Source organism: Ixodes scapularis, unplaced genomic scaffold (genome assembly GCF_016920785.2).
Source record: "Ixodes scapularis isolate PalLabHiFi unplaced genomic scaffold, ASM1692078v2 PGA_scaffold3__209_contigs__length_174095766, whole genome shotgun sequence".
Taxonomy (NCBI): domain Eukaryota; kingdom Metazoa; phylum Arthropoda; class Arachnida; order Ixodida; family Ixodidae; genus Ixodes; species Ixodes scapularis.
The window spans coordinates 74,225,782-74,296,784 of record NW_024609868.1 but is presented as its reverse complement, the minus strand read 5'-3'; the positions used below and the strand labels follow the sequence as shown (position 1 = coordinate 74,296,784).

General features: G+C 46.7%; 2 protein-coding genes, 1 long non-coding RNA gene and 1 pseudogene across 11 annotated transcripts; 3 read left to right on the top strand and 1 right to left on the bottom strand.

Moving 5' to 3' along the window:
* Positions 1-31,935: 31,935 nt before the first annotated feature.
* LOC120849741 lies at positions 31,936-43,411 on the bottom strand (annotated as a pseudogene).
* A 4,374-nt stretch (positions 43,412-47,785) lies between these two features.
* Positions 47,786-49,328, top strand: LOC120849747. The gene is made up of 3 exons (XR_005717990.3): positions 47,786-47,892; positions 48,400-48,517; positions 49,247-49,328. It is a non-coding gene; the product is annotated as an uncharacterized LOC120849747 (long non-coding RNA).
* A 20-nt stretch (positions 49,329-49,348) lies between these two features.
* LOC120849746 (proteoglycan 4-like) lies at positions 49,349-50,972 on the top strand. 2 transcript variants are annotated; one of them, XM_042292492.1, is made up of 6 exons: positions 49,349-49,443; positions 49,564-49,659; positions 49,718-49,831; positions 49,890-50,003; positions 50,062-50,157; positions 50,542-50,972. In XM_042292492.1, the coding sequence occupies exons 1-6, from the start codon at positions 49,359-49,361 to the stop codon at positions 50,745-50,747; spliced, it is 711 nt and encodes a 236-aa protein (XP_042148426.1). In that variant the 5' UTR covers positions 49,349-49,358; the 3' UTR covers positions 50,748-50,972. The 2 variants fall into 2 exon arrangements, with proteins under 2 accessions (XP_042148426.1, XP_042148425.1); XM_042292491.1 differs by having other exon boundaries at positions 49,549-49,659.
* Positions 50,973-55,097: 4,125 nt separating this feature from the next.
* LOC115320485 lies at positions 55,098-67,300 on the top strand. 8 transcript variants are annotated; one of them, XR_006078103.1, is made up of 8 exons: positions 55,098-55,202; positions 59,344-59,464; positions 59,733-59,891; positions 60,036-60,151; positions 63,102-63,189; positions 65,965-66,054; positions 66,893-67,117; positions 67,212-67,230. XR_006078103.1 is itself a non-coding variant. In XM_040221957.3 (8 exons), the coding sequence occupies exons 4-8, from the start codon at positions 59,779-59,781 to the stop codon at positions 67,279-67,281; spliced, it is 477 nt and encodes a 158-aa protein (XP_040077891.1). In that variant the 5' UTR covers positions 55,143-55,202; positions 59,225-59,260; positions 59,344-59,464; positions 59,733-59,778; the 3' UTR covers positions 67,282-67,296. The 8 variants fall into 8 exon arrangements, 7 of the variants coding, with proteins under 7 accessions (XP_040077892.1, XP_040077895.1, XP_040077894.1 ...); XM_040221957.3 differs by lacking the exon at positions 66,893-67,117 and adding an exon at positions 59,225-59,260 and having other exon boundaries at positions 55,143-55,202; positions 67,212-67,296; XM_040221958.2 differs by lacking the exon at positions 66,893-67,117 and having other exon boundaries at positions 59,344-59,427; positions 67,212-67,296.
* The last annotated feature ends 3,703 nt before the right edge of the window (positions 67,301-71,003 follow it).

The following is a 71,003-nucleotide window of genomic DNA, read 5'->3' as shown; positions in this document are numbered from 1 at the left end:
CGCGACGAGCGAACAAGGAGAATCCAAAACAATGATAGGATTTGGTTTTGTAATATGAAACCTTCGCAGCTATTGCCGAAACCAAACAATTAATACTCACTACCACTGCGGCAGTTAGCTTCTGTAGCAAACATTTAATCAGAAACTTAAACAAGAGGAGAAGACCAAAAGAGCGTACCTCTTGTCCATTGGAACTCAAAACCATGCTTTCAGCAGTAATAGACCGACCTCACCAGCTAGTTTGAGTGCGCCACCGATGTCGCCATGCATCGTGAGAACTGTAGTTTTTCCGCACGCGCACGAACCAAGCTGGAGGCAACCTCCGGACACAGAGCGAGTTGCGCGGCCGGAACACGGATGGCGCCGCCGTAGAGGTGTACAGCAGCGCTCACGTGGTCGGAGGCGCTCATTACCAAAAACTAAACAAAACAATAATAAATCAAACTTCATTCAACTGTAGTTATGACTGCATATTATTTGGCTAAATACAAATTACGTATTTTTAAAAATATAACATATTTTTTTAAAAGTTCATGTCAACATCACACTTTCGAAATTTAGCTTTTTTCTGTTTTTTTGCGTTTCTAAAACGAAACCGCTGCTTGTGCGCATGCGCGCTTGCGCTCTGCGCGTTCTGAAACCGGTGTACTGTTGTGGAGGCGTCCGTGAGTCTGCTCGGTGCTTTCGCGCTTTCGCTCGCCTTCGGTGCGTCAAGCGTCGGCGCCTCGATCATCGCATTGCGCGAGCCTCGCACTTTCGGGCAAGTGGAAAGCTTTTCGTGTCTTTGAACTACCTCATTTGTGCGGTTACGCAAAGTCGTGCCCAAGCAGCGTCGGGGACAAGAATCACCCGTTCGTTCGGATCCCAACTGACGACGGTGAGTTTGAAAGTTTTCACCCCAGTCGAAACTTTTCCTAAGCTGATCTTCCAGCCACAAATTGCACCATTTGAGGGTTTTGTACTCTTTTAGGTAATTGAATATATCGTTTCATTTTTGAAATTTACAAAATGTCACCGTGATTTCATTGCGACGCACACATTTCGGCGAGCGTTCGCATGTGGCTTTGTGGATGAAGACCGTCCTGCAAATATTCTATGATATTGTGGGATTTCCCCTTTGGGTGGGGGGGGGGGGGGGGGGGTTACCACTTAGAAACACAAAAGGTTCTTTGGGTCTGGATAAAGACGTGTTTATTGACTGCAATGTCAGCACGCTTCGCTCTTAGACAATGAAAAGTCTGGGCGCTGGCTCAATTGCCAGTATCACCCGGTCGGTTTCCCGCGCTGCCGCATTAGACAGATTCACGGGAAGTCGGAGGCCCACAAAGAAAAACCGAGCTCCGTAGAGCCAGGGCCTCCGCCGACGAGAGCCCCTGGCCCACCTTCGGGGCCAGCTTATGTAGCCTCGGAGAATGGACGCGCCCGGGGAGGCCACTAGCAGTCGCGTCCATTATAACTCTCAAGGGTGTGCCGAAGGCGCGTTCACCCAAAATGGGCAAGGGAGAGCCGGCCCCTTCGGGGAATTCGGCCTCGTGGTTCCTTGTATCCGGGAGGCCGACGCCATTGGTGACGACGACTCCCACGGCCTGCTTGAAGCTAGGCCTGGATAGGGATAGAGGGAACCCAATGGTTCCCACACTCCCCCCTTCTCAAGGCTAAGGTAGGCCTAAAAATAAAATGGCCTACCGGCTCTCAAAAACAAAATAAAAAAAAAAACGAAACGCTAGAGCGAAAGAGCATGCCGCGAAGAAAAGCAAAGAAATAAAAAAACGATCAGCGCGGTACATGCTGAAAACTCTAGCTCGCTGCTTGACAGTGGACCCCGGGTGCAGCCGAACTCTGCAGCCCACGCTTCTTGGCAGGCTTACCGGGAGTAGCGTTGCGATGTCCGTGTAGTGGCCTGGCTTGTGCAGGAAGGACGGCCCGGACACTCCACGGCGAAATGTTCGAAGAATCACAGAAAGTACGGCGGCTGGGCGTCTCTCCTTGGGGACGCACCATGTGGCACGGGCACTGTCACCGAGTCCGTGACGGGAATGCGAGCTGCTTGCTGTCGGCACGGGTCCACAGCTTGGGTCTGCGACGAGATGCCACGTGTTGCTGGCCTGGAGACGAGTCCAGGCAGGGGGAGGGTGGCTGCCGCCATCTTGGCCAGCAGCCGAGGAGCCGGATCTGGACAGGCAGGCCGGCGACGGCGACGATGACGCTCCCTGGCATCAATGCAGCTTCGGTGTGGAACCATGACCCAGGAACCGCCGGGAACTGGAATGCCGCCTGCGCTCTGCCCCCCTCTCCCGTTTCGTTCCCCAAGAAGGAAGCTTCGGAAATTCCGAGCAAGGTGGAGCCGTCCAACTGAGGACACTCGACCAATCTCTGGGTGCAAAAGGTCTCAGAGATAAAAAAAAGAGGCAGAGACGAAGGTGTCTTTTCTGCCGTGAGTCACGTGCATGGCACTGGCTCGGCTCGCGAAGTTATTGTGAAAATAGTTCCACGACTCCGCTTAATGTGAACACGGATGTCCACATACCAAGCTGACTCGCGTCACCCCGGACAATGGATTTGTTGGTGACTGATCGACTAGGCAAAGTTCTTTGTAGCTGCTTTTGCTAACGATGCCTAATCGCTTCGATTTGCGGGCGCAATGAAATGTCAAATGCACCACCCTGTCCTTTCTTGTGATATTGAAACGATGCAGGGCTGCAATCGGGCAGGCTCGCCAACATTGTTATTTTTCAAACATGTTAGCTTTTACCTGAGACTAAAACACAAATTCCTGTGGCCAGGTATAGCACAGCGACCTAACTTCGAAAAGTCTTGGAGCCGCGTGCTGCCCTGGCCAACGCAAACAAAGGAGAGCACCGAATGCACCTCCCAGCCGCGCAGGACAGCCACCTTAAACTGCAATGTTCGTAGAGGCCAAGCGACGTAGCACGAGTTTATCCGCATCAGCAAGAACAGAAACCGATCCCAAATAAAAAAAGAAACCCCGTGCCAATAGCAATACCAGACTATTTACGGCACCGATCGGCAACAACACGAGTTGCTCGACCCGGCGAGTACGCTGCCCGGCTGCCAAAGCCCGTCTGCAACAAAACAAGTTGCTTAGCGACGTTAGTGGCAAGCGTACCGCCCGGCGGACGCACCGCCCGACTCCGCAGAGTCCGCGAAAATTTACAACTATTCACATATTTACACCCCGGATCGTTCTGCTGAGCATCAAAAACTCATCGGTGCTACCGTCGATTCCCAACGAACACTTCGAGTGCCGCGGCTCACGATCTCGTCCAGTGACCGCATGGCGGTCACCTTAATCGGACACGCAATCATCCCGGGACGCTGTTCAACCTGTTGCACTGCCCGGTAGCACGATTGAACTGCTCCCGGACCCCGCGGCGTTTTCACATTTCACGTCGCTTTTACGGGGTCGCAACTCGATAGGTGACCCTCAAAGGTTCCTAACGTTATTGTTGCGTGCGACGCTCACTGACTTTTGGCCGGAGTCGATCGCGGGTAAACGGAACATATAAAATTCTAGTAGCCGAAAACCATGCTCACGCCAGTCCTCTGTCCCTTGATAGCGGGAAGGAAAGACGGAGTAAAAAGGAAATCATTCTGACTCACTCAGTTTTCCTGGGGGGCCTTTGTTCCGGGGGTCGCTTGGTCAACCTGATGGCTACTGGTCCGTCGACGCGGCGACGAAGGGCACCATCGGCGGTCTCCGCAACCTCGCTAGACTGGGACCGGTGTTGCAGGCACAGCGCATTTTTCGCTCCGAGATACGCTTTTAGTTTGTGCGCTGACTGTCCACTCTGGGTGTCCCCCGCGAGCCGTCTCGAAGGCAAAAAGCTGCACTTTGTGTTGCGTCACCGTGCTTTGTTCGAGAACGGGCTTGACCTCGAAAAGCGCAGGTGCGCCTCCCCAGCGAAGTAGGCTGGCGTCGTCCCGAAAGGGAATGCCTCGGACGTATTCCGGGCGTTTAGTCACCTCCGTTTGGAAGCGAGCTCGGCTGAAAAGACACTGCATTGTGTCCGTGCGTGGCTGACGTGGCCACTAAGCCGTTGAGTGGCGTCGGGTGTCGGGCGTTCGCCTCTCCCTTTGTCCACCTGTTTGATCCTTGGCCGCAAATCGACCTGGTTCGCTATCTTAGCGAAAGGAAATGGATGCTGCTGTCTTTGCAGTCCACGGAAAGCCGCACGTTGGGGCGCCAGATGTGGGATTTCCCCTTTGGGGGGGGGGGGGGGTTTACCACTTAGAAACACAAAAGGTTCTTTGGGTCCGGATAAAGACGTGTTTATTGACTGCAATGTCAGCACGCTTCGCTCTTAGACAATGAAAAGTCTGGGCGCTGGCTCAATTGCCAGTATCACCCGGTCGGTTTCCCGCGCTGCCGCATTAGACAGATTCACGGGAAGTCGGAGGCCCACAAAGAAAAACCGAGCTCCGTAGAGCCAGGGCCTCCGCCGACGAGAGCCCCTGGCCCACCTTCGGGGCCAGCTTATGTAGCCTCGGAGAATGGACGCGCCCGGGGAGGCCACTAGCAGTCGCGTCCATTATAACTCTCAAGGGTGTGCCGAAGGCGCGTTCACCCAAAATGGGCAAGGGAGAGCCGGCCCCTTCGGGGAATTCGGCCTCGTGGTTCCTTGTATCCGGGAGGCCGACGCCATTGGTGACGACGACTCCCACGGCCTGCTTGAAGCTAGGCCTGGATAGGGATAGAGGGAACCCAATGGTTCCCACAATATGTAGACTACTGTTGGCGAAATATCACCTCCTCTACCTCTCGTCAATTTCGTGCACAGCAGTTTAGATCCCCGTAGAGCAAATTGTAGTCTATATACAAATATTCTTCTCCCAGTTTTATAATATTTCAGAGTTCATCTAATAATATCTGCCCGTTTTTATTAATGTATCTCGTGTAGATTCTTTTACAGCCCTGCAGCTAGTTTTGCCACGTTTTATTTCTTTCAGAAATAAATAGAAAGCTGGACAGTAAAATAATTTTATTTTTAAAGACACTTTTAAAATCTCGAAAGATTCACGCATAAAAGGGCGGCATGCAGACAGCAGAGCTTGATCGCGGGATATCTGTCCTTCCATGTGTAATTCTTTCGAATGTTTTTACACCTCCCAACGCACTTCCCTCAAAACAATTAAAACTCGCGATAGCTTTTTTTTTTCGTTTGTTCCTTATAAAATAGCATCATTTGCATTATGCGTTCTTTCTTCTGTATTCATACAGATTCTCAAGGCATGAAAATCACTCCAACAAGCCTCAGGGACAGGGAACCCCAATAGACAAAAGGTATTATCCGTGGTAACTTTTTTGTGAAGTCCACTTGATTGCTGGCCAACCTATTAAGCTGAATATGTAACCATCAGCATGCTAGGTTCCGCCGTAGTGATCTATGCAGTCTAATCTACGATCAACTGTAATGTAAAACGAGAGTGGCTGGGGCAAAGAGGATCATAACAAAAACAAAAGGATAGTAGGAGCAGCCCTATACAATGTTTCATAGCCCTGTGTCTCTTCTGCAAGTGTATGTGTTGTGACGAGACAAACTAATGTGTTCTTACATTGTCCTGTGCAGATCCCCAGAGGATAGAGAACACACATACAGCAAAAAATGAGAAAGAACAATGAAGTGGCTGGTCCATCCCATAGGCATCATAGGATCTCGGTGGCCACACCAAGAAAACCTGGTTCAACTCGTGATTCAACTTGACGGCGCAAGCGACAGGTATCGGAAGCTCATCAAGCGGCCAAGAGAAATGAGAAATACCAAAGCGGTATTTCTCATTTCTAGGCGTAGAGCTAGGTCTACACATTATTAAGTCTCTAAAGATTTTGGTTCAGGTCTGAAAGTAAGCAACGAATAAGTTTGCCCGAATTACAATTCATTGTGTTAACTGTTTATTTGCATGGACCAGTCAGAATGACACGAGCTTTCAACTAGGCATGAAATCTTTTGGCTGTGCTTCTCGAGACCCTCGAGAGACAATGTTGTCCACAGCATCAGCAGGTTGCTCCTTGCACAATTTTTATGGAGCAAGATCATAGACTGAGCCTCTCAGCATCCACTTTGTTTAGACACGTTGTTAGCCTGCTGGTGGCCTACAACCTCTAGGCAGTTTTTTTTCTTTTAGGGTGGGAAGGCGAAAGGGAAATATCTGTTGCCTCGAACCAGTGATTCCAGGACCTTTGGCAGCTAGAATTCAAACTACGTACTTGGAGACCTTCACTCTTTAAGATCTGAACTTTTGGTGGACAATATCTGACCCACTAAAATTTTGCATTCTTGTCTTATTACACAGGTTGAAGAATTGATGTTTTATCGTAATATATGTTCAGGTTGGTATTTGAGATTCCACAACCAATAACCATTTAAATATCTTCTTAGACATACCTCACTAATAGGGCTGTTTGCATACAATTCTCCGGCAAGGCTGCATATTTACTTCACACTGGGTTTGCTTCCATATAACACATATAAGAAATTATAATTATTGTGTTTTCATGCCACGAAAACAGACATTTCTGTTTGCTGTTGCAGTATTTTCTCTTTAATATGGACATCTCCAGTTTCAAAAACAATTCTCTATAATGTTGGTCATCTATAATCTTGAATCACTGCCAAGATCACAAAGAATAAACAATGAAGGTGGTATGTTGTTTATTTTTGTCATCTGCAAGTGGGAGAGGGAAAGCACTGCATGTGATTCAGGCTGGAAACCCCTGAAAATTGTAACCATTGAGCCACCATTGTCATATCTGACAATGGTGCAGCTCTCGGTAAATTCCGTAACCGAAGAGCTTTACTATTCTTTTTTGCCTCACTAATATATTCCCCCCCCCTTTTTTTTTTTTGCCTCTGTCTTTACAGAGACCACAATAAAAAGATAAATACATGTATTTATCCATTTCGTTCCCAAGCTAGCCGTCCATAGTACGTACTTCGGGTTTCTTTATTTAACGTGACGAGTTAGAATTGTATGGGGACACATATCAGTCCCCGAAAATATGACCTATATAGCGGCGTGGCCGAAACGATCGACCATGTTAGCGAGACATGACTATTGTGTTTTTCAATCGCAAAGACAGATAGATATTCTCGCGCCATAGTTGCATCTGAGGTTTACGAAACCTTAAACAGTCACTTGGCGAACTAAGGCAGTAATAGTTAGTGCGCGCCGACAGCCTTTCAAAGTGAAAAAGCTATGTCATGTTCGCGCTAACAGTGTCGCACATTGTATCTTCACTGTAGCACCGTGTTGCTAACGCAGATTCCGCGCGCACTATTAACTTTTTTCCGCATAGCAACGTTAGTTTAAAGTGACAGTGTAAATTGTGTTTCCTTGTCATGCAAATGACTGAATAAACGCGTCACCGAGTGCGAAAACTGCTGCATCTGTTTCGATTTCCTAGAAGACAGACGCCGACGACAAGTAACGGACTGTCAACTGCTGGAAACAAGGTAGGCAAGCAGAACTTACAATTCTTTGCCATAACAAGTGGCATGGCACGCGCGAACCGTAAATTTCCAAACAAAGCCTACCGCGGTACCGGCGGTACCGCGGTAGGGACCAGCGGCAGGGCACGGCGGAGGGGCTGCGCCATGTTGGATTTTGAGCGGCTTCGTCTTCGCAAACGGCTAGGAAGCCGCTCAAGCTAGCTCGGCGGCGCCAAACGTTATTATTAAAACATTAGCGCTTCATTTGATAAACATAATTCTCGCTGCCTATTTTAGTTTCGCATTCTATTAATAGAGCAATGAGGCTTTGTTTTGTTGCAGTAATGAGCGCCTCCGACCACGGAAGCGCTGCTGAGCGCCCAGTTTGCCCAGAAATCGACTCCATTGGGTCTATGGCAGTAACCGGGCACTGCTCAACTAGGTAGAGGGGCTTAGAGCGATAAACCGGGGTTCCGGTCTGCACTCGAAAGTGACTCCCATAAGGCGGCTGCCATTGTACGCAAATTTGACTAGTCGTCACATGACCAAACAAAATACGTGACGTCAGAGGAAAGATGGCAGCGCCCATGCAGCGACTGGCCACAGCTGGGACGGAGCTTGTCGGATTCTTTGTTGGTTGTTGTTCGTCTCGGCGAGTTGATTTCAGACGCGGAAGCCGTCATATGAGGCCGGTCGAAAGCGACTTCAGAGTTCAGCGTGGTGCCTGACGTAGTTATAACGTGAAAACACGGAGGAACGGTGTGCATTTCGCTGGTGACCGACGGGGATATTGCCACGGAAGAATCTGCCCTACGTTGCTCGGAGTTCGGATTGATTCGGATACCGCTAGGAGAAAATTTAAGGCGACGTTTCTGTGCTCTGGTTGACCATCGGAATCTTCGAGGTCTGCGGCGAAGCGTGTGCAATATATTTGGACACACAGTTTAGCGACGGAAATTGCGTGAGTCGTGCTTGGCAGTGGGCAATCGTGGTGTCGCTTCGTTCAAAAGACCGAAGGCTCACTTTGGTTGTGCGGCGCACCGGAGAGCTGCCATGAAGCTGGTATTTTTCATGCCGTGCTAAACGATGATGTGCTGCTTCCCAAACTGTTCCGGCGTAGACGTGCACTTTCACAGAGCACAGGTGTACGGCGTACCTAAGAGCGGCCTTCAAGCTAATAGTTCCTGCGCCATGCTTCAGGTGATGCTGTGCCGCTTCCCAAATTGTTCCGGCGTAAACGTGCAGTTTCACGGAGCAGAAGTGTTGCAGTTGATATTGATTCCGCTGGTCTGTCACACGCTTCGTCCACACAAAAGTTTCATCAACACTCGTTACGCGAATTGCAAGTCGTATGGACATTTCATTGCGCGTGTTACGTACCCAGTCCACCCGTTCACGCCACTTTGCGACAACAGTCTGCAGCGGCTCATTACCAGAAACGTGGTCCCACATCCATTTCAGTTCAGTACGCCCACGGCAGTAGCCCAACCCCGAGAAAGAGAATTTATTCGGACAGAATGCCACTAAAGCAATGCAGCTTATTTAGTGGTCAGGGTAGTCTCTCTTCTGTCAGTTTTCTTATATTGTCACGGGTGGTTGCTCCAATCCTATCTTCTATCAATATTTACTCTTCTGGAAATTTCCAGGCCATGCTCCGCTGTCATCGTATGTTTTGGTGGAGGTGCTGGGTACATTACCCACAGCCCTTTACTCTGTGTGCACCTTGGCGGCTCCTCAGCCGAGTTGCCCGATAACGGGACAGGGGTGGCGGACTATCCCGCGTCTTAAACCCTTGGCGAGCCGTGAACCAATAACTATCCCGAACCCAGCAAAAAGACCGCAAGACGAGCAAGTACCACAAGGAAGAATCTCGAAAATACGCCTCGAAGAACCTGAAATCCGAGTCGGTCGCTGCTACCAGCAAGAACCAGCGGAATTCGGTCTTTTGCCAGAAAAATCCGAAGCTGACTAAGCCAACAATGCGAAACCTGTAGCAGTGAACCGCGAACACTCCCACCATTGTTTGTATGCCCGTCGCACCTCACAGTCCAACGCCCTTTCACGCATGGTATATGAAGATGTCGAGGGCTGGATTGAACAATATGACCGCGTTGCCCGCCACAGTGGGTGGACAAACAACCAGCTCCTGCAGAACCTATACTTCTCGTGGAAGGAACTGTCAGGCACTTGTTTGAGAACCACGAATCCTCATCAACGTCATGGGAAGTTTGCAAGATCAAGCTGAAGTGCACGTTCCTCAGCCAACATTGACGAGAGAGAGCCGAATTATTGATTCTGGTCAGGACACGGCCCCAAAAAGAGCATCGCTGCCTTCGTGGAGGATGTTTGGCGCCTGACCGAGCACCCACGCCAACCCTGGTGCTACAGAAGACGAGAAGATAAGAATCCCAAGCCCCTCATGTTAGGGACAGCACCTTCGGCAGCCTTGTCTGCAACCCCACGACAACAGTCGTAGGGTTCGTATCACCGAGACTTTCAACATTGAATGTACACTGCAGGCCGAGCCTGTCACTATCAACAACTCCTCAGCGTATCGACACTCGAGTCATCCAGCGGCAACTTCGACGCCAGACTCCCAGGCATCCGTAACATCATCCACATTGTTGTCAGGGAGGAGATCAGGAAGCTACTTTCTGCCATCAGTTTCCTAGCTTTTATTTTGATTGCTGAGATTGTTTCGGAACAAGTTCGACAGGCATTTCAACTGAAAACTTCTTCAAGCAATGAGGCATCTGACGAACCGAGGGCGGCTTATGCCACAAAGACACGAAGTCCACCACCGTCTACCAATTAATATGCAATGCCAATTCATCGAGACACCCCAACGCCTAAGCATTCCCGACATCGGAAAGAACCAGTGTAAGTTCTTGCTGAACAAAGTACACCGAGGAAAACGGAGGTGCAGCGAATGGTCGACCGAACACCACTCGGCTACCACTGCATGAGGCCAACCTTGTCTACTGGAGGTGCCGGTACCAATGAATTGGCCTGCAAGAGTTTGTGCTGAACGACCTTCGACCACGTCTCGAGGAGCGTCCGCGGGACATTGAGGATTATCTTCGGCGACCTTTGCCCCTGGTGCTGACATTACCCCGAAGCTCCTGATCCCCATCACCTCGACAGGAGGTAAACACCACAAGGGAGGTGAGCAGCAATGCAAGGACAGTTAATTTGGTGTTGGTTGTTGTCCAAGGACAATACACAATACTGTGCCGACACCATTTATCTGTGTCCATGGAATGAAGCACACAATTTCCAACTTTGACGGAGAATGCTGCTAAGTGACGTGAAGAAATAGAATCGTTGGTTGTTCTCAAAAGTGGACCCCAAGCATCACCCGACTTCACTTTGCCACATGAAACTTACACAAGTTGCAGTGGTCGCGGGATGCAGAAAAAAATCGCCATTACGAAATGGAGGTGAAATGGCTTGGATAGCAAACAAACACTGTTGCCTGTTGCCAGCCATTAAGTCAACACTACAGCAAAAGGCACAGCCACGTAAGCATTACATGCCCCAGCTTGCTGCATTGACGCAGAAAACTACCAGGAAAATTTGCAGATTAGAAGCCAGCTCTGCAGCTTCAGTGCATCAAATGTCAGTGGCCGCACACGACGTATGATTACAAGACGGCATCTGTCGGTCGAAGCTGCCACTCGACGAAACTGAACACCGACGTGCCAGGAGCGTCATCCGACAAAAAGGAGCACAGGTACTACGACTGCAGACGCCTGACACGAGACTGTCCTTGCATTGCTGCTCACCTGACACGAGACTGTCCTTGCATTGCTCGCCTCGAAGAACCTGAAATCCGAGTCGGTCGCTGCTACCAGCAAGAACCAGCGGAATTCGGTCTTTTGCCAGAAAAATCCGAAGCTGACTAAGCCAACAATGCGAAACCTGTAGCAGTGAACCGCGAACACTCCCACCATTGTTTGTATGCCCGTCGCACCTCACAGTCCAACGCCCTTTCACGCATGGTATATGAAGATGTCGAGGGCTGGATTGAACAATATGACCGCGTTGCCCGCCACAGTGGGTGGACAAACAACCAGCTCCTGCAGAACCTATACTTCTCGTGGAAGGAACTGTCAGGCACTTGTTTGAGAACCACGAATCCTCATCAACGTCATGGGAAGTTTGCAAGATCAAGCTGAAGTGCACGTTCCTCAGCCAACATTGACGAGAGAGAGCCGAATTATTGATTCTGGTCAGGACACGGCCCCAAAAAGAGCATCGCTGCCTTCGTGGAGGATGTTTGGCGCCTGACCGAGCACCCACGCCAACCCTGGTGCTACAGAAGACGAGAAGATAAGAATCCCAAGCCCCTCATGTTAGGGACAGCACCTTCGGCAGCCTTGTCTGCAACCCCACGACAACAGTCGTAGGGTTCGTATCACCGAGACTTTCAACATTGAATGTACACTGCAGGCCGAGCCTGTCACTATCAACAACTCCTCAGCGTATCGACACTCGAGTCATCCAGCGGCAACTTCGACGCCAGACTCCCAGGCATCCGTAACATCATCCACATTGTTGTCAGGGAGGAGATCAGGAAGCTACTTTCTGCCATCAGTTTCCTAGCTTTTATTTTGATTGCTGAGATTGTTTCGGAACAAGTTCGACAGGCATTTCAACTGAAAACTTCTTCAAGCAATGAGGCATCTGACGAACCGAGGGCGGCTTATGCCACAAAGACACGAAGTCCACCACCGTCTACCAATTAATATGCAATGCCAATTCATCGAGACACCCCAACGCCTAAGCATTCCCGACATCGGAAAGAACCAGTGTAAGTTCTTGCTGAACAAAGTACACCGAGGAAAACGGAGGTGCAGCGAATGGTCGACCGAACACCACTCGGCTACCACTGCATGAGGCCAACCTTGTCTACTGGAGGTGCCGGTACCAATGAATTGGCCTGCAAGAGTTTGTGCTGAACGACCTTCGACCACGTCTCGAGGAGCGTCCGCGGGACATTGAGGATTATCTTCGGCGACCTTTGCCCCTGGTGCTGACATTACCCCGAAGCTCCTGATCCCCATCACCTCGACAGGAGGTAAACACCACAAGGGAGGTGAGCAGCAATGCAAGGACAGTTAATTTGGTGTTGGTTGTTGTCCAAGGACAATACACAATACTGTGCCGACACCATTTATCTGTGTCCATGGAATGAAGCACACAATTTCCAACTTTGACGGAGAATGCTGCTAAGTGACGTGAAGAAATAGAATCGTTGGTTGTTCTCAAAAGTGGACCCCAAGCATCACCCGACTTCACTTTGCCACATGAAACTTACACAAGTTGCAGTGGTCGCGGGATGCAGAAAAAAATCGCCATTACGAAATGGAGGTGAAATGGCTTGGATAGCAAACAAACACTGTTGCCTGTTGCCAGCCATTAAGTCAACACTACAGCAAAAGGCACAGCCACGTAAGCATTACATGCCCCAGCTTGCTGCATTGACGCAGAAAACTACCAGGAAAATTTGCAGATTAGAAGCCAGCTCTGCAGCTTCAGTGCATCAAATGTCAGTGGCCGCACACGACGTATGATTACAAGACGGCATCTGTCGGTCGAAGCTGCCACTCGACGAAACTGAACACCGACGTGCCAGGAGCGTCATCCGACAAAAAGGAGCACAGGTACTACGACTGCAGACGCCTGACACGAGACTGTCGCAGAAAGAACTCGTTATGGAACCATTTTTTTAAGAATTAATAATTATGTAATTAAGTGGAAATAAACATATTTGGTACACTATTTAGATAAACATATTTCCGCTCGCCTCTACGCCTTCAGAGTCTCTACACAAAGAATTATGTTCACGGCACGTGCTGGACCTTTTGAGGACACCCGCATCTCTGACCCCTCAATATTAATTAATGGGACATACCAGACTGGCAGACTGGTTGCATTGGGCTGCACTCGTTCCACTTCTCCTGATCATGTGGTGCGTCCGAAAACCAACTCCAGTGATGTGAAAATGTTGTTTATTAATTTATTCCCTCCAAGGGCCTCTGTAGGCATTGCAGATAGGATACTTAAAGCTACATACGTGATAACATCAAAGCACACGCACATTAATGAGCACAAACCAGGTCCAGCTACCGAAAATAAATATTACACTAGTAAGAAATAATCATTGCTGGGTGATTTCAGATAAGATCGACCAAAGGGTGGCTGGTCGACATTTTTAAATCAACTGATGTTTTTATATGACATTGTCTAGTGTCTGGTATAAACGAATCCACACTTAGTTTTGACCAGCAAAAAAATTTGGAGACGAGAAAAATCGTAAGGCAGGCAGAGGTGGACAGTTGCAATAACGCGCACTGATGGAGGGGGCAAGTTTGAAAGTGAATAATTAAAACAATGATATTAGGAGAATTTTAAAACTTTTTACAAACAAACTATGGGTGCAACTTGCTTGTAATATAAAGTAATAATATTTATTAAACATATATTTAGTTTTCTAAAAATTGCCAAACATGCCTGCTCGAACGACAAATGGCAAACTTTGGAAATCTGTATCTCATGAAATAATTTAATCATTATTACATAACTTGCAGACATTATTTTACTAATATATGGCTCTTATTGAAACAATAAATAAGGTATCTGAGTGACACAATAGTTACAATATATTTAGGCAAACATGGGAAAAAAATCAAACAAAGAAAAATTCCAATGCGAATAAAAAAAAACACCACCTTCGATTTTTTTTTAATTTTGATTACCCTGTTATACTCTATTTCGGCATTCATTTCTATTAAAAACATGTTGCATCATTGCACTGTGAAAGAAGAAACAACTCCCCAAAGTAGGGTCCTTTTTCAAAGCCTACACTTAGCAGTGTCCTATACAAGAAGTGACTCTGAGTTCCAGTTTCATGAAACTTGCACAAATCTTTTATATACATTTATTCAGATGAGGTCATTGATAAAAAGAGCGATCGGTCACACAGTAAAAGGGAGGAGAAACTATATACAGCATTTTACATAAGCGTACAAAGTGGTATCATATTAGAGACTAATGATTTGAGAAAAGATGATGCAGTGTGAAGTTGTACCTTCCAGTATATTTTACATCTAGAGTAAAATAAATAACTTTACTTCCACACACAAAAACAAAGATATAATAGTAAGATATTTAGGTTGGCTGTGTATTTACGATTACAAACAATTTCAGGTGACGGATGCCATAGTGCCTAACTGGAGCAGCTTCGATGCTCTCGGTGTATGAATGAATCGTGGCAAGCCGATATATTTTATCCTGCTCGAGGATAACATTTTGGGATTTTTTTTATAGTGATCAGATAAAAATTATTAGTAACCACCAACAAAAACAGTAGGTTAAATACCCCGTGAAGAAAAATGTGATAAATAAGATGTCCCTGCATTCAAAATGAGCAGTCCTTGGGAAATCAAATTCGGCACTTTACGCTAAGGTTTTCCTCGCTGTACCCATTTAATAAAGTTGCTTCCAAGCAGATCCGACTGTCCGTGCTACATATACGTCACAGGTCCCTTCTGTTGATGACTTGCTGAGCCGCCACGCGTGCCAAGACTGAATGCCAGGGAAGGCGCGCACCGTCAGCCACTCTTCTTTTTTTTGTTCAGGATACCGAACAACCTCATTTTCGTCCAGATATACAAGATGCACGCCTTTCAGTTTCTTTGATAGAACGCTCACCATTGTCCTGGCCGTCTGAATTGCGCTTACTGAACGTTCTCTCAGGTTGTTCAGCGTGGCCTGGTGCTTCACGAGTCCGCCAACTCCGTCACATGCATTTTTCCCATGTCCAGATGCAGAAAATAACCACTGGGCTTGTGGGCAATCGTCCTTTGCAAATTGGTGAAGCTGGTAGCGATTCTTGAAATGACTGGCGGCGCCGTCACTTACGTACGTCACGTACGAGTATACCGCAACGTTGTCTTCAACCCACTTCTTCACTTTTTCTAGAGCCAAGCAAGCGTGAGCGGCGTCGTGACACAGGTCCTCACTGATGATGGCAAAGCTGTTTGTAGATTTTCTTGTCGTCAATACACATGTAAATATCGAAACTTGTTTTTTTTTCCAGTGATATGCTTGCACTTCGTCAGGAAGCACGATGGTCCAATTTTCAGCGAAGTCAAAATGAAAGACAATGCTCCCGCGTTGCATGCACTGTTTTTCATCGTAGATCGCTTTACCTTGCGTTTGCCGGATATGGTTGTGAAGTACCCAACTTCCAACCGTCACTTGGATGACTTTTAGGAAAGTCTCAGGTTCCAAAGTTTTTTTCACAAGGTCGCCGGACTCCCATGTTGCAAGCACAATCTCTTCATCCTCCGGGATATCAAGCTCCTGGAGTGTAAGAAACTGGCCTTTTGGGCAGTGATCACAGTCTCCTTGAAGGCACAGTTCTGTTGCTGGGTCGCACAGAAATGCCGAGTTCATTTCACCAGTGTTGAATGTTGAGCCTGTAACGTTCTCTAGAGCGGCAATACAAAGATAATAATTGGCGCAGCGCACACAAACGCACACTTCCTGGTGTGGAATACATTGGATCCATCTAGGGCGCAACGAATAAAATTTCGTTAGCCCAACGCCGGAATCGGGATGCTTGTCTTTGTATATACGGAAGGCCTCTCGTATTGAGCGTGTCATGAAGCGCTTTGGCACGAACGTTTTCTCTCCGTTGAGCATGACAGAGATGACGTCCTTCTGGTTGGGACTTTGGCGCGAACATTGTAGCTCGTCTTTCGTGAAGTACTCTAGGGCAGCAGACAGGTTCTCAGAGCTCACCTTGCACCTCGTGTAAGGATCCGGCTCATGCCACACGCCATGCTTTTCCTTGAGTTTTCGGGATTTACTGATGAGGTACATTGAGGCCTGTGGAATCATCTTTTGAACCTCATTCTTCGTCAGTGTTGACGGCAGGAGTGTAAGCAGTTGACAACGTTCCCGGAGAGAGGTGGCGGTTTCAAAGGCCTGCCGAAAGTTGTCCACCCACTCAGTGCATGTGGAGCATGTTGGTTCGGACGGACGACCCCGATGGTGCGTCCCTGTCGTACGCAATACGTAGCCTTGAGCGTATATTCTTGACAGCAACCTGCTCTAGTTCTGTCTGCTTTCTCTTGACATAGGCAGGCCTGTCCCGACTTCTTACGACGCTTGGTTGTCTCAGCGGCGACACATCTGTAGGTAGTATGCTGCGATTTAGATCTTCAATTGCTTCTTCAGCTGGCACAAATATGTCAGGGCACTGCTCTGAGCTTCGCATCGAGATCTCCTTAGTGATGTGCATGAAGCAATGGTAGCACAGGTAGTCCGTCGCACTCACTTTGGTGGAACAGTCAGGCTGAAGAATTTGCTTCAACGAGTTTAGGTCCAACTCGCCAACACTTCGAAAATTCCGCTGCTTTGGTATAGCCTTTTTGTGTTTGCAAAAGTAATCTGCACAAAGCACTCGTTCGGAGCTCCAGGACGTCTTCATAATGTATACATAAATAATAGAAATTAAACCCCAACTGATGGCATAAAATTGCCAAGTGAAAGAACTACTGGGTGCACAAGTGACAAGTCCGAGGCTGAGGAGCTCACTCACTGCAAACGTACATTTGGAAAGAGAGGTCACAACTGAGGCTGTCGGCAAAGATTGATCCACGTCAAAGGAAGAAAGAGGGAAAGTCTCCAGACAAAAAATTGTGGTCAGCGGCCTTCGAAAAAGACTTTCCGGAATCGCACTGTCGTCCCTCCACGCGCTGATATGAAAGCACCCGAGCTTCTACCACGTGGTTCATGACACAGCCTGAGCCATGTCGGCGACAGGTTCGCGAGGGGTTGGCGGTGGGGTTACGTTGATGGTCACTCGGATTAGCCCTTGCTGTACTGAGCTACCGCCTGCAGTGCCTTATCGCCGGCTGGTGTCAACAACGAGAACACACACACCCTGTCTACACCAAAACTACAAGCGTTCACCGCACACGCGTCGCCGCCGCTTTTAAGCTTTTGTGAAATTGCTTTCTTTTGCCGCGGAGAACCGCCTTATCTTACTACGCGCCTGAAATCATTCCAGGCGGGCGTACACAATATCAAGCGTTTCGAGAAATGCCCGTGGAGTAGAACTATGAGAAAATTCGGAGCCCGCGGTGTCGATATCGTCGCCGTTGTGTTAGTACGCCGTCGCGTACTGCAGTCCCCCGTTGGGGGAGGGGGGGGGGGGGGCGGTCTTACTACGATAACATGGCGACAGCGTTTACACTCTATGTATTTACGCGAGGCTCGAGTATTTGGGGATAATGCTGCCGGTTGGTGTGCCCCTTTGTGCCTGATATTATCGCTCGTGACGCCAGCGAGTGAGATGGCGACAGGCATGACTGCTCAGTAAACAGGCGTCGGCGGCCATGTTTTGCTGGTTGAAGCGAACCCCCTTGTCCTTGACAGCGAGCGGGGAAATGCGAAAAAAAGATTGTATCGGCCGTTTTGCCAGAACTAGCGACGAGTGTCGTCTGCGGTTTCCGGCAACTATTTTGCCATAATCGTGAGCTTAGCGAGGAAATGATTTTTGCTAGCCACAGAACACAACCACGCAGAAAGGGAATGCTTGAACATGTTTTGGTTCTGGATGAGAGAGAGAGAGATGAAGGTAGAGCGGAAGAGGGAATAGCATATAGTGTCGCAGGAGAATAAAGTAAACAAAGTTCCTAGTGGCCGATGGCTGCATGATCTTTTCTCGGATCACTAGTCCGTAATATGATACCTCTTTGTACACAGTAGTTTCTCCTTAATTTAAGTGTGTGAACGATTTCTTTAGTTATCATTGGCCTCATCTGAATAAAAATATATAAAAGATGTGCGTTGGTTTCATGAAACTGGAACTCAGAGTCAGTTCTTGTATAAAACACTGCTAAGTGTAGGCTTTGAAAAAGGACCCTACTTTGGGGAGTTGTATCTTCTTTCTCAATAAAATGATGCAACATGTTTTAATGGAAATGAATGCCGAAATAGAGTATAACAGGATACCTAAATTTTAAAAAAATCGAGGGTGGTGTTTTTTTTTTTTTATTTGCATCAGAATTTTTCTTTGTTTGATTTTTTTTCCATGTTTGACTAAATATATCCTAACTATTGTATCACACAGATACCTTAGTTATTTTTTAAATATTAGCTATATATTAGTAGAATAATATCTGCAAATTATATCATAATGATTAAATTATTTCATGAGATACAGACCTCCAAAGTTTGCCATTTGTCGTTCGAGCAGGCATGTTTGTCAATTTTTAGAAAAATAAATAAATTTTAAATAAATATGATTACTTTATATTACAAGCAAGCTATACCCATAGTTTGCGCCTAAAACGTATTAGAGTTCTCCTAATGTTATCGCTTCAGTTATTCACTCTCAAACGGGCCCCCTCCATCAGTGCGCGTTAATGCAACTGTCCACCACCTCATGCCTTACGATTTTTCCTGTCCCCAAGTATTTTTTCTAGTCAAAACTAAGTTTCGATTCGTTCATACCAGACACTAGACAATAACATATAAAAACATCAGTTGATTTGAAAATGTCGACCAGCCATCCTTTGGTCGATCTTATCTGAAATCACCCTGCTGCAACTTGTTGGGTGCAAGAACAAACACACCTCTGAGCATCTAAACAGGTGGGAACAGCGCAAGAAAAAACGACGAAGGACGAGTAGAAGAAGTGCACAAACACAGCGCTGTGTTTGTGCACTACATTCACGCCCTCTCACATCAAGTCAAGCGCGTGGCCAACAAGTATAAGGTGCCTGTGGTGTTTTCGGCGCCCCGGAAGTTATCTCGACTATGCTCCGCCGTTTACCGAGGCTTGAACAGGGATAACCACTGTGATGTTAACCACCGCGATCCGTTTGTCTCATGCGCAGTAGGGGTTGTATACCAGACTCCTTCACATGTGGTCGGGTTTACATTGGACAGACAGGGAGGTGTGTGAACGTGAGGGCGAGGGAGCATTCCCTTGCTCTCCGTTCCTCACCCTCTGGCCACCTTGCGGTACATTGTAGTAGGTGCGGCTGCGTTCCCCTGTTCAATGAGTTGACGATCTTGGCGCGCAACAAAAACAAGACTGCCCGGGAGATTGATGAGGCCTTTTATATTTTATCAAGGGGGGAGGAAGAATGCGTCAGTGCTCCGTCGGTTAACTTGGGGGCTGACGAAGTGTTTTTTATCAAGAACTGTGGCAGACGTGTGTGAAAGTGATAAGGCGTGGTAGTGTCTTGTTTGATCGGGTTCCCTCCTTTTTATTGGCTTCTGTGTTTTTTCCTCTCCACACCCAGTGTTAACTTCTGGTTCGCTTGAAAATAAACATTCAGTTGTCAGCGCTGTGTTTGTGCACTTCTTCTACTCGTCCTTCGTCGTTTTTTCCTGCGCTGTTCGCACCTGTTAAGATGCTTAACCAACTCGCCCAACTCTCTGCCGTCTGAGCATCTAGTTTAATAGTATGCATGCATTGTTGTATAGCCACGGCCGGACTGGAAGCGCGCGCTCTCTTTCTCTTCCTACGGCCTTTGCAATTGGGGCCATTGCCACCTCCCGCCGCAATTCGCGAGGGGCGCTGTCACCTCACCCCTGGGCTACCCTTTGCCGTTTGCGCAGAGCGCGTCTGACAGTGCATCTCAGCGCTGTCGCAACTTGCGGCCGAGATTTTTATAGCCTTTGGCACCTGATCCTTACCTTGAGACACCATCTAATGCGCTTCTGATGAGCCCAAAACGGTGAATATTTGACGCACTTATCCGAGAGATTCAGGAGTAAAAAGTAGTAAGTAGAGACAGCGAATGCAGTTGCGGAAAAAGTATACTCGTCTTTACCTCAAGGACTTCTGTTGAAACACATGAACAGGAGGAGACGGACCCCTTCTACTCGGAGGAGCTTTAAGTGATAAATAATTTGTACACTCTCGTAAAATGTAAACAGGCCCTATCTATCTATTGCTGTGGTCTGCATTATCATTTCATAGGCCGCACATGAAGTCAGTCAGCTGCTCTAGACGAGTGTAGTAGTCTCTACAATTTTCGCACAGTGCATATTACAGCCTAAAGTGCTTCCTCGAGAGCTTGTGCACATATCCAGCTGATGTTTCGTTTCTGTCCGTGACCGTCTTTGCATGGTTGATCAGAAGCATTCTGAGGAACTTCTTGTAAATTAAACCAGCCAAGCGCTTTGAGTGACTTTTGTCAATGCCCTCTGGGCAACTTAGGATTGGCGCGTTTTCAAGATAGGGTGCAATGAGTAGTTGCAGAACTTCGTGCACATTTATACGCGGAAGGTCCTTAACAGCCTTTAAAAAAAGAAATGTTGTCTAGAAGTGTGAGGAGCCTAAGATTTGGATAATGAAGTCCGCTTTCATCCTGGCCTTGCAATAAGGCGAACAGAGGAACACCTCTGTTACTTGTAGTCAACAGCTGACACAGGCGGTGCCCCCAAACTCACTAATGAGTTTCACCAGATAGCAGATAGCAGCTCGATGGGACTCTCCGAGAGGGGTGAGGTGGTAGCGCCCCTGGCGGCAAGCAAGTGAACTACACACGGAGAAAAAATGCCATTGACTCCCGGGCGATTGCAAAGGCCGTAAGAAGAGAAAGAGAGCGCGCGCTTCCAGTCCTGCCGTGGTATTGACAATGGCAAGCATGGCGCCACAAGTGGTGCCCCATGCGTGCAAGCGCGTGCAACGCGCGGGTGAACGTAGCTTTCGCAAGCTCGTAATCGCACGGGCGTGCCTGCTCGAGCAGAGGCATGGCGGCGGCCAGTCGCACAGCTTGCAATCGTGTATAGGGGGGCTAAGCTCGGCGCGGCGAGATCGAGGCGAGTTCTCCGCCAAACTCTCCGACCGCCGCGATTGGTCGGCGCCGTGCATGACGACACGCGCAGACACTCCCTAGATCGTGACGTTAAACGGGGGGTTTGAGGCGGTCGGAGAGTTGCATATTCGGAACTCGCGGCGAGATGCGGTGACGTCATTGTGACGTGGCAGAAGCCGCCGCGGATGGGAAAAGCTTGCCGGCTCCGACCTAGGCGAGTTTGGGCGAGTTGGGCGCGAGATCAGGGAGAAGCGTGCAAAATGGCAGCGTTTTCGTTCGTGTCTTGCCGTCGGCATAGGTATTTAAACCACGCCAATGTGTTTGACATGGACGACGTTCATTTTCAACAACACTATCGCCTCTCGAAAGACGTGGTAAGGTGGCTGTGCGATGAACTGCGTGGCGAACCGGGCTTGAGGCGATGGAGCCGTGAATGAACCGTCGCCCCCGTCGTGAATCCTACATCCAAATTCTACAAAGTGAATCCTAGAAACAAATGTGTTTTTACGGCAATCTGCAACCAGGAACGCAATTTACCATTACCTACAGGCTTTTACAATTATTTTGATGGGTTGCTGTGCTGCGTAGATGCAAGATAAACGCACTTGATAAATTTCAAACTAAAACAGATGATAGAAGAAAAGCAATATACATGAATGGCGCAGACTAACCACTGTGTAATTTCTTTCTCATCTTTCTTCTTCCACACCGTATTTTGACAAACAAAATGGCCGTTAGTTGTTTATACAGCAGGAGAACATGCCAGAACATTGCGCGATTGTCACCTACTATAGATAAGCAACTTAGCCAGTGCAGTATGACTGCTAGCCTAGGGTCTTTAACGTGCACCACGTAGTAGCACGTAGTAGTGATACACGACCGCATGCCGGTACGATGCTCATCAACATCGAAAAGGGCAGCGGTGGGGGTGAATCCACGATCCTGGGTTCTGCAGCGCGAGCTTTCGCTCCACGTGCACCCTATTCTGAAAAAAAAAATATATATATATATATATATATATATATTTTGTGGCTGTGTGGCGGTGTGGGGGGAGAAAGATGAGAAAGAAATTACACAGTTGTTAGTCTGCGCCATTCCTGTATGTTGTTTTTTGTTTATACTCTGCTTTAGTTTATATCTTTATCAAGAGCGTTTTTCTTGCATCTACGTGGCGCAGCAAACCATCAGAATGTCTAGTCGACTAGCCCACATCCAAGCAATGTTTGTATAATTAGCATCCCTGCTGTTACCTATTCTTATTTGTCAATTACGATTTAAATAAAAAAAATGGGGCTGTATGTATGTTGATACTGCCTAAAACTTGTTCTGCCTCAACGGGGAAGATTCTCCCAGATGTAGATGAAAAATTTAGCCATGGAGTGCCGTACAACCGCTAGCCTGGGGTCTTTAACGTCCATCCCGCAGTAGTGTTACACGACTGCACGCCGGTACGCTGCTCATCAACATCGAAACGGGCAGGGGTGGGGATTGAACCCAGCATCCTGGGTTCTGCAACGGAGCTTTCGCTCGACGTGCTCCGAGCTGGCGTGCGCTAGCCCAGCCGGCCACCAATCCCCCGATTTAAATAAAATAAAAACCCTTCACAGCGGAGCGTAGGGAAAAATCGGAGCTACGCTGGGGAACTCGCCGCCGCCGGGGGGGTCGGAAATGTAAGAGGGGGAGTGGGAAACTCGCCGGGGCGGAGTCAAAAGAAGCTCCTCCCCTCCCTCGTGACGTGGCATCGGAGAGATTCCCGCCGGAGGCGAGCTTAGCCCCCTAGCAGGACACTTCCTATATGTATGACACACTAGACCCTTTTGCAGAACCCTATCAAACAACACAACTGTCACCATTTTTTTTCGGCGTAAAGCACACGAATGGGCCCCAGTTCACGTCGAATGCTAATGCAGCATTCCAGTCCAATAGGCGCTGAGCCGAGTTCACGGTGATGGCGGACATAACGTTCTTGTCGAACAAATGCCCAAAGTATGAAAGCCTGGGGTAATTAGAATAGTAGCTACTGTAATTCGTTTCATCACAATTTGGCAAACGGCAAAGGCTACAGTCTCGGTGAGCCAATTTGCACGTTGGAGAGAGGCACATGACAACATGTCATTCAGAGTGCTCGTCTGCACAGATTTGTCACACACCTCCGCTCCGTCTCTCTGATTGGCTCGAGGGGGCTGTGGCGGTTGCCCTTTTCCAAGTTACAACGATACGAAGTATAGGCAGCCCACACTTTTCAAAAAAGTATATTGAAGAGACCGAAAGGAATGGTCAACATTTTTCAACAAGACTGCTCTTCAGGCAAGGGGTGAACACAAATGTGAATAATCTTATCCAGTTAATTAGAACAAGTAAATAATTGACCGACTAATACAATACACTCTTGATGAAAAAAAAGTATTGCTGCAATAAATTTTACTAAAGAGAAAAAGGTGCAGTTAATCTATGCATACACCAAAACAGTTGTTCTTATAGCAAGCCGAAAAGCTTTGAAGCAGGTGCCTGCAACGATTTATTCATCCCCACACTCAATAAAACGTCATCCTCGTAGCTGGAAATAAGTGCGCACTTCGCACTCACAAAAAAAAAGGAAGAAAAGCGATCGAATGTAGAATCGTCGATTCGCACAAAAAATTAAAGATCGCAGGAGTTTCCTCGCTAAAAGTTGCTATGGTTATTCGGTGACGCAGGGCTGAAACACCTTCCCCTAGGCCCTAACGCGACCGATACCTTTCGCTTCGATTCTCAGACATTCCAACGTTCAAACGAAGCTAGAAAAATGCGAATATGTTATGCATGAAGTTATATCGTAAATTTGTTTATAAGTGCAAAACGTAACGGTTGCAGGAGCTTCCTCGCTAAAAGTTACTGTGATTATGCAGTTACCTAGGGCTGAAACAAATTCCCCTGGGCCCTACATCCGACGCATACATTTCGCGTCGATTTTCAGACATTTCAACGTTCAAACAAAGCTAAGAGAATGCGAAAAGTTTATGCTAAAAGCACTCAAAGTTCTATCGATCCCCGAACAGATCCCGAATCCGAGCACCGGTACGGCGATACTGCTGATGCTGTGTCACAGGTGTTAATATCCAAATGATCCAGAGCGATCTTACGGAAAAAGGGTATAAAGTCTCATTCCTTCATATTTTCACATTACACCTGCGTCAGTGAGCACAAAAAAGCCCGAAGTCGTCGGAAAGCCGCTGCAAATCACGGCTGCCGCGCACCAAACACTCATCCGCCAGCTCTGGGCGCTGCCATCTTACCGGTGACGTCACGGCTCTTTGGAGGTCACGTGACGAGTAATCACATTTGCGTAAAACATGGCGGTAACCGGGGGGTGCCACTTCCGAACTTCCGGTTTATCACTCTAAGCTCCTCTACCTCTTTGGCACTGCAGGAGGTCTGCGCGAGCAAAGCACGAGACGACACTAGCTGCCTTGTTCACGGGCGCTATACCTCTTTTGAACTTCAGTAATGGCGCGTCACGCATGCGTGGAACGCTTGGTGAGATCGGTCCATTGTTTCCCCACTTGGCACAGCTAGGCACAGCAGGTGATGCCGTGACGACGAAAATCCGTGCTTGACCATATTGCAAAAACAACTAGTTTCCACGAAAAAGAAAAGAAAGCCGCGCGCGCACGAACGTGGCACGAATCTCGCGCCGCGACGTACTCCCAGAAGCGAAACAGTTCGCGGGGTCGCGTCTTTCACGCGTTCTAACGGTCCACCGGCTTCCCGGCGCCAGCGGCCAGCGCATCTCGAGGCGCGAGGCGCGAGATCGGAGACAGATGCAGCAACACTGGCGCGCGATGTGTGATTTTCAAATTTATGTCGCAGTATAAGTAATTGTAACGAGTTACAGGGGTGCTTTTAATGCGTCTGTACTTTTAAAAAGTGATGAGAGTCTAATTGCCACACGGCGACGTTGAGGGTGTATTCGGTGCTCTTTGGTAGGTAGGAAGAAAGCGGGATGCGACCGTTGGAAGGAGCCGGAAGTGACTCCGATCGAGACAACCGAGGCAGAAAAAATACAAGAACGAGAAAAACACCCTTAGGCACGCCTCAAGGAAGGACAGATAACAAGACCAGCGAACCGAGTAAGGAGGGGACAACTAAACATGCAAATACGATTGAGAATGACGGTGGAGGAATGATAAAGCGAGAGGGATGCGACCGGTGGGTAGATCTAGAGACGCCATTTGAAGCACTCAAGAAGGCAGAGGCAAGCCGTTACTGATGCGTGCTGTGCATCAAAATTGAGGTACTACAGGAGATTTTATAAAATGCCCTGATGAAGGCAAAAGAAGAATGTAGAGAGCGAGAACGTCTCAAGACGGTTTTTGAAGAGGAGAAAACATGAAGGACAGGAGAACAAGCTAAAAGGGAAAAGCTAGAAAAACAAGTTGCAGAGCTCATCAACACACTAGAGGCAATGCGAGGATAGACGAGGAAGGAAAGGAGGCTCCCGAACCCGCACATGACGCAAGAAGGGGAAGGGAGGATACAGAAGACAGGCCGCGTCAGGCAAGAGGGATTGATGGCTTCTCCTACAGATCAAAGAAACTACCAGGTCAGAAACGGAACCCCGAAAGTGGTAGACGAGGACAGCGAAGTGAAAGACCAGGACGGGGAGAAGGTAATCAGGGTAGAAAATGAAGGAAAGACAAAAACTGAGGAAGTGACGAGCCTGGACATAGAAAGACGGATAACCCTGGGGCAAGGATAGCAGGAGCCGTTTGAGGAGGTACATGCACAGCTAGCTGAATTAGTGAGGCAATCGGAGGCGGACAGGATTGCGATTGGTCTCCTCGCGCAGCGGATAGTGAGTCTAGAAAACAAGAGGCAGATTGAGGCAGCGAGGTACACGAGATTGGAGAGGATGATGTAAATGCAAGATAAAAAAACCAACAGGCATTGAGGAAGAGGAGGAGGAGGACACGGCGCCCGAGGCGAAAGGAGAAAGTGTAGTGCCAATGGCAGCCGGCCAAGAACAAGCCCAGGACAACATGATATCACCAGGGCGCCACGAGGACTACGCGATATCACCAGTGTGCGAGGGGAGAGACGGGGCCGAGCTTGCCGGCAGCTGGAAGGGAAGTGACAGGGAAAGGAAGGCAGAAGATAGACAGGAGCACTCGGCGGAGTCTAGTAACAACAGAGAGCAGAGACCAGCCTGAGCCCCTGCCATCCCACAGAACCAAGACCGGCCCGAGTCCCTACCCAGCCCAAGGAACAGACATGGGCAGGTTCGACACCAATGAGACCACCAAAGGGGGTCAAGAGAGAAACCATTGTGGCAGGAGATGGGAATGAAGGAAGATTTGCTGCGGCGCTGGTCCAGGAAGTTGGGGTGAAGTACAGTGTTGAGTTTCTTTATCAGAGGAGAGCGGCCGTGGACCAGGCTCACGAGGCGATACGGGAGTATGAGGGGCTGGCCCGACAACTCCCTAGGAAATATGTGCTCCACTTGGGCCTCAACGATGTCTTGTAGGGCACAGTGGAGGACCTGACGGCCAAGTTGGAAGCAGCATGGAAAGGAAGGGGGGCCGAGCTTATCATCTGTTCTATACCGGAGGTGTATAGCCGATGTAAGGAGATGCAAGCAGATGCAGCCAAGGCTAATGCACGGATACGGGCGATGTGCATAAGGATCAAGGCTCGTTTCCTGGATATGGAGCCGGTACTAATTCCCAAATGCTTCACAGAGGAGGGCACGCTGTACTCAAATGAGGGAGTGCAGCAAGTGAGTAAGAAGATCGTGGGGATGATAGGCTCTCTTTTAGGGCAGCAGATCCGCCCAAAGACACCTCAGGGAAAGGGAAAAGGACTACCCAGCGTAGACGTCCTATGGCATGTATTAGAGCAGCTAGTAAAGACTAGGTGCAACGAGTACCCCCTGCAAAGTATCGGCCGCAGGCAGTAGCCGGGTGTGAGGAGGAACGAACGATGGAGGACGAAAGAGGGAGAGGGGGGACCCCCAACAAATAGCCAAAGAAGGGAACAGAGGGGGGGGGGGGAGGCTACGGGTCCGAAAGCAAAATGAGGAAATAGGAAAGAAAAGGCGGAGAGAAGTAAGGATGGCTTTGCTAAACATGCAGGGAGCAAGAAGAGCGGGAAAATGGGAAGGAGCTTTCCAGATGGCTTAAGCGGACAGCATTGACGTCTTTGGAGTGGCGAGACACATCTTAGAGATGAAGAAAGGTCCCCAGAGTGTGAAAGGTGGGTCTGGGAAGGATGTAACAGAGAGGGTAAAAGAAGAAGAAGGGGTAAGGTGGGGTTTTCAGTGGGCCAGGATAGCAGAGACAGCGTCCAGAGTGTCAAGAACACCTGTGGATGACGGGGAGAATAGAGGGGCAAGAAGTGGCAGTTTTAGTGGTCTTTTCTGTGGACCGGGGCAGGCAGTGGGAAAAAGAACAGTGAACTGGTCAGGTGTATTGAGAGAGACTACCACAAACTGGGGGGAAGGCCCATTATCATAATGGGCGATTTTAGTGCGCACCTGGAGGAGTTCGGATGGAAGAACAAACTACAACGGTAAACTGCTGCTGGACATGGTAGAACATCTGGACATGATAATAGTGAACACTAAGAACAAATGCACCTTGACGATGACCTGGACAACCAGAGAGATGAGATCCACTGTCGACTACTGCCTAATGTCCCCAAACATTTACGAAAAATTAAGGTACATGGAGATAAATGAGGACGGCGACAGGAGCCTCGGAAGGTCACTCATTTCATTTGGAGGAAACTCAGAAGACATCAAAGAGAGAAAATCAATGGAACAGTGCAATGTTACACAAAGGGAAGCGCAAATGATTGCGGAGAAACTAGAAGCGAACGCAGAAAACAAGCAGCTGGAAACATACGAGGACCTCATCCAATGGTGGATTCACCACCTGCAAAAAGTGGAGAGACCCACACGTCACAAAGGGAGGAAAAGAAAGTGATTGTGGGACATTGAGGTGAAGAAGGCAATAACGAGAAGACAGCTGGCGTGCAGAACTCTCCGAGGAGAGATCAGGAGGAGGGTGGAGGGAGGAACCCATCTGAGGAAGGATACTATGGAATGGAGGGAGTTTCAGGACAGGAGGGTAGAGATGACAACCCTGGTCCAGGCCAAGATGGCCAAGGCGGATAAGAGGTTCCTGGAGGACCTAAGGGAGGCGTGAAGGGAAGCACCTCGCAAGTTCTGTCGATATGTTCGAGACTGGACGGGTAAACCGAGGGAGAATCCAACGCTCAAAGACGACACCACGGGAAGACAGCTTGCCAAGGGTCTATTCTGTCATACGTATAGAAAGTGTGCTGCTATATAACAATGCATCAACAATACTATTCAACTAGATACTCACAGGTCCATTGTTTTTGCAATCAACAAGTTACAGAAATTAATATTTCTTACGAGCGTAATATCTATTTCCGGTAGTTGGTCCAGTTTTGTGCTCCTTAATGTCAGTGTGCTTTGATGTTATTATCATGTGTGTAGTTTTACGTATCCTCTCTGCTATGTCTACCATGATCTTGGGGGGAATAAAGTAATAAACAAGATTTTCTCATCATTGGAGTTGGTTTTCGGATGCGCCACATGTTCAGGAGATGTGGAACGAGTGCAACCCAATGCAACCAGTCTGCCAGTGTGGTATGTCCCATTTAATTAATATTGAAGAGTCAGAGATGCGAGCGTCCTCAAATGTCCATCACGTGCGGCGAACACAATTATTTCTGTGAAGACTGTAAAGGCGTAAAGGCGAGCGAAGAATGTTTATTTGGTTAGTGTATCAAATATGTTCATTTCCACTTGATTACATAATTATTGGTTCTTTGCAAAGGGTTCCATAACGAGTTCTTTCTGCGACAGTCCCGTGTCAGGCGTTCAGTTGTAGTACCTGTGCTGCTTGTTCGATGACGCTCCTGGCACGTCGGTGTTAAGTTTGGTTAAGTGGCAACTTTGACCGACTGATACCGTCTTGTAATCATACGTCATGTGCCGCCACTGACATCTGATTTACTGAAGCTGCAGGGATGGCTTCAAATCTGCAAATTTTCAGTGTAGTTTTCTGCGTCAATGCAGGAAGCTCGGGCATGTATTGCTTACGTGGATGTGCCTTTAGTTGTACCGTTGACTTGATGGTAGGCAACAATGTTTGTTTTCTAGCCCGGCCATTTCACTTCCATTTCGTAATGGCGATTTCTTTTCGCATCCCGCGACCACTGCAGCTTGTGTAAATCTCGTGTAGAAAAGTGAAGTCAGGTGCTGCTTGGTGTCCTCTTTTGAAAACAACCAACCATTCTACTTCTTTAAATCACTCATGGGCATTGTCCCTCAAAGTTGGAAATTGTGTGGTTCGTGGCGTGAACAAAGATAATTGGTGTCAGCAAATTATTAGGTATTGTCGTTGGACGACAAGGGACACCAAATCAACTGTCCTTGCATGGACGCTCACCTGCTTTGTCGTGCTTACCTCCCGTCTAGGTGAAGGGGACCAGCAGCTTCGGGGTAATGTCGACACCAGGAACAAAGGCAGCCAAAGATAATCCTCAATGTCCCGCGGACGCTCCTCGAGACGTGGTCGGGGGTCGTTCGGCATGAATCCTTGCAGGCCAATTCATAGGGGTGGGCATTTCCAGTAGGCATGGTAGGCCTGATGCAGTGGTAGCAGAATAGTTTTCGGTCGACCATTCGCAGCATCTCTGGTTTTCCTCGGTGTACTTTGCTCAGCGCGGACCTACACTGGTTCCTCCCGATGTCGGGAATGCTTCGGCGTTGGGGTGTCTCGTTGAATTGTCATCGGATACTCACGTGTTGCCGATGGCGAACGTCCTGACTCTGTGGCATAAGTCGCCCTCGGTTCGTCAGATGCCGCTTCGCTCGAAGAAGTCTCCAGTTGAAATGCCTGTCGAACTTGTTCCTAAACAACCTCGGCAATCAAAATAAAAGCTGGGCAACTGATTGCAGGAAGTAGCCTTGTGATCTCCCAGACAACGTTGTGGATGATGTTCCGGATGCCTTGGAGGCTGGCGTCGAAGTTGCAGCTGGACGACTCGAGTGTCGAGACGCTGGGGAGTTGTTGATAGTGACGGGCCAGGGCCTGCAGTGTACATTCAATGTTCGAAGCCACGGTGAAATGAACCCTTCGACTGTTATCGTGGGGTTGCAGACAAGGCTGCCGAAGGTGTCATTCCTCACATGAGGGATATAAGAGTTTTAGCTTCTTGTCTTCTGTAGCATCAGGGTTGGCGTGGGTGCTCGATCAGGTGCAGAACATCCTCCACAAAGGCGGTGACGCTCTCGTTGGGGCCGTGTATTAGACAGAATCTAAAATTCAGCTCTCTCTCTCGTCAATGGTGGCTGATGAACTTGTACTTCAGCTCGATCATGCAATATTTTCACGACATTAAGGAGGTTTCGTGGTTCTCAAACCAGTGCCTGGCAGTTTCTACTACGAGAACTATAGGTTCAGCAGAAGCTGGTTGTCTGTCCACCTATGGTGGCGGGCGACACGGTCATATTGTTCAATCCAGCCCTCGACGTCTTCATACACCTTAAGCGAAAGGGCGCCGGAGTGGGGGGTGCGACGGGCATGCAAACAATGGTGGGAGTGGAGACGGCTTGTTGCTACAGGCTTGTCATTGTTGGCTTAGTCAGACTCGGTTTTTCTGGCAAAAGACCGCATTCCGGGGGTTCTTGCTGATAGCAGCGACTTGCTCGGATTTCAGGCTCTTCGTAGTGTAGTTCTGAGGTTCGTCCTTCTGGTACTCGCTCGTCTTCCGGTTTGTCTGCCGGGCTCAGGTTAGGACTTCGTCCATGGCTCGCTGGGGTTTAAGACGCGGGATAGTCACCCACCCGTGCCCCCTTATTGGGCAACTCGGCTGAGGGGCCGCCAGGGTGCACACAGAGTGAAGGGCTATAGGTAAAGTATCCAGCACCTCCACCAGAACATACGATGACAGCTGAGCATGGCCTGGAACTTTCCAGAATAGTAAATATTGATAGAAGGTAGGACTGGCGCAAGCATTCGTGACAATATAACAAAACTGACAAAACAGTCTACCCTGACCACTAAAGAAGCTGCATTGCTTTATTGGCATTCTGTCCGAATAAATCCTCACCTTCGGTGTTTGGCGACTGCCGTGGACGAACTGAACTGAAAGCGGCGTGAACGGATGGACTGGGTAGGTAAAAGGCGCGATGAAATGTCGATACAGCTTGAAATTCGCGTACCGAGTGTTGATGAAACCTGTGTCGACGAAACGTGCAACAGACAAGCGGAATCAATACCAAAGGCAACACCTGTGCTCCGTGAAAGTGCACGTCTACGCCAGAACACTTTAGGAAACAGCACAGCATCACATAAAGCACGACACAGAAACTACGAGCTTGAAGGCAGCTCTCCGGTGTGCTGCACAACCAAAGTGAGCCGTGGGTGATTTGAACGAAGCGACACTACGATTGCACACTGCCAAGCACAACTCGCGCAATTTCCGTCGCTAATAATACTAATAATAATATTTATTCAACTCAGAAAGAGTCACGACACCACACAAGACGAGGGGCTCATACCAGGAGGTCTGTGGTGCCGGAGTTACATAAGCGACAAAAAAAACAAAAAACACTCGCCTTAGGACCGGAAGTGCCGTATTGTCCCTTTGCAGATGGGTTTTATATCTTCTTTTTCCTTCAGGTCCGGTGTCATCTCTGAGGGCAGGGACCGCTACAGATTTACTGCCCTGACGACGAAGGTATTCCGGTGCCGGTCAGTGCGGGCAAAGAGTGGTTGAAGGTCACCATTTCGGTTCAGCCGCGGCCGCCGAGTGAGAGGAACCTCGGGAGCCTCTGGGGCAGGAGGCAGGTTGCCAAGAGCCGGATCGACGAGATTTTCCTGCGCAAGGCCAGAGTTCCAACCCACACGTGCCAACAGATCGTCCGTAGCTATGTCCCGGTAACGGGGGACATGAGGGGTCTGCCACCGTAAGGTAGTGTACGCGGCACGTCTTTGCACACTCTCAAAAGAAGCGGATAAGGTGGCCCGAGGGTTTTTTTAGACTGCGGCACAGTATTCAAGGTGCGGCAGCACCAGTGTGGTGTAGAGGTGCCTTAGTGTTCTTGACTGTGTAAACTGTGTATCCAAATATATTGCACACGCTTCAGTTCAGACCTCGAAGATTCCGATGGTCAACGAGAGCACAGAAATGCCGCCTTGAAATTTATCCTAGCGGTATCCGAATCAATGCGAGGTTCGAGCAACGCAGGGCCGATTGTCTCTTTCGTGGCAATATCTCCTTCGATCACCATCGAAATGCACACTGTTCCTTCGTATTTTCACGTTGCACCTACGTGAGGTACCATGCTGAACTGTGAAGCCGCTTTCGAACGGCCTCATATGACGGCTTCCGCGTATGAAATCAACTCGCCGACATGAATGACAACGAACAAAGCATCCGACAAGCTCCGGCCCAGTTGGGGCCAGCCGCTGTTTGGGCGCTGCCATCTTTCCTGTGACGTCAAGTGTATTTGGTTTGGTCACGTGACGAGTGGTCAAATTTGCGTACAATGGCAGCGGCCTTATGGGGGTCACTTTCGAGTGCAGACCGGAACCTCGGTTTATCGCTGTAAGCCCCTATACATCGTTGGCCGCTTCCCACGCACCCTCTTCAGAATTTATGGCGCTCCGTGGCGGGCGCCATATTAAAAATTGATTCCAGTGTTGCTGCATCTGTAGGTCACCTTTAACTTAAAGCTGACGAAGAAAACCTGGCCACGGTGCGACGCCGATGTACGCTGGAAGCTAGAGCCGGTTTGCTTTCGTTGTTTTTGTTTGTTCTGAGAAAATCTAGCAGGAACGCGCGTTCAACATGACGCCGGTATTGTTTAGGTTTGACGGGACGCGAGAAGCTTCGCGGTTTGTGAGAAAATGTACCGAAGACGTGACCGGAGAAGTGCCCCCGTGATGTTCCCGGAATACAGAAAGTATCATTCGTAATCGTCGTGTGTGCTTTGAAAGCGAGGGGAGTCACAGGGTCCACGAGTGCGCAACCACAAGCCAAGGTTCACGACAGCGCTGCGTTGATTTCGGTGATCTCGTTCTGTTTGGTGGAAGACGGCGATGCGACAACAAGCTGAAATGTTCGTGGTGTGTGGTGCGGTTCTTGGAGGTAGAAGCGCACACTAACACGCAGCGCAAATTGGTTATTGTGGGGTTGTAGTTCAACGGATTCAGTCCCGTTGTCGTCAGCTGAACCGGTCCAACTGCTCCGGGAGGACGCAGCGAGCGTTTTTAAAAGTAAATCTTCCTTTGTTTCGTTTGAAAATGTGGAAAATTCCCAACGCACACTGTGAGTAAAACGCTGCGTGCGTTTTCAACAAAATTACGTTGTTTTAATTGAACAATGGAGTCCAGATTGTTCCAAATCTGTCGTTTTCACGCCTCGTGTTGTTTGGCTGCTCTTGCACAGCGACACACTCCACTCGGGTAGATGATTCGGTCCTGCAAATGACCGGTTATACGAAATTTCAGGGAAACTTAAGTCACCACCGATACTTTCCTGTAAATCCCGTGGGAGTTCGTTGCGCTCATCATGCGGTGTGAATAAATTAGGGCGAGATTTCCTACCTGCCCACAGATGCACGAACTGAGACCATATTTTACGCAGTGAACATAGTGCTTTTTTTTATTTTGGGAAGACGCTTTGATGAATTTATTATGGTTCAATCACTTGAGAGTTGAGAAATTGGGGAGAGCGAGCAAGCTTTTCCAACTTTTTCACTTTTCTCTCTGCTCTAAAGCAGGTAAAAGACTGGTTAGTCAGGACGGTGCGGACTCCGTGTTTCGCGCTTTTCGCAAAGTGGCAGGGTAAGTGCTTCTGCAAGGTATGCGGAGCATGCAAACATTTTTGTTAGGCCCGTCGTTTGCGTCTCTCCAGCAAAGATCTACAAAGGCGCGATCACAAGCCAAGATCTACGATAATGGTGCGTTGCGTTTGATTAGGTGGTTCATGTAGTTGTATTTTACCCTGCTTTCTGTAACACCGTGTCATGACGAAGAGCTGGAACGTTCACGGTTTGTGCTGGGCTACCGGCTGACAGAAGCCCGCATCGCCCGCATCGGCACTAAGTGCGCTTGGGCTGTTGTAGTGGCTCTAGGCTGTTGATGCTCAAGCCTTTCACCCGCGGCTTGCCGCCAGGTGATCCGGCCGCTCGACGGTGAGGGAGCGACGAGAGTGACCTCTTAAGTAAATGTAAATCCTTGTTCATATAGTTATCCGGCGTCGAAGTGTGGAAGATGTCCAACATGTACTGGGGGCGGGGGTGTTTTGCCTTGCTCTTGTAACCGAATCCAGAGCAGCGAGATAACTGCCTTGCGTACTCCAAAATGATGGAAGCAATAGGTCGTCAAAAACCCGTTTTTATGGTTTCAAACCAAGTGAACAAGACAAATATAATTAAACTTCGTTGTCTGTATGCAGGAGGACTTATGCAGCACAACAATACATTTTCTTTTTTAAAACGAAGAGGAAAGTAAAACTCAGTTCGCGTATATGGCAGCAACTTCTTCGCTGCAAAACCTATGCTGGCACCGTAAGCGGTTTTAATCTGGCCGCCTCCGTGTTGCGCCGCGTTCCCTTTCCGTCCTCCCCCCCCCCCCCCCCCCCCCCCCTCTGCCCTGGGCCAGCCTAAAAAACAAACTCACGAACTGCCATAGACAAGAATGTTCTTTTAATATAAACTACACGAAACACAACATGCTTTCTTAAGGCCCGTTCACACTCTTGCAACCAAGTACGACCGAGAGAGACGAGATCTGTTGAAACTTCTTAAAATTTCTTAGGACGAGAGAACACGCTGGCACGCTGGCCCTGGAACTGCATTTCACAAGAACGAACGTTTTGCGGGATTTTCGGGGTTAAATGTGCGTAATACCTATAAGAAAGGCTCGTTTATAACGTTGACAAAAGTCTTTCTAGCCAAGAAAAAAAGGATAATGCGCGAGAGAAATAGAAAATATGCCGGCCCGCCAAGTTTACACTGCTACCAAATAGATGGCGCCAGTGTGTCCTCTCGTTGTAAAAGGTTTCAAGGAGCCCAGTTTTAAGAGGTCGCAAGAGTGTGAACGGGCCATGAAATGCTTTTCCAAGTTTTTCCTGCTTAGCTTTCCTCCTCAACTCATCAATCGCGCATTCTACCAAACAGTTCAAGAAGACAAAAAGGGGGTGTCCCCTCTTGCTCGGACTCTCGTTTGTGTACCCAGACACAGCTATTTTCCCCTAGAAGATTAGCCCTTGTCATGGATGAAGAAAGAATGAACAATTAAAACAGGGACAACACAACCACATCTTTCATGAAAGATGTGGTTGTGTTGTCCCTGTTTTAATTGTTTATTCTTTCTTCATCCATGACTTAAACCAACACGCTCTTCTGCCAAAGATTAGCCCGTCGCTCAAAATTCCGACAAAAGTTGCTTTCCCAACCCCGTTCACCCCGAAGCTAACAGTTCTGTAGAAGCTACGTGCTCATTGGAGTAGCCACACTTTTGCCACGTTATACGCTTTCTCGCGCATAGCCACGCGCAGAGAATGAGGTCACGCGATGAAAGAGAGGCGGCTGATTGGTCCGGCAAGTGCGTAGCTTCCACCACAATGTCAGCTTAGGGGTGAAGGGAATAAGTGAAGTCCGGTGTCGTGTGACGTGCGTTTTGGGCCCGGTGACGCGCTGCGGAGGCCCGGTGACGCGCCGCGGGGACCGCGGATGCACCACAGTGAAAAGGCAGAGAGCTTACGAAGGGAAGGAGGTACGAAATAGACCGCCGTGTTTTTGAAATTTTCGCACCGCAAGTCAGGCTCTTGACTTTCTATCTTTTTTTCTTTCGGCCCACTGAACGATGTGGTATTAGTAAAATCCCAATATAAATTGATTTATTCCAGCCCAAAATTCGTTTCATGGGCCCTTTAAATTTCTGTACGTGAGGACGGCCACCGTACTTATTCCAAGGTTGGGCAAAATACTCAAAAATGTATTTGGAAATACAAATACTGGGATACATTAAAATAGTAGCTAAAATACTGATACTGAAATATATCTGTAAAAGTGTATCGGCCATACGTATCGCAAATGCATTTTAAATAGACGCCAAAAGTCTTTGGAAATACAAATACAGGAATGCATCTTAGGGAGGGCAGAAATACAAATACTGATACTGCAATACATTTTTCAAATCTGTTTGAGACGCTAAATGAGATGAAGCTTGAAGTTGGAAGTGGAAGTCTTTGATCCTGAAATTATTTTCCCGTAGGCTTGGCACTTTGCCTAGAAGGAGGTGATTTCGGACGACAAAGAGTCTTCAATGGGCTCCAAAAAACGTTCCATCAAGGACTGACCGTGGTCCCTTCCCTGACATCCTGTCTGTCTGACGAGGGATGCGAAAAGACTTCGATCTCTAAATAAATTCTATGTCATCCTAAATCCTATCAAAGCAGCACCACGCCCCTGTCCAAAAGGACGCCCTGTCAACATTTATCACATGACGTCACGGTGGAATGAACTGGTATTTTTTATCTGTAGGTGTGGCTTTGAACATGAAACTTTACCGCGCTGCTGTACGATAGGACAATACGTACTTTCGTTGTAGGTTACCTTGTTGAAAACCGTGCAGGCAGTGTTATTTGGAATTTTCGAGAATGGACCATCTGAAGCATCCTGAAACACGTCTTATCTTCTGTTACGGTTGAAAAAACGATACGGTGGCATCCCTGTTGTAAAGGTCCTTCCTGCCGGCCGTCCGCCCCCAACGAACGAATTTCAGTCCTCAAGTTTCGTCTTGCATACTCCAAGTAGAGACCTCGTGGATTGCAACCTGATATTGCCGGCACAGGTGGGAGCTCTCCGAGAAACAGGGCGCTTGATACGAGTCGCAGGTGTACGAAGTCTGGGTCGGCACAGAGAGGCCACGTCTGGCCTCCTTACTGGGTTTCGGATCACCAGAGCAACAGGTCACTTCCACGTCGGTTGATGAAGTACACTTGAGCCGTGCAATATTACGGGCGCAGCCGCAGACGCATTCGAATATGTGTTGAACTTCACTGCGTGAGTCATCCTACTATTTCAAGCCAACCACCGCCAGGCTCGTGCTGCAACGGACTGTGACTCGGCTCTGCCGGCTGGGTGTACTGTGTAGGCTAAGGCAAGAGAGACGGTTAGCAGCGGGCTTTGGATGCCAGCAAACAATGACTCAAGAAACCCCTACCTAAAGACTTGCGGCACAAGGTGCTCTGACTCCACACCTGGCACGCAACCTGCTTCGAGTCCCCGACTGCGCAACACTTCTCAGAGAGAGAAGAGCACGCATAGAAAAATAGTTTGGGAAATCGGAAGGAACCTTAGGTCAGCATGGTAACAATAAATTAATGCCCAAGCATCGCCTTAACCCTAATGCCCTCAGAAATAAAAAAAAAAAAAAAAATGCGCTCAGACTTGTATTTTTCTTCCGGGGAGGAGGGGAGGGGGGGGGGGGGGGGGGGGGGGGCGGGGGAGTATTTCTCAAGGAATGTAGCGAAACACATTTCATCCTGGTTGTAGCGCGATACAAAGGAACATTCAAAATGTAATTTGATACAGGAATACAGATACTGGTGAAAACAATGCATCGCGATACAGAAATACAGATACGAAATGTATTTCTGAAATACTATCGCGATACTGCCCAACCCTGATTTATTCAACGAGCGTGGTTCAGTATTTTAGGCTCAAATTTGATTTCTCCGGTTCTTTTTACGGCGCCCCAGGGCGAAAGGGTAACTTCGCTTGAAGCGTAAAGGTACGAACAGGAAGAGAACAGGGGAGCCCACAACAAACCGAAATCCCATGGCAATAACCCCCGTACCGGCACACGTCCATCGAGTCGGGCTTGATGCGACGATACGTTTCCCTCGTGGAACCGAGTGAGGAAAGCTGAAGCAACACGTTTAGCAATTTTCTGACACAACACGCTCTATTGCGTAAAAGGGGAAATGCAACGATTTTTGTACTTTGCGCGAATACCGCTTAAAACGGATCCCTGACGTCAAGGACCTAAGAAACACGCGTTCGTTTTTCACCCCACGCAACAAAAGTTCCAGAAAGAAATTTAAAAAAAAAAAAACGAGCACCGTTCACCCCTTCAACTCGCAGCCAGAACAAGCGGCCACGTGATCTGGAGCCGTTTATATGCCGCGAATGTTGATCATAGCCACGCGCTGGGGTTGGCAAAGCACAGGACACGCGCTGAGTTCCAGACATTGTTATGGCTCGGCTATTGTCGTCGCTGTAGCGATTGGACACGGGCCACTATCCGAATGCAGGCCGAGGCATCGATTGTCACGAGTCCAGATGAAACGCGTACGCAGTCTTCGCGTCCACTCTGTGAGGAGCATTTGAATATCATCACCGCAAAGCTCAATGACGCATTCCCGGGGATCGTACTGTTGCCATTGTCCCCACATTTCCGTCATCAAATTTCGGGAAAGAGCAAAAGGCGGATTTGGAAGGAGAGACTGGAAGAAAAGCTCCGCTTTCATTCTTTGAATTCCGCCGCGACGAAGACGCTTCTTGGTCAGTGGTGTTGCGTTCGAGTATTCTTGGGTCCCACTAGTGCCAGAAATATTCCTACCCAATGTCGTTGCACAGCCCCTTTAAGTTACCCGTCTTACATTCCTTCTTCATTTGGATTATCTTGTAACACGCATGCGAAACTTGTTAGCTTTACTTTTCAGTGCCGTTGAATGGCGACATCTTGCGCGGCGTCTAAGGTGATCGCGGTGAGAGCGAAGATGGCAGACCTCCCGTCCTGCCCGCCTGTGGGGGTTCCTGCGGGAGCAACCGGATCAGAATATTTGGAACAACTGGCGGTCCAAGTAAACATCACGTGACGGACGGGTGTTACTCTTCGCTCGTCTTCGTCCGCCAGCTGAGTGCGCCGTCTTCCGGGTGGGTCTGTCGCCGCCGCTCCGATGGCGAAATGCCCCAAGAAGAGTTTTCCGCATTCGCCCGAATGACACGTAACATTAAATTTTTGTCAAAAAAAAAAAGAGAACTATCCCTAGAGAAAACGTGGCGTGTGTTATCTGTCCATACTTGAAAAAAGAGGGAATGCAGATCTGAACTACGAGGTATGTGAAGCCGTACATTTCCGGAAAGTACCGTCATGTAGCCTCCACGCCATTTTGCCCGCCCGCGCCTCTAACAGCGGTTTTCCGTTTTGAAAAAACTGTTAACTTACGGGTTCTTTTTTTTTTTTTTACCGTCTATGTATCGTGTAAAACCGGAATATTTAGTTGAGCTGAATGACAATTGGGAGATGTGAACGATCGTTGGCTTAATGACTGTTGAAAGCGCTAGAGTAACTAGAGTATTATGCAAGTCGTCCCGTGCCATGTGCCAGTTCAACGCACAACGCTGGGGCATCAGAAAGCAAGGATTGGCATCAAAATGGTCTGCCCTTTTTTTGATCCTCCGGGTTTCGAACGTGCGGCGACTTGTTGACGCGATAGAACAGTTGTCCCAGCAAGCGAGCTTTCAGATGCTTGAATTTCTGTGAGGAAGCGATGAAAGGAACGCCTACTATATCCTTCCATGGCGCTGATGAACGTTGATTAACGCAAAATGCCTGATTCACGCGGTTGCGTGTAGGAATTGCGTGCAGAGCAAACTGGAAACAAACTGAAAATACAGTTACCACAAAGTCACCGGGACAACGGTGCTATAAAGAAAACCGCGGGCAACATGTAAGCACAGAGGCCACAGGAGACGAGCAAAATCACGAAATGACCTCTTCCGGCCAGTTCAGTGTTTTTCCGCTAGGTTCCGTCCGTTTCTCTGGAATTGCGAATAACCGCTCGAAGTGCGCGCAGTGCCCCCGCCAGCCGCCGACCCGGCTACGTGCTTCTGCGAATCTTTCAGGTTATTGGAGACTGTACTTACAGAAAACACACATGAAATTCGCTAAACCCAACCAATAATGAATGTCAGCATTAAAAAAACATTTTATTTAATTATTTACTTTTTGCCGGTTGCTAGCGTCAGAGTGGTTTTTCTCCATGACTCCCCGCTTCTCCTGTCTCTTCGTTTTTTTGGCGGCCGAACAGTCTTTTTCCTCGAACTACCAGACTTTCCTTGTGTAGAGGAGGCTTTGCTTCGTACTACTAGTTAACACGTGTTGGTTTCGTTATAACCCACAAAATGGTTTCACCTGTTACGGCAACGTAAACATTTGCTTTATTGGCGCTGTCAGAGAGTTCTGCTCAAGAGGAAAAGTGTGGGAGTATAGATACAGCAGGGGTTTGGTGACCGGGTCAGAATATTTGGAACACCTGGCGATCCAGCCTGTGAGCTGGAAATCTAAGGTGAAAAATAAGTTTCGCTTTGGTCGACAACAATTGAAACATTGAAATATTTCCTCCGCCCCGCCCTCTTCGTTATTTTTTTACTTTTCCTTCTTTGTCGTAAAGGCACTATGGGCCTCTCCGTATCTGCGCTACGCCTGACCGCAATAGACCGTATGCAAAGATATAAGCGCCATCTAGTGTACTCATGAACAATTAGCAAATTTCCTCCATATTGAGAATTCCCGCACCAATAGTTTCGCCCGAGGGACAGTGTTTCCGGGTAAGTGGGAGTCCTAGGTCTGACATATGATTACGTGCTGCAACTCCAGTACGTACCCTTCACACAACGCCTTCGATAGAGGCCGTTCACTGACCTGGCGCCCTAATTTGGACACTTGGCGGAAAAGTCGGCGAGAAATTCGGCGGCTATGATTGGCCGGCGCCAAGGTCAAGTGTGGCGCGTTGGCCAATCGCGGCCGCCAAATTTCTCGCCGTCGTTTTCGCCAAGCGTCCAGCTTAGGGCCCCTGGACTTCCCAGATCACTGCTTGAGTGGTTTTGTGACCTCGTTGCTGACAATTCCTTTTCCAGACTTTCACGGCCGTCTTTCTTTTCTTTTTGAACCAAAACTAACCAGCAACTTATTTAGTGTACAAATACATTGTCTCAGTATTATGAAAACCGAGTTAAATGCAGATGCGGCTCGTCCACAGCTGGAAGGTGTGAAAAGCAACCTATATGGTGGCTCCGAAATAAATCAGGATCGATATAGCTAACACGAATTTTGTATATGGCCTAGACTTACTGTCCAGAGTTGAATGAATTAAGAAACAAACGTACCAACAAGAGGCGACCGTTGTTCTGTCATAAGTCATTTAAAGAATTGATGACAAACTTTTATGTGATATTTAAAACAATTTAATTTAAAAGTGAAAAAAAAAAGACTTCAGTCGAAAGGATTCTGTGTCCACGCATCATATATATACAGGGTGTCTATTTTTAAGCTTAACAGATTTGTTTAAAAAAAGCCGTGAAAGTTACACTTATGCCGGTTCTGGAGGTGAGTTATACGGCCAGGGGGACATAACATAGGGGGCTAATCGTAACAATCAGTCCACTAATTAACTAAAATTTGTTAATTAACTTTTTAAATTATGAAAATAAACATATGGTTCCAATAAGAAACTTGCTCAGCGTCATGGAAAACCACTAAATCAGTAAGTTTCAGAAAGGCTTTGAACGCGTGAGAAGGGTAGTAGTGCACTAAAGTTACCACTCGTGGAGCAGGTACAAAGCTAGCGGTTGCGATAAGGCGCCCGCGCGATTTTTCCGTCTCTTATCTAGCCCCGGCCTTGTACCTGCTCCACGAGCGGTAACTTTAGTGCGCTACTGCGCTTCTCACGCGCTCCAAGTCTTTCTGAAAATTACTGATTTAGTGGCTTTTCATGACGCTGAGCAAGTTTCTTATTGGAACCATATGTCTATTTTCATTAATTAAAAAGTCAATTAACGAATTTTAATTAATTAGTCGACTGATTGTTACGATTAGCCCCCTATATGTCCCCCCAGGCCGTATAACTCATCTTCACAAGCGGCATACGTGTAACTTTCACGGCTTTTTTTAAACAATTCCGTTAAGCTTAAAAAAATACCCCGTATATATATTTTTTTTTCAGTGACGATATTTCTATGGGACTCATACAGTGGACACCACCGTTACTGGAGCGCGCTCAGTTTCACAGCCCCGCCTGCGACGTGGCTCAGTGGCGGTAACGAGAACTATACACTGTTTCACCTTATGCTTGACCGCAGCGAAGGCTAGAAGCGCGAGCTCATGGCGTTGGGAGCTGCCCTTAATGCACGAGAGCTTGTGCCGCCGAGATGTGACCTTGAGCAAAGAGCTCGCTCTTGTAGCCTTTCCTGCGGTACATCATAAGGTGAAACAAATTATAGCAGCGCTGCAGCCGAGTCTTGCTTCCGGATTGTCTAGCCCGCCAAGTGTGAATAGCGAAGATGATGAAGATGAAGTGTAATACACCACAGAGTCGAGAGTCAGCGCAGTGTAAGAGTTTCTTCCTTGATTGTTCGAAATTTATTTTTGTGTGCGTCTGTTTCTTTGTGCTGTAAAGTGTTAGTTTAAAAAGTAACATCAACATCTGCTTCAACGCCTCGCCCTCTGGTTCTCGCCGAGCATAAGATGGCAACAAGATCGCTTGCTTCGACGCTTGGTTCGCCAGTATTTCTTTTTTTTTTTTTTTAATCTCACCCTGCGGGCTTCTTCAACAGTAAATCGTCCGTATCTCAGTTCCAGCACTCTGTTAGGACAACACCACCTAGACAGAAGGCCTCCGCATGGTTTCCTCTTCTTCTATGAAACATCATCACAGTCGGATCGCGCTCGGTCGGCTATTGGACCCGAGCCCGACCTTCGACGCGCTGATTGGCCACGAGCCGCAGCCGAACACTGACGCAGCACTCGTGCCCAATCTCTCGCCTCGATCGATCTGACTATGATGACGCGTGTGGAGGCCTTCTGTCTAGGTGGTGTTGGTTAGGACGGGTTATGCCCACCTGTTGTGTGCCGGGATGCACGAGCGGTTACAGCAAGTTGGCCTCAGCCGATCGAGATTTCTTTGGGCCACCAGGAAACACTGCTGACTTTAAAAGGTGACCCTGCAGAGAATTGAAAGACAACTTACTGCTAAATGCGAAATTTGTAACTTGCATTTTGAGGATGAAGACATTATCAAGCACTACCATCACGTTATTGATGGCAAAGAAATACTTATCACACGGGGGAAATGGCAATTAGCACCAGGTGCGATCCTTCGCATGTTCCCAAGGTTGCCGGCGCATTTCTCAAATCGCCAGCACTTGACAGCAAAGAGTGGGTCACCCATGAAACGCGTGTACAACATTGGACAGAGGACATCATAAGAGCTAGCCAAGGCAGCTTCTTCTTGTTTATATCAATGCCAAGATAGTGCAACACAAAGTTATAAAGGCTTACGGCGCCTATAGTGGTTATTCACTTGCGGAGTTGGCGCCCACAAACATGGCTGCAATACTATAAAGCCCCACTTATTCGTGTGCTGTGTTAAGGTAAAAAGAGCTAAACTAGACTCTGGACTCGGATAAACCAATTTTTATTTTGATTGCCAGGTTTGTTCATTGCCATTCGACATTAAAGGGACCATGAAGGCAATTAATCTTTTTTTTAAAGAAGGTGTTTTCGGAAGCATTGGGGTCCTGGCATGCCACACAATATTTTCTAGAACATTGTGACCCTTATTTCTGTACCTGCAAATAAATTTGCGAAACCGAAACAAACATTCAGCTTTCTTCCCTTTTTCGCCTCTGGAAAGAGAAGTGACGTCAGGGAGCACTGTCGGCATCGGTAGGAGTTAGTGCACACTCAGTGTGGTTCCCGTGGTTCGCTCTAGTGCACGGTGGTCTGTGAAGAAAACCTGGAAGAAATGGACGACAACACCAAGCTCGCAAACGAGCTTGAGCTCCCGTTCAGCGACCTCACGCCGACTGAACGGGAGATGCTGCTAAGGACGCAGAACTCTGGATTGGCGCTTTACGAGGGCGCCCTAGACCTACCACCAACTCCTCGGTCACCGCCTCCAGAGCGACTCCCCGCCCTACTTTTACCCAGACTCCGGCTAAGGTGAAGGTGCTGCTCAAAGTCTTCTGGTCGGAAATGCAACGAACAAATCCTGACACCGCTGTCCACAGCTCTACGCAAGACGACGGCGCGCAACCAAATGCTGCGCATTGCTGCATCAGTCGGCAGTTTATGCAAACTAACGTCGCCCGATCGACCGCACGTCTTTAGCCGACCTTTCGCGCAACCTACTAGTGCACATAAACGCGGCATGATTCGTGAGACACCAGTTCGCAAAGCGAACACGAGACGACGCACGAAACCAAAACCAAAAGTCCGCCACCCCCGGCCGCTTGTACCTTTTCCTTTTTTTTTTTTTGTCCATGGTTGCTCGATGCTTTTTACGCACCCGAGGTAGCAGTGCGGGATGCGTTCAACCAGTGACAAACGGAGGGATCGCTTCAGATTATGCTTTTATACACGGTATGAAACCTATTAATTCCTAACTACAACTTCAAAAGATTATCCAACGTTCAAATAAACATTTTTCATCACATCTCACCACCGAAATCGAAACCAAGAGCGCGTCTATCGTTTGAACCAATCGCCAGACGAGGTGCCCGTTGTCGTCACGCTTCGGCGCACTTTAGTTCACCTTTCTGCCGCCGCCTCGGTGGGGTCTCAGGCATCGTTCCCGGCGCTATTATTACCGCGCCTGTTTGCTCGATTGGTGCGGCACCCAAACTTCGGTTCGGGCTAGAACTTGGTCAAAAGTATCTGAGACGTGCCTGCCATCCATTTCAATCGTCGAATAAAACTTCGAAACTGCCTTCATGGTCCCTTTAAGAGAAACATGGCGCGCAGCGGTCGAAACATAAGAAAAACCAATAGGGTTATTCATGACATAGCCAAAGCCGCAAGTGCGTGAACAATGGATCAAGGTTCATTTCTCCTAGTAGGTCGGAAAAGCGGAGCGTCAGCCTAAAGCTTTGTAGGGCGCAAGGCGCCAAGCTCTCAACGCGGTGGTAACAGACGACGCTCGAGACAGGGAAGCAAGATCCGACTGCAGCGCCGCTAGTTCTTGTGATTGCCGCCTGGGCCAACCACCTCCGCAGGCGAGCCCCTATAAAAATGGCTTCCGCCATTCAATATACATCTGACTGACATTCTATTGCCCCTATCGCCATTCGATTGCTCTCGCTTGAAATTTATGGACACGGTATTACCCCTTTATTGAAGTTTGGCACTGACGTGGTAGGCGCTACAATGGCAATCAAATGGCGAAAGGACCCTTTAGCGTCTTTTTATTGGCAGGTGTCAATACAGAATTCGGGTATCGTCTTTTTATACTCATCCTATTGTCAATCAAGCGCCCCCGGTGGCAGTGCAATAGCGGCCAAATTCTGCTGCAAGTAAATCAAACTTTAGGTACAAACCATAGTTATAATATACGCTAGAGGTTCAATTGGCTCTTGTGTTCCGCGGCAAATTGAAGAAAACCATACATGGGAAATTTCTTCCAAAATGTAATTTAATTACAATTACAATCATTTCGCTCCAAAAGTAGTTTAACCATAATTACAACTACTACTATGTGAAAAATAATTCATTACAATTACAAATTACATCAAAAAGTAATGCAATTACTTTACAATTACTTATTTCTGGGAGCGACCATTTTTGTCTATATAACTTCAAACAACATGTTAAGGATGCAACGCATTTCTTCATTCCTTGCCCAAATGTTTGAATCGCCGAATTTATGTCACGAATTGTAAATTTTTTTTGTAAATTTTCTTAAATTAATGAGAGAAGTTAACAATTTGGGATAATAAAATCCTACGATCTTATACTTTCAATAAATAATAATAAATTAGTTTATATACACGAAGACACCAGATCACTAAAATAAAATTGGTTGACACACTTTTGTTAGCCAGGCAAAAAAAAAAGTGACAATTAGCCATATCTGAATATTTTAATAGTGTTAATATATGACTACAATCTACATCCACACGCGCTAATACAACCATATTTACAGACAAACGTTTCATTTTTTCTTAAATTATTTACAGTGAGTTGAAATTACAATGGCTCAAAATTTATAAGACCCGAATATGGGCTCCCGAATCCATCATGACAATATCCACAGGTGCGAAGTCAGCTCAAAAATGCTTATGCAAATAATATCCGAAGTAAAACCGACGAAAAATAAACGTGAAAATAATACAAAAAAATGCGGCAGTACTCAAAGAGGGGAGCAAAAAAACTGGCAAACAAATAAATAAAAAAAAAATTACTTCATGGACACTTAAAAACCTCAGCCTCGGCCGCCTTTTTTTTTTCTTTTTTTTTCGGACATTTTGTCTTGTTGGGACATTTGACGATATTTACGACATTTCTTTTTTATGTCTAACACTGAAAAAAAAAATGCTATCGACGACAGTGCTAAAAGCGCGAGCTCGTTGCTTTGGATCGCGCGCCACGAGCGCTCCAGCATCGGGTGCAGTCATGCCAGTCAAGGCTACTCGCTCGCCGCTTGCACGGCCTTCGCAGCTATTCTATGCAAGGGTGATAATCCGTCGTACTGCACATAAGTACAGCTCCAGAAAAATGCGTACGAAATTACTGCGGCTGGGCTCTGTCGCCTCCGGTACACGTAATCTTCATTTGCAACAGGAGTGACGGCCGGCACCGGGCGAAGTTTGAAAATGGAGAACGCTTATTTTGATGTTCCTGAGAACGCGACGAGTACAGGCGGCAATGTTGAACACACGCACAAGCGCGGCCGCCGAGCCGCACACACGCTGAGCGACCGACATTTAAAAATGCAGTCAGCGGCATCCAAAGAAAACGTGTTGTTGACGTAAAAATAACTAAGATGTCAAAATTAAAGCTGCTATTTTTACGTCCATGACGCCATTGTCCACGACCCCTGGATATCCAATCGGTGTCGAAAATACGCAGCCTCCGATTCCAAACCGAAACTAAAATGGCGTCGTAGTTGCGTGGTTAAGCGAAGTTTCGTATCGCGTATAAAACTTTTGTTTTAATACATTTGTTTTAGTTTTTTAAGTTTGTTAAAACGTTTTATTGTTTCGGTTCGCCACTGTTTTACGAATAATGTTACGTTAACTTTTTTATTTTCGCATTTATTATGCCCCTCGAAACAAAGTCTTTTACAAGCCAATCCAATCCACCCTGAACTTCATTTGCGTCGAAGCAGCCGAAGCTTTGTTGCGGTTTGGTGTGTCTTCATAGAGTAACACAGTAAACGAAAAGAGGGGACACTCGAGCCGATTCGCGGCCCACGAGCTAGGGACTACGACGACCGTTCAGTGGCACTGCAGTCACACACCTAATTTAGACATTTATCATATTTTCACCCTTGATAAATAACTCCACTCTATAACCTAACATTTCAAAATTAATAGCAGTTCCAAATACTTTTAAAAACAATTTGGACAGCTGCGGCTTTGGCTGCGGCTCAGTGGATGGATTTGGGGCCGTCGGCTCGGCGGACGGTAGCTTTCCGGTCACGTCGCTCGAAAGGTCGGTTGGGCTGCACTTGAGTGGCTCGTGCGGGCTTCTCGACATTCTTCCGTTGTTAGAAAGGTGAGTCGTTTTACTGACACCGTATTTTGCTTGCTTTTGGCTATAGTTGGATGCACGGGCTAAAGCGCGAGCTAATTGCTCTGGATGAAGCCTCGGCAGTTGCACGTGCACGAGTGCGCTCGTGCAGCGAGAGCGCCAGTTAAGGCACTCAAGGCATACTCAATTTCATACCTCATGTGCATCGCTGTCAATGCTGGTAACGCGAGCGCGTGGCTTTTGCGCCAGCAGCTATGACAGCGTTGTACCTGGCGCCATGTATGAAGCAGGGTAGGTACCGCAGGGGGTACAGGTAGCCTTCATGCGCGCTTTGCTTAGGGCGAGGCCATCCTAAGCAAAGCGCGCTCACGAGGAAAATACAAAGAAATGGAAGGTGACAATACCGTGAAGGCTTTTCTTTATCACCACTCTTTGTTGTCGCTTTAACAATTTTGGTTCCCGAATTGCTATGAAATGAAGGCACCAAATTCGCGTAATCTCAAATATACTTGTGCTATTTTCGTTTCCCAGCTGATGCCGCCAGGATGTTTGGCTACGGCAGCTACTGTTGCGTAGCCTGGTGCGGAAACAATGGGAGAACGCGCAAGAAGCCAGGAACAAAGTTCTTCCGAGTTCCACGAGACGACAGGTTGTCCTTTGTTTTAACAACGTACTGGACGCATAGTTCTAATGAAAACCGGAGAGAAAGTTTTAATCAAAACTTACTTAATCAAAACTTTACTTCTGTTAGTACTAAATTTAGTTTTAAAACATTCCGTTCCATGATAACCGGATTGTGGTGGACTAGCTTCCCAGCTCTGCAAGGCAGACTGCATTACAAATTCGTTGCTACGTGCTGAATTAACATGACATGCAAGGAAAGCACAACTCGTTTTTTTTTTATTTGTTTTTTATTGAGATTAAGTTTTTTAATGTTTCTATAAATGAGCAAGGCACTAAAACTAGCTGACGCCCATTGTCAGCACTGGTATAAAACTACCAAACTCCCAAAAAAGTTGCACTTCTTTTTATAGCATTGCGCACCTTTTAACCAGTCAGCAAAATTGCGTATGTGTGCAGTCAATAAATAACTACAACCTTCTGAAGCACTATTAGTTTGCTTATCACCTCCATGTGAAACCACAATATCTAAACCATTAAGCGCCGTTCACACTCTTGCAACCGAGTACGACCGAGAAAGACAAGACCGGTTTTTAATCCTCTTACGACTTCTTAGGACCAGCTCCGCAGCAGCGCGCCTGGTCCTAAGAAGTTTCTCTCGGTCGTACTCGGTTGCAAGAGTGTGAACGGGCCTTTATGGTCAAATATTTTATTTTTAACAAAAATAAAGAATAATGAAGTTCACTACATCTTCCAGGTCAAAGGCATGGCTGAGGTATGCCAAAAGAGACGACCTTCTGCGAAAATCGTCCAGTGAGCTGCATGCGAAGTATTTCGTCTGCAGCAGTAACTTCACAGCGCGTGACTTCATGGACCCTGGGCGAACAAAGCTAATGAAAACCGCTGTGCCTTCAGTTCGCCCATCGACATATTCAGATGCTGAGAGAGCTAAAGGTAAAGATTTATTTAACTATCCATATACGAAAAGTATATTACTTGTGTAAAACTTTATTTAAACACAATATTGCTTCTACGGCTTCACAACCTAACTTCTAATAGACGAAACTCTTCCAGACTTTATGGAAGCGACAACCCCACCGTGCGGCGCAGACCCCATGGAGGCTACAGCCTCCAGCTTCCGGCCCGAAGAACCCTCAACCGCTGCCCATGGTGAGGAAGGACTTGTGTTGGAAACAACAGCCTGGGTCTAATAGACAAATTTTTCCAGACTCCATGGAAGCGACACCCCCACCGTGCGGCGTAGACCCCATAGAGGCTTCAGCCCCATCATGCGGTGCAGCCTCCAGCTTCCGGCCCAAAGAACCCTCAACCGCTGCCCATCGTGAGGAAGGACTTGTGTTGGAAACAACAGCCTGGGTCTAATAGACAAATTTTTCCAGACTCCATGGAAGCGACACCCCCACCGTGCGGCGTAGACCCCATAGAGGCTTCAGCCCCATCATGCGGTGCAGCCTCCAGCTTCCGGCCCGAAGAACCCTCAACCGCTGCCCATGGTGAGGAAGGACTTGTGTTGGAAACAACAGCCTGCGTCTAATAGGCAAATATTTCCAGACTCCATGGGACCGACAACCCCACCGTGCGGCGCAGACCCCATGGAGGCTACAGCCTCCAGCTTCCGGCCCGAAGAACCTTCAACCGCTGCCCATGGTGAGGAAGGACTTGTGTTGGAAACAACAGCCTGGGTCTAATAGACAAATTTTTCCAGACTCCATGGAAGTGACACCCCCAGCGTGCAGCGTAGACCCCATGGAGGCTTCAGCCCCATCATGCGGTGCAGCCTGCAGCTTCCGGCCCGAAGAACCCTCAACCGCTGCCCATGGTGAGGAAGGACTTGTGTTGGAAACAACAGCCTGCGTCTAATAGGCAAATATTTCCAAACTCCATGGGACCGACAACCCCACCGTGCGGCGCAGACCCCATGGAGGCTACAGCCTCCAGCTTCCGGCCCGAAGAACCTTCAACCGCTGCCCATGGTGAGGAAGGACTTGTGTTGGAAACAACAGCCTGGGTCTAATAGACACATTTTTCCAGACTCCATGGAAGCGACAGCCTCACCGTGCGGCGCGGACTCCACGGAGGCTACAGCCCCATCATGCAGCTCGCCCTTGGATTTCCGACCGGTGACACCGTCCACATGGTCCTCCTCTGAACCAGTTGGAGCTTGTAAGTGTCCCATTTCTTTTGTTCACCTGTGCCCATATGCTACTACTCATATAACTAAAATTCATGCATGTTAAGGTGGGTATTAGTTTGTCTACTTTTCCGGTGATGGGCTTTTCATGCAAAACCTGTAATATACCTTACGTACTGTATTGTCAAGGCATACAGTGGAAATATGTAAATTTAGCAAACATAGCTTCAAAAGCCCAGTTTCCCACGATTTCTAATTGTCTGTAGTTTAGGGGCATATTATCTACTTGCAGATTATGTCACTGTAAGGTAATGTTGGCTATGCTGGTTATAAGGAGAACTGCTTACCTGCTCTGATTTCGTTATTTTTATTTTTTACCCGTTTCAGGTACTTCTCCGCCTCCTCTGCGCAGTTCTGCGCCGAGACCTAAGGACATCATAAGGCGTCTCCAGGCCAAGGTTTCAAAGTACCGGAAGACCATCGCAAGGCTGCGCAAGCAAGAGAAGAATATGCCTCGATCGGCTGCGGAAGCTCTCAACATCATTCGCCCTCACGTGACAGACGAGGTATTTCACCTACTGTCAAGCCATGTTAAATTGAAATCCAAGGGCAAGGGAAAACGATTCCCGTTATGGTTGAAAAAGTTTTCTCTTCATCTCAACTTCCGTGGGCCGCGGGCATACCGTTTTTTTGTCTCGTTATCTCACTCTTCCTACTCAGCGCACACTAAGAAGATGGCTGTCGGATGTCAAAATGACACCTAGAATTATACCAGGCATTATGTCATTCATTTTTACAAAAACACAATCATGGAGTAAGCGCGATCGCGTCTGCACTCTCATCTTCGATGAGATAGTGTTAAAAAAAAACTTGTCATATGACGTGTCACAAGATGTTGTTCATGGATTTAGGGATGATGGCTACGAACGAACCTCAACGATTGCCGACAGAGCCCTGGTTATCCTTCTTTCCGGAGTTTCCCGGAGATGGGTTCAACCAGTCGCTTATACAATTGGGCACACGTCTACGCCATCTACCGTAATCCGGAACTTGTTGATCTCGCTCACTGAGCAGTTGCAAGACATTGGAATTACAGTTAAAGCTGTAATTTGTGACCAAGGGGCTTCCAATGTAAGCTTAGCAAACCAGCTTGGTGTCTCTATGGCGCAGCCCTTTTTTTTCGTAAAACGTGAACGCGTTTACTTCATTTACGACGTTCCCCATTTAGTGAAAACAACTCGGAACAACCTACAGGCCCACAGGCTTCATATCGAAAATGAGATTGTAGACTGGGCAGATATTGTGAAACTGTACCACTCCACACATGAGATGCGACTGCGGTTGGCGCCAAAGTTGACTGAAAGACATATCTACCAGTAACCTTTCAGTAATATGAAGGTTAAGCGGGCGACCCAGGTATTGAGTGCTTCAGTGTGCGTCGCGCTTTTAGCTCTTGTCTATGCGAAACAGCTGCCTGAAGCAGCCATGTCAACTGCTTATTTTTGTGACCGCATGGACAAGCTGTTTGATTGCTTGAATAGCTCCAGTCCAAAGAAAACGGAGCAAAAGTTGCGCCATGCTATTCGAAAAGGGCAGCCGGATTTAGTTGAATATTCGGAAAACAGCTTCCATGCATTGCGTCTTGGAAGTTCGAAGGCAAACGTCAGCCACACACTATCATCGGGTGGCAAATTACGATCAAAGCCGTCTTGCTGCTGTGGGAAGATGTTTCCCAGAATTACGACTTTGAGTTTCTCCTCACGCGTCGACTTCAACAAGACCCACTTGAACAGATGTTTGGACACATAAGACAAAAGCAGGGATGCAACTCGAATCCCAATGTGCCTCAGTTCATATCTGGCCTGAAACACATTGGGATTCAGAAGCTCCTCACACTGTCACCGAAGGGAAATGTCGAGGAGGATGAGACGGACCTCCTCCAGGAGTTGTCCCCATTTTCACTTAGTAGCGAGTCACTCGTGGATGTTGTGCAGCATGTCCCACAGGACGACTTTCCATCTTTGGAAAACATCACTGAGTTGGCAGCCCATGATGAGTCCCATGTTATTGACAACTCTGCTACTTATTATGTTGCTGGCTTCATTGTTAAAATGTTTACTGAGAAGGCTGCAGAAGGTTGTTGTTGTCCTGACTTGCTTAGAGATGAGCACAGTAACCTTGATGAGCCACATCAGTTTTTTATGATGCTGAAAGCGTACCACGTCCCAGGCAAGCTCTTCGGCAACTTGACTGTGCCATCAAGCGCAGCTTTCACACTTGTTCAGCAGCTCGAGTCAATCTTTCTTTCTGTTATCGAAAGTGTAGCGCACCTCCGAAGTGTTTGTGAAACATTGTACATAACTCTCTCGCGTGTTGGTGATTTTAATTTTTGCACTCCAGAGTGTCGTGCACGGTTTTTAAAAATGTTTTGCCGAATTCGATTGTGCTGGCATGTCCGTTTTGTAAATAAAAACTTGGATAAAGTTCGCTTCCATTCTTGCGTCTCTGGTGTACAGCTTGAAAAGTTCAGTGGGTAGAAGATGATGTTTCAGCCTTTATGTTGCATCTCATAAGATATCTGCAACAGTAAAATTAATTTTATTGGGATTTTATTGGGCCGTGCAGACTGCACACTAGCCATTTGTTGGGATTATTTGCAGTCAGTAGGTTGCACTCTACTGGTCTATTGTAATGACTGCTTTTTTAGATGGTCATGTCTGTTTTTTTCCTATTGTGGTCATGTGGAATGTGTAAGTTCCCATATTGATCTTTGTTAATACTCTCTTAGGTCACTCATCTCGGATGCAACTTTCTTTTCTTTTGGACACTGTTTCTGCTTTACACATATGTGGAGCGTGAAGGAGATTGAGATCAGGGGTGTCCACCAACCTGGCAAGCCTGAAATGCTCAGGGAATTTTGGATCACCTGGAAAAGTCAAGGAATTATCAGGGAAACTGTCAAAAGGTTGGCTAAATCAGGGAAAGTGACGAGTAAAAGTGGCACGGTGGTGCGGAACGAAGCCCGGCGATCAGGTGTCGTCACGGTTCTGCTGAATAACATTGCCCGAAATGTCATCCTTCGAAGGAAGGAACAGCCAGGAAATTTTATCAAAATAGTCAAGGGAAACCTGGAAAAATCATGGACTTTGGAAAAGTCATTGGGTAGACACCTTGTAAGATGTACCTAATTAGGCAGTGCAGATTGCATGCCAAGCCTTGGTGGAATCATTTGTGATGAGTGGGTCGCAGGTACACCGGGCACCAGTCTGATTTAGCAGTCTTTTGTCAGCCATTTCATGTGCGCTTGTTATGGTAGTGGTCATGGTAAACCTTACATGTTAAATGTGACATGTTAAACGTGACATGAACGTAAAACCTGTATTAGACCGTCGGTTGGCTTTCAGTTCTTGTTATTTTGGTCATTATTGTTACTTAAATCAGCAGGAGCAAGGTATTTTTAATTCTGTAGTTCAGGCTGTGTTAGGGTTATTTAATGACTATGTCACAGACTAAGAAGGTCTATACTAGTGGCAATCTTGTTTAGGCATTTACTTGTCTGTTTTTCTCATTGTGGTCATCGTGCATTTCAGATTTCTTCTGCTGAGCGTTTTATTTGCATACAAATTGCATTGGATCAACGAGCTTTGATACTGCATGGCCAGTTTTTTTTTTTTAGTATGTGTTGCTGATGCTGCATATGTTATGTGTGTGGTGCACCTTCCATGGAACATGCTTGAGAACACAAAACAGGCTTGCAATCCAATTGCAGTTGTAACATTGTAATTCCAGTTGTTTGATAAGATGTTCATGCATGCCATAATATGCTTGTCATTTTTTTGTAGGATGTATTGTTTGTGAATCCTTGATGCACGGTGCTTATGTTTTGTAGTTTTGGTAATTATATACGAGGCACAAACTGCCCACCATATTTTTGTTGCGAAAATAAACTGTGTTGATTACTCCCTGGTGGTGTTCTTCTGGACAGCACAAACCTACATGGGTTTCCTGGCTTGTAAAGTCAGTGTTAACTGTATATAGTATTGTCCATTAGTTGTCCGCATTAGGAATCGTACATACGTGTGAAGTAATTACAGCTGAAATTTACCATGCGGGAATAGTAGGAAAAACATAACTCGCGGCAAACCAGATGGCGCAGGCTACCGCCCAATACACTACGCCAAACTGTATATCTATCCATCCGGTAAGTATTTTTATTGTGACTCCATTCATTCAGTTGGGGACTACGACGGCCGCTGGGTGCGCTCCCTGCCAGCTAAATGTAGAGTGCCTCAATGTTGTTGGCTGCCGCCGCCGGCAAGCAACATTGAGGCACTCTAGCTAAATGGGCCGCTGGGGCCTATGGGAGTGTCCGCTCTTTACCTTGTGTAGATTACTCTATGGTGTCTTTTATTTTTACGTAGAACTCATATCGATCCGATATGCCGCGTCCGAGAATGGATTTTGCGACTTATAAGTGGCGAGGCACCACGCGAGCAAAAATGAACAGCCCTGGAGGTTATGGGCACTGCTCAATTGGCTCATTCCTCGGTGCTTCTCGAAGGTAAGCCTTTTTTCTCTGGGTCCTCCCGTTCAAGCATCTCCTTGGTTTGTTTCCTTGCCCTGCCTTTGCCTAATCGCGCCCGAGAAGTGTATTCTGACAGGTATTTTCCTTAGGCGAGCATCTCTCCACGCGCTTTTCGTCAAACCGTCCGACGGGTTGCGAGTTCTAATCGCGAAGCCATGATTCGGTCACCCAACACGTCGGTCGACCTGTCAAACGTTTTATCGCACGTGGGTCGTCACTTCGCGTCGGCACGCATCGCTGCCTACCCATATCTGTACTGGCCAGGTTTCTTTGTCGGCCCGCGCGTCTTATCGCTGTGGGTGATCTAAGCGACGCGAGCGAAACGCGAAAAGAAAAGAAAACAGTGTGGTTGGAGCCGTTTGATCTACAGCGCTATAGAGCGATGCTATATGCACTACGTAGTGCACTTTATATATATAAAGCTATACGCACTCCGGAGTGCACTTCGGACGGAAATGGCTATACGCACTCCTCCGAGAGATCATGCCGCTCGGGCCACCCTTTTCGAACGGCGCGTGTATCACTGGGGAGCTCGTTAACACAGCCCCCCGCCTGCGTTCACGCCGCTTCGCGGCGACAGTATCGGCTGCTAATTACAAATCGTGACCAGTACACGCCGCTTCGCGGCGTCCAGCCGGCAACCCGCTGTCCCCGATCGCACCTCGAAAGGGAGTCCCATACCATTTAGTTTTGCGAAGTTTCTCAACAACATTCGATTTTTTTTTTTGTTTACTGTTTATTGCAAAAAAAAAAAAAAAAATGTCCTAAATATCGCTAAATGCCTCGACAAAAAAAAATGTTTGAGAAAGAAAAGAAAAAAAAGCAGGCCCACTGCGGATGGAACCCGCGTCCACTTGCGTATGAAGCGGACACCTTGACCCCTATGCCATGCCTCCGCTTAGAAAATTCGTTGTGACCACTCGTTTTATACGAGAAAAGCGGAGTGCGTATAGCAATTTCCGTCCAAAGTGCATTCCGGAGTGCGTATAGCTTTACTCATATATATATGTATATATATATATACAACACGGGCACTTCACGTCATCGTACGTGGTCTCCGAGGAGGATATGAACGAATATGTGCAGATGAATGAACCGCCAATTTTTGGCTTTCGGCGGGTTCCTGAAAACTTGGATTCTTTAATTCATTGGATTAAGTACGGTTCATTCATCTGCACATATTCGTTCATGTATATATATATATATATATATATATATATATATATATTTATTTATTTGGGCTGGGCAATTGATCGATTAACCTTCCGATTAATCGATTAAGGCTTTAATCGCGATCAAATGTTTTAACCTGTTAATCGGTTTTTTAATCGGTACTCAAAAAGAAGTCAAATGGACGCACGCATGGCTCTATCCTGGTGTTTTGTACCCAGCCAGGTGCTATGAGCAAGGTTCAATTCTCGCGCTCGCGAAGCGTCAAGTGTTCGAGGATATGCATTACAGTTCTGCCGAGGCCAGACGAACAAGCCGGGCCCGCAATTGATCCCCGAGCGACCACGAAACTTCACGTGTTGAGGATCTATTACACATCCCGCCCAGGCAAGACAAACAAGCAGAAAAACAAGCTGGGAATCTAACAACGCCATGGTTACTTGTTCCAGTATTCAGTCCGTAAAAATGGACGAGTTCACGAGTATCAAATGCAATCTCGCTGGGAAGTTTGGATTTAAAGTAAACTTCAGCGGCGAAGTTTTTAACTCGAGAGCAAGTCCACTGCTTCATCTGCAAAAAGTCTTTTTCCTACAGTGGAAGCGTCAGTTCGCTGCAGTATATTACCTACGAGCGAAGCACCCTTGTACGCCGCTGCAGCAAGGATTATTCTCCAAAACACAACAATCAACACCTTCTCATCAAGGCCCCTTTCTCTGAAAAAAGAAGAAAGCACCGCCAAGCCCTGACTTCTCTTCTTCCTGTCGGAAAATGTGGACAAACTACTTTGTCTTCGGAGATGGAGCAAAAATATATGTGTGCCTTTGAATCCTTCAACTATATGTATCTTCAATTCTAAATGTCCTTTGCGCCGTGTAACAGAGAGTAAAATAAGTCTTCAAAAGCAAGACGCGTTGTTGCATTCTTTTTAACATATTATTTATAAAAATCAACGAAACCGATTAATCGAATAATTAATCAATTAAAGGGTAGCGATTAATCGGGTTAAAAATTTTAATCGATGCCCAGCCCTAATATATATATATATATATACAGGGGTGGGCAGTATTTTAAATACAAGTATTTGAAATACGTATTTCAAATACTTTGTGTATTTTGAATTTGTATTAATTACAAATTGGGTAATGTATTTGACGTGTGTATTTAAATACTAATACGTGGGTATTTCAAATAGGATTGTAATTAAATACAATTTTGTGGGTGAAAATACATCTTGTTTTTATGCATGTGGTTGTAAGATGTAATCTCCATTCTTTATTCGGCCATGCGGCTTTTTTTTTTCTCCTCCGGCTTCATTTTAAAGGCACTGTCCAGAGCAGGAAGAAAACTATGTTGTGCACTGAATGCAGTGTTTCTCAATCAAGCACAAGCGTTTAGTGACTTCGTGATTACGGTGCTAGTCCAGGGCAAAAACAGTGACGAAATCGACGTTCGCAGGCAGACTGGCTAAATAAGCGCCTGTGACACCTTGTGATGCTTTCCAGCCCGATTTCTATCCATATTTTTGCCTGGAACATTCTAAATGTGTGGGTCGTCCAGATTTTCGTAACTGGTGCGAGTTGCACCAATAAAAAATCCTCTAGATAGTGCTGCGCGTCTTGGTCGTCTCGGTTCTTTGTTGGTCTATAGCAAAATCTAATCGACAAAAAAAAAGCTGCTTGAAGCTCTGTACTTTTTTCACCTATTACGTCCTTGCCGATTACATTTTTTTGTGATTATATTTCTATTCGCTACTAGAGCCTCGCACACCAACTCCTGAGTGTGTGATGCAAAATTAAAATGAGATACCCAGAAACCCGTTGTGCCCTGAAGTCTCTGACGCAAATTTTGAGGAATATATTTGGAAAAGTATTTGGAGGGGAACAAATACATTCGGTTGCATTTGTATTTTGTATTTAAATGCTTTTTTGGAAATGTAATTAGATTTGTAATTAAATACATTTTTGACGAAGTATTTTGTATTTGTATTTCTATACATATTTGCATGTATTTTGCCCATCCCTGTATATATATATATATATATATTTATTTATTTGGACACACAAAACAGACGGGCACTAATTAACTTCACTAACATGCTCACATACTCTCCACTTGTCATGTATTTTGTGTGGGCTTTGCCCGATGGTGCTAGTGAGTCATTCTCGTGTCAAGTGGAGTGTCCAAACCATTTTGCACGCATGTTCGGACTCTCGGGATTTGCAGAAACTGGGAGTCTGCAACGCCTGCTGTCCTCGTCTTTTTTTTCTCCAGTTCATCTTTTTTCCTTGTGCAACAGCAGACTGTCGCACAAGAGTGACATCTTTTTCATGCGTGGTGTCACCTGAACCGTAGGATGCTCGCTTCATAGTGTGGCCCGTGAGGGTGTGCGCTTTCCGCTGTCTGCTTTCACGAACACAAATACGGTGATGTACCCAGAGTGCACCGCTCGCTAGCCTTGCGTGAGTACACCCTATATGGTATATGTTGTTCAAAGTACCTTTATGCCTAGCTGATCCAACCTGCATTCTCTTTTGCCATTGCCGGTAGCAAATTGTGTCTGTTTAGTATTGCACACCTGCCAACTTCCCCGTATTACCCAGAAGTCTCTTAAACTTTGATCAGTTTGTATGATTGACAGAAAAACCTCCCGAAAAGAGAAATTACCCTCCCCCTCTCTTTTGTACTAAAGAAGAGTTTTTGCCATCACTGTGGACGGCTGCAATCCCATGAGCATAGGCAGTGCAATATATAAATATAATGAAGTTGTCTTCATGCAAATTTGTTCTCAATATTTCTTTTTAAAACACCCCCCCCCCTCCCCTGCTTAGAAATTATCCCGAATTTGGTGTCCCCAAACTTGGAAGGTATGGTACTGTCTGTGCCTTTTCTATCTTGTGTCATTTATGTAACGTAATATATCTGTTCTTCATATTTATAATCGCTGCAGGCCTGGTCAAGGAGGAGTTGCTCAGTGAACTACTAGTTTGAGTTCCCTGAGATGGACACCACTGACATCACCTACAGTGCCGAGGTACAGGCTTAATGGCAGATATCAATAGGAGATGATGGTAAGCTGTCCTATTTATTTAGCAGTGTCGGAGTAACTCACTTGAGTTTTCATCACTGTTTTCGCTGGCAGTTTGAAAAATGGTCCATTAATTGTCCATGTCCATTAAAATTGATGCAGCCTTCACACTTCTGCGGTTTAGAGCAATTCGCAGACATATGTCCATCATAGTCAAAACAGCGTGACTCATCATTAGAGTTGAATGCTGAGTTTCGCTTGGCAACTTTTTGGCCACTTCGATCACTACAAAACATTATTTGCCTTCTCAGGTACGCGTCACGTCTGTTTGGTTGGACAGCCACCAAGTTGACTTGGATGTCAGCGCCTGTTGTCATCAGAACCTGGTTCTTGTGCTGCCACATCATTTTTGGTGGTGGCGCTGTCGTCACCTCCCAACGCTTGCGCTCCCCGAGTTCCCATTCAAGATGGTGAGTGGTATACTCATGGGGGCCTCGCTGCTGCAGGTGCTGCCATGTAGCTCTGGCTCGTCGTGGCTCCACCGCCATCGTTTGTGCTCCCTGTGATCCCAGCCGGAGTGGTGACAGGGATTATGCAAGGGCTCTTTGTCGCAGGTGCTGCCACGGACTTTGGCTCGTGGGGGTGCCGTCGCTACTGACAAAGCCTGTGCTCCCCGTCGTCCCTGTTGAAATGGTGGCTGGAACTTGGAGGGGGTTCGCTGCCACAGCCGGTCAGTTCAAGTTCCGCAGATTCTGCCGTAGCCCTTGGGAATTCGTTCCTTCCATGTTGAGGTTCTAGTAGGAGAAGTCCACCGCTGTTGGGCTACATGTCACCACAGCAGTCAATCTGCAGAGGGGCATGGCCACGTGACCACACTTCTGAAATGTTGGGCCCTTGTTGTGGACATGGAGGCCGGTGTGAGAGATTTAATATGCGTCTGGCACATCTGCCCGGCAAAAGAACTCATGGGTGTGCCACATGGAAAGTGAGCAGACTGTGCAAATCTCTTTTACAAAATGGCGCTAACAATAGGTAGTGTCTGAATCCTTCTTGTCTTAGGTAGGTGATACTTTCTAGGCGTAATGTGTTAGTAGATAGCTATGGTGTTATTGCTTAACTCTGAACAAGATACAAAGTATGAGACATTTTCAGGCCAAGTAAAAAATTTCTGCTCACTTTAATCTTGAAGATCTTCCAGAGTTTCACATCATCCAGCAATCCTGAAGGCGATGCACCACATGTAATTATAATTAATATTCCCGCTCTTAGTTTACCAGGGTTAAAAAAATTGTTAGTGTTAGTTGCTTAGGAGAGCGATGTGTTGCACCTTGGCGTTTTATTCACTTTGGTATGAGGTGCTTCATTCTTGTGCGTCCTTGGTTGTTTCCTTAGCCCCTAAAGATGTTGGAGATTTATATGTTTTATTTTTGGGGAAACCATGTTAAGTTAGTATCTGGCATGTTTTTTTTTTATTGCTGAAAGCTGTTTGAAGTGAGCCTTTTGTCCACCTAAGAGCATAATGATTGGGAGTTTCACTCAGGTGTTTTTTATGGCCACACCGCAGAGCATGATTGTAAGCACCGATGCATGCTATTGATTACAAGATCGGGACTTCAGAGAGGATCAGTCAAGTCTTCCTATTTTTATTTCCATTGATTCTTTGGCATTCTAGATATCTTTTTGTAAGCGTGTTCACGTAAGCTTGTTCAACTTTCTGGGTCATAGTACCGGGTCGTTCTGTAATTATCATATGCTTTATGCATTTGTCATTAGTCTCATCTGAAGTTGTCATGGGCACATGGCTGACACATTTGGTGCTGCTTTGATTTGGAAGGTAAATATTGTCTGCCATAGGTCTAGCAAACTTCATATATTCTACACTTCAAAATTTTCTCTTAGACCTGATTACTAGGCAATAAGCTCCTTTTCAATATGTACAATTACTTAAATTGAAAAGTCAAAAGGCTTTTAATAATCAGCCACATGCAGAATAAGGACAATGTTTCTGCCACCTAGTGTGGGAGAAAATGGGTGGGGGGTGGAGGCCAAAGCAAACGCAAGCAGTGTGAATACAACTCTAGGACTTATAAGCGGGGTAAGTGAGGAATTTGAACTGTCTACCAAGACCATGTAGCTCACACATTTAGCAGAGGATAATGGGTTTGATTTAACAAGCTATTGGGGTGGTTGTAAAGCTCCTATACAGCCCCACATGGAGTCACCCTGCATGCACTGATCTAGACTGCTCGTTTCACATAGATTTTTGTGACCTATTGATCTAACTGCTTTTTTTATTTGCAAATTTTTGTGTTATTCAGAATAATTGGGAACCCAGCAAAAGGTTGGCATGTTATGGAGTAAACATGCCATTGTACAGTGTACTTCACTCTAAAATGTAATGCATGAGCAGTGGCCAAAGCTGATGACACTTGTCTAATGAGGAAATCAATGATACTGCACAAACTGAAGCATATCTTCCTGGGACCGTTGCCATTCCCCTATACAATTATTGCATGGCCTCCTTGTTTTTTTTTTTTTATGCCCTCAGTTAATTTGACAAGGGCTGGATTGCTGTTATCCTTAATAGGTCGGCGTGTCACGTTTATCTTGAGGTCCAATTAACGGGAAATTTGTTTTGATAAGGTAAATAAGGGGAACAACAAAATATTCAGAGCAATGTCTTTTTTTTTCTTTCTATTTTTTTGCATCACCGAAACATTTATTGGTCACCGCATTGAAACTGAGAGTGTAACGCACGAAGAGAACTGCAGTGTGACTCTCCAGTCTCTGCAGTCAGACGATGCACACATTCTGTAACATAAGTGCAGAATCAGCTCTTTTTTTTTGGGGGGGGGGGGGGGATTTTTCTGAGATGACATGAAAATGTTGTAGTCATCACCATCAAAGTGATTTGTTGTCTGCATGTTCCCTGCTTTAGTGACAAGGCCACTGACAAGCCGCTTCACGGGTACTAAATTAACTGCTTGACAAGTTGCTCAAACAATAGTGATACACAAATGGCAGTACGAGGACAAGTTGAAGAACCACAAGTTGCGCCTGTCCTATCACATCTTCAACTTGCTGTTGTCCATAGCACTATTTGTGTTTTGCTCCTCTTCATCTGCTTCATAAAGAGCAAATATATAAGGGTGCTTAATAAAATGACAGCGTCCGTCAAATCGGTAAACATTTCTCTGTAAAACATATTGCCCTGGCCAAGTCCAAGTCTCGTTTTCACGATGAGTCGCATAGTGAATTGGCTAACAATGGTTGATGAATTTGATGTAGTTCTACTGAATCAGTAGCATACTTTAATCTCTCTTCTGCACAAAACCTATGTTTCGGAGCGGTTGACATAGTGTTTTCTCGACATCCGAGGGGCTTGAAGCAGGTGCTTAATGTCTGTGAGCCTCCACCATTGAAATTTTCACTTGTCACTTGCTCTAGAACTTGATAATGGAGCAATGGCAGATTTTATGAAGTTTGCGAAACCGACGTCGGAGACCTTCGAATGGGAAAGGTTTACAGGGCTAGAAAAATAATGACAGCACGTCCTCACTCACAATTATCTGTAATAAAAAGACGGTGCCCAAAGAACTGTAGCTAGTTTTAAGTGTCACTCGCTGAGGCGGTTTGTATATTGTGTTAATTCCTGCATTTTGCTGTTTTTTCTGTTTCAGGATCCAGTGTTACATTCCTGTGGCTTTTTGGTTGTTTCCCAATTATTGAAGGGAGTTGCAGGCTTATCATGGGCGACACAGTGCTTTGGTGAGTGTACCTTTTATTTACTGCTTGGCCAATCAAATCGAGTTGCTTTGCAGGAAACTCTCTACAGTTTCAGGATGTTCGAGGGTGTGTTCTCCTTCAGATATTCTGAAATGGCACAAATTTTTTTGTGCTGCATCACTATACTCTGTTGAATGACCAGCTGAAATCGTAGTAGAAGCTACATTCTCGTTGGACCAGTCATATGTCTACCTTTCGCCATGTGTTACACTCCCGCCCATAACCATGTGCAAAAGGCGGGGTCAGGTAACGAGAGGGAGATATTTGATTGATCCGGTGGGTGCGTAGTTACCACCACAGTCAGCTTAGAGGTGAATGTTAATTACTCAAGCTTTAAATAGGTCACAGTGCTCAAAGCTTGAGGAACACCTGAGAAGTTTTTAGAATGTTTTTATTTACCGTGTCTACTCGCTCCATGAGTCTCAAACTACGTCCAACTCGGCTAGCCATCAAGCCAATTTTATTTTGCCGCCAAGCGGCCAGGCCACTTCAAACCAGGCAAAGCACAGCGGTACATGCTTTCATGGCTGCAAGTGTGTAGTTGCGGATATGATCAAGAGTGAAACCGAGCGGCGCATACACGTAACAAAGCTAAGGTCGAGGAATTGCTAAGCTTTGGACATGTTTCGCCCACCGAATGCATTGATGTCAACAAACACGCGGTCATCTGTAGTGTGCTTTCGTACAGTGAAATCGTGAAAGTGGTTAGGCCTAAGGACGGTCGCGTCACTCTCCATGCTCAGTGAGCTTCCCTAGTAAAAAAATCTTAAATCTATAAAAAATATTTATGTCCAACAAACACGTATGATCCAGTAAGATCATATAAGAAAATACAAGAACCTTATAAAAACATATAAGAACAATATAAAATTATATTTGAAGTTATAAGAAACTTCTTTTCAGTTTCTTAAAACTTCTCATATAATCTTATATATTTCCTATATTGTTTTAATACGTTTTTATAAGGTTTTTATATGATCTTATTTGATCATATGCTTTTATTGGACACCTAAATTTCTTACATGCAAGACTTTTTTACTATTCACTAGGAGGGCGCTTTTCCTTTGACACCGAAAGCACACCGAAAGCACCCTAAAAAGGTTTTCAAATTGTAGAACATGGTTATTGTAGCGCACCCACGACCAGCCGTCAATGCGCCTCCGTCAGTGGAGACATGCCACAGTACTTTGCCGTGTCATACTGCCACCTAAAATTACATTTTCGCGAAGTGTGTAAATGCAGAAATTTACCCTGCATAATGAACGCACTCCCGAAATATATGTCAATTTCAGAATAAAGAGGTGTGTTCATTATGCGGGTAAATATGGTAAAAAAGTGAAGGATGACTCAAACAAATGCAAAACTCATACATTGGAATTTGAAAAAAATCACCAACCATATCCTACAACAAGGTCCCAACGTTTCAAAAACAGCTTGTTTTTCTCTTCAGGGGTGACTGCTTCCAGATAGGGGACAACAGCTTCGTTTTTTTCTGCGATAGTCTCTTTTTTTTTTCACTTCGTTAGGTGGCTGAGTCCGTTCACGTAGCATGATGGCAATGTGCCAGTGGACCTATTGATGTTTCCTGGTGTTGTTTGGATATGCCATGACTATAAAAAGCTGCTGGCAGAAGTTTGTCTCAACATTTATGACGGTGTTGGCAAAGTTGATGCAATATTCATTGTCCTCACAGAGCTCTGCAACAGCGCTGCGCTCGTGGTCGAATTTGCAGTTGTTTTTGTGTTGTTGAATTCTTTTTGGGAAGTTCTTTGTTTTTCCAATGTAGGTGGCATGGAATTGAATATACGCCCTGCGCTCTTTGTTTAGAGGGATGACCTTTAATTCGCAGCATCATACGTCAAAGTGTTGATACCGGTTTGTGGGACACCTGAATACTTTCTTTTACCAGCATACATGACAGCGCTTCGCTAGTCCCCTTTATGTAGGGAACACAGATGCGGGTGTGTGGACGAATGTTTTTGAGTTTTTAAGCTTTCTCCCGACCAGGCAGACCTCTGCCAAAATGTTTACCCTCAAAACTTGCACTGCATGTAGTAATGGCTCTTGGTCTGTGAGAATTTTTGTTTTAGTTTTGTGTTTGTTGAGCATTATTGGGCAAATGACAAAGGCTATGCCACCTCATTATAACCGCAGTAAAAAGAGCTATACACTTGATAACATAGTCCTGTCATGTTTTTGCTTTGAAAAAAATGTTAACACACAAGATTAATCTATTTCTTGACCCTTGACTGGGGACCCATGACAAAAAAAAAAAATATTTTGTCCCTATTTTGCCTATATTTTTTGTACGAAACTTTTCTTGTGCTACCATCATAGCTTTAATTTCTAAAGGAAAATTATTTCCGATGTTAGGGGATAGATGGTGCTTCCTCCCGTACGATAAAAAGAGTGAGCGTTTAAAGACGCACTCCCCAAACTGATTGAAGAGTGGTGTGCATCTATGAGTGCGCCCCCCAGGCTGCTGTTAAAATTGCCAAGCATCCGAAGATCTTATCAAAAGTAATAGATAAATCTTTGTCTAAGGTGAAGTGAATATTTACATTAAATTCAAGTAATGACGCAATAACAACATGGCAGTGCCCACAAGCTGCATGCGCATGAACGAATTTCACCATCCAAATGGATGAATGACCGTTTTGGCAGAACTGGACAATGAGGAAAAGGGTACCAATACTTGAGTGTAGCTTTCTAGGGGCTATTATCATTTTAAATTGCGATTCTCATTTGCTCTTTCAGCTCGCACCTTCACGGAGTACAGCAATGTGGGGAAGCAAGTCGAGGACAGCCTCTCTCGATTTCTGTCCCGGGGGCGCTATGCTCTTCCAGGTAAGCTGCTTCCCTCTCTTAAGAGACACGTGTAGACCCTTTTATTCAAGACAAGAATGACAATAATAATCACTGGAGATGGGGAACAAGGGGACAAAGGAGATTCCTCTTTGACCTTTCTTCCCCTTGTACCCCTTTTCCAGGGATTATTATTGTATTCATACTTATTACATTATTGTGGAGTGGACATTTTGACAACCTGTGGTTGGCTGATGTGTTGTGGAAGTTAAAGCTATTGCACATTCAAACACTGTGTGAAATACAGTAGAACCCTGCTGCTGCATCTTTATGCAGTCACAATAAAGGATCATGACATGAGCGAAGATGTAACAATTGATAATGCCCTTGGGATAGCTATAGATGTTTCAGGAAGCTGTATTCTCTGTTTATCTTACCTTAGCTTTTATGGCTGTAAAAAAGATTGCCTTATTTGATATGTTGACAATTTTTTCAACACTTCTTAAAATTGTGGTTGAACTATAAGTAACACACTGTTTACAGACAAGCTTGTGTTTGCCCACAGCAGCTATGGGCACTGCATATGCAGGAACTAGATTCCTGTGAGCAGACATGTGCGTACATGTGGTGTGCCGACAGCCGCGCCATCGCAGTGATGCGTTGTCTATAGTTGCAGTTAAAAAAATATTGAAATATAAGGATGCAAAAATTCTGAGCCCATCGAGCTAAACCACAGCTGCCTCAAACAAGTCACTGCACCCTGCATGCCACATCAAAGCAGTGGGGCTTGATGCAATCAGCACTGCTTGAACATGGTGGCATAAAGGTGGTAAAGAAAAATGGGGTGTCGTGAGAGCCTGAATCTCTTATTGTCATACAGGACCAAGCAAGAAACACAGTGCAGAGAGGCAAGGAGGTAAAATAAAGGGAGCAAAGCAAAAGGAACAGGGTATGTGTTCCTAGTAGTCATGCCGGCCACCTTGAGTGGCAGTGTTTGGGCATAAGAACCAAGAAGGAAATTCATGAAGCCTGTAATTCTAACACATATATACTTTTGGACGTTCGATAGGACCGGTTTCCGTGAACATAACAGCCGAGAAAACATGTGAGCAAGGTTCTTCTGTGCATATTTTTGAATGTGCTGCAAGAATATTTCTGGTTATATGCCCACTTAATTTATTTTGTTTTTCTTCTTTCAGCTCACACCTTACAGACATGTCAGGAAGCAAGGAAAGGTTATTTTTTCACTCATCGTTTACATTTGGGTGATTAACTTAGTCTTGAAAAAAAATGCGTCATTTTAATGACATTGTGATAAATAAATTTTGGGTCTTTAAATTGTCCTTCAATCTTTGTTTTCTTCCCATATTGCAAGCCGGCACTATGTGTATCAGGCATGAAATCAATGGTAGGCCATGTAAACTATTGCAGTTTTTCGGCTGGCCAGCATAAAGTTTACGAGGGGTTGACAATGGCGAAATGGTCACGAAATTCGATCAAATGACGTCTATGTGATAATTATGCCCTCATAAAAATGGTTGATGCCATTTTGTATTATTGCCAAATGGCAACAGGTGTTTAAGAGCAGTCAATCAGCAGGCAACAGATGTTAATCGTCATTGAGATGTCATCTTGTTGACCCGGATAGCCATTTCGCCACCGTCAACTTTTTGCCGTTCTATTGGTTATTGTCGGTGCATTGCCAGTGTATCTACATGCTAATGCTAATTGGCTATTGGAGGCAGTCAAAAGACTATAAAATGTATAGTCCTTTGATTGCCTTCTTTAGCCATTTAGCGTTAACATGTAGATACACTGGTGATACACCGACAATAATCAATAGAATGGCAAAAAGTTGACGGTGGCGAAATGGCTATCCGGGTCAGCAGGGTGACGTCTCAATGACGATTGACATCTGTTGCCTGCTGATTGACTACTTGTAAACAGCTGTTGCCATTTGGCAATAATATGACTTTCAAATGGCATTAACCATTTTCATAGGGGAGAATAGAAAGCTGCGAAACTGAGCTTGCTCCAGTAACCTTGGTGGACACGACCACTGCGCGAGCTTTCGGTTTGGGCTCGTGACAATCAATACCTCCAGATGCAGTCGAGTAGTTGCTCGCTCGCAATCGCTGCGATGATGCAAATAGACCTATTGCTATACGCCTCGCAAGTGGGCTCATATTCGTCTTCTGCGCATGAGAAAGGAAGTAGCGGTGACGTCAGAACGCCGAGCCCTGATTGGCTGATCGCGACCCCCTATCTGAGCGTCGTCTGCTCCTTTGCAACGCCGTCTGCTCGCAACGTCGTCTGCGTCTGTCTTAAGGCCCGTTCACACTCTTGCGACTGCTTGCGACCTCTTAAACCTGGGTTCCTTAAAACTTCTTAAACCAGAGAACACACTGGCGCCACCTATTGGGAAGCAGTGTAAACTCGGCGGTCCGGCATATTTGTTTTTATTTCTCGCGCAATATCCTTTCTTTTTTGGCTCGAAACACTTTTGTCAATGTTATAAACGAGCCTTTCTATGGGTATTACGCACATTTGACCTCAGAAATCCCGCAAAACCTTCGCTTTTGTGAAATGCAGTTCTAGGGTCACCGCATAGATGGCGCCACAATGTCAGTGTGTTCCCTCATTCTAGAAACATTTAAGAAGTTGTAAGAGATCTCGTCCCTCTCAGTCGTATTCGGTCGCAAGAGTGTGAACGGGCCTTTACCTTTCCTGCGACTTTCGGAAATCAAGCGAGCTCGACTCAAGGCCGGTTCAGACACTTGCATTTGAGTGCGTTTGACTGCGTTGCGTCGAGTACGGAAAGCGAGTCACCGGCAGATCTGTGCTTCGTATGAAGCGTCGAATTCAATTCAAGGAATCATCTTGGCATGCGATATAAGTAGCAGGGATGTCCTGGTTTCTAGCTGCCGCAACGCAGTCAAACGCAACTGTCTGAACCAGACTTTAGCCTTTCAGAGAGGGCAGATGAAATAACTCGAGCGGTACGGTGTTTTTGTCAAACAACTAGCAGACGCGCATCAAGGAGGGAAGTCAAAGGACTCACCGGCGAGGTGTCCCGAGGCGCCGAGGTTTGTTGGCTAAGAACCGAGAGTGAGCGTAAGCAAGTTCCCTCCCAAATCCTTTTACCCTTTTTTCGTGTGCGGCGAGATCTCCTCACTCTTTAACGGCGTCGGCGGGTTGGCGCAGTTAACGTCGTCTGCTTTACGTCTGGTAGTCAAAGCGATGGCTGCTTTACCTTTCCTGTGTCTGTCGGAGATTTACCGCTTTTTTACCGGCGAGAGTCACCGTTGCCTCGGAAAACAAGGAGATGACAAGAGGAAGATATTTACCTCTTAATCGAAAATTGAGGTCAGCAATCAAAGTATAAGACGGGAAGGGTTCACAAGGGTCGCGCGGGCATATTCCATTCAGCACGCCAGCCGGTCGTGGGCAGACGGTCGCCGAGTCGGAGTGCCTGCTAGGCCTATCCGCCGAACTCGCTTGGTCGTTGTCGGTGGAATCGTGGCCGTTGGAGCTTTTCTCGGGTGTTTGTGGATCCAGCGTTCTCGTTCGTCGTGGTCTGCTTCGAGTAATTTTTACTTTTTTCTTGCTGCTTGAAGTCGGGACGCGTGAGAAGCGCACGTGGAAAAATAAACGTCCGTTGGTCGTCGCGACCGCGACGCTATCGGCCATGCTGATTTGATCGTAAGAAGTGCGTAAGACAGCTTCGGAGCTGTCGTAGGATTTTGTCGTAACCTGCGCAAAACTTACGAAAATTTCGTTTCGTGCATACGAATGTGTTCTCAAGTTTTGTCTTACGCATATTTTTGGCGTAGGATCGTTTTGTGAACTTGGCCTCTGGCTTCTGCACTTTCGAAAGTCGCCGGAAAGGTAAGACAGACGCAGACGACGTTGCGAGCAGACGACGCTCAGATAGGGGTCGCGATCAGCCAATCAGGGCTGGGCGATCTGACGTCACCGCTACCCCCTGCGCAAGAAGCAGACGAACTTGCCCTCCACATAGAGCTTCTTTTTCAAGGGCGCCGCCATATTCTGAGATGGTGCACCGACGACGCCGTCAAACGGCTTAAAACTTTAAATACCGACTGGTTGTAGCAGAACAGCTATCTAGGTTGGCAGTGGTATGGGTATGGGCGGAACTTGGGTAAAATTGGTTATGGTGGGCAACAATGACTTGCTGGAACTTGTCTAGTGTAATTTAAAGTCCCTTGACAAACCCAAACATATCGAGGGGCTTTAGTCGAATCAAGCTGGCTAACGACAGGCCATCATCTTGCCTCCTCAAAAGAGCGAGGACGAAACCGTTTTTTTATTGAGTTTATACAACGAAGGATTGTGTGAGCAGTTTAATATAGAATATGTTGGTAAGCTCTCAGCATTTGCTAGTAGCTTCTTGAATTGTGGCACGTAAACGTTTTCTTGTACTTCCCATTGCATGGAATTAAAAGCATACCTTGCTGTGCTAGCCTAATCGGAGCACCAGCACCGGTTTGGAGTCGGTCTGCCTACCTTAAATGAAGGTTAGCATAAATGAGACGATGAGCCTGATTAAAGTCCTCGCGATTCACGCTCGCAATCGACTGACTTAATAAATAGTACCTCTGGGAAACATATGAAGCTCAGTAACACTACAGCCACCCTCGCGCTGCAGCTTGTTGTGTTCACTAGAGCCACTAAATGAGCTGCGCTTAGAGTATCGGCACTCCGTTCCACGGCATTGTTGTGGGCGCCGCCATTTTGGGGCTTGTGTAGGGCAGACGCAATTGTCGTTCGTGATGATTCAAAAGTGCGACTTCGTCAGCATCAGATTCGGTGTTAGCAAGCTCATGTAGTATTGCTTTGCCCTGTCGCGAACTGTTTAAATATTTGTAGAGGGCGGAAAAGCGTTTCCTGTGATTTCAGATAAAGCTTCAGATAACTGGCAACCATGATTTTAAGCCACAATATGGTCAAATGTCGTTACTCTGAAGCGT

What these genes read in the sequence shown, in the direction of transcription:
- LOC120849746 (XM_042292491.1), top strand. Translation starts at nt 49,359, where the DNA reads ATGGACCCTGGGCGAACAAAGCTAATGAAAACCGCTGTGCCTTCAGTT. An exon ending in ACCCTCAACCGCTGCCCATG is followed by an intron (nt 50,004 to 50,061) that starts GTGAGGAAGGAC and finishes AAATATTTCCAG; the next exon opens with ACTCCATGGGACCGACAACC. An exon ending in ACCTTCAACCGCTGCCCATG is followed by an intron (nt 50,158 to 50,541) that starts GTGAGGAAGGAC and finishes ACATTTTTCCAG; the next exon opens with ACTCCATGGAAGCGACAGCC.
- LOC115320485 (XM_040221958.2), top strand. Translation starts at nt 59,779, where the DNA reads ATGTCAGCGCCTGTTGTCATCAGAACCTGGTTCTTGTGCTGCCACATC. An exon ending in CCGAGTTCCCATTCAAGATG is followed by an intron (nt 59,892 to 60,035) that starts GTGAGTGGTATA and finishes TCTTTGTCGCAG; the next exon opens with GTGCTGCCACGGACTTTGGC. An exon ending in GGGGTTCGCTGCCACAGCCG is followed by an intron (nt 60,152 to 63,101) that starts GTCAGTTCAAGT and finishes TTTCTGTTTCAG; the next exon opens with GATCCAGTGTTACATTCCTG.